Below are 72,089 nucleotides of genomic sequence, written 5' to 3' on the forward strand. Positions count from 1 at the left end.
ACTAAAGTGTTGTTGTTTTCTGCTGGGAGAGAAAGATTACAGGGAATCTCAGGGAACATATTAACGATAATGAGATAAAATACCTCAGCTTCCATATGTGTACCCAGCGGCACAAAACGGCCCTGACTGTTTATCTAAAACAAAAAGCAAATGACCTATCAGCACAAATGAGGCCCTTCCAGAGGCGCTATGGGAAATTCTCATTGGCGCCGATTTTAAAATTCTACGAGGGGAACATTTTACCAGCAATAAAGGATGGAGTCGCGATATACCATCAATTGGTTCTTGTTGATTTAAACTTTGTTGACGCGTTACTTTGGAGAGGGGCCCTTCCTATTTGCCACAAACCATCCCTTTGGGCGTCATTCGGTTGGACCTTGGTATTATGCCACTGAATGTTTGCATTCTTTGGAAATGTTTGCTACTTTGTGCAAACGTTGTCAGGCCCCCGCACACTCATTGTATGGATGCTTTCATGGGGATGAGGCCAGGACCCCATATTCCTACATGGCTGACTGTGATGCCCAACTTAGGAAAAGGGGCTTGGTGCAAAAGAGTTCCTTATTGATTTAACAGCAAATAAAAGCTGCTAGTGGTGACGCAATTGGTGCAGCACATGTGAAAGTTTGGGGAACTACTCGCGTCATGTGGACTTAACGGAAACTCATAGGCAGGTAGCAGACCTGGCACCTTGTTTGGTGAAATTTCCGTTTTGCAAAGCCTATTTGAGATTCTGCCTAAATATACTGCTGACAATAGCAAATTGCCACGTGTGGGAATGGCAAGGATGCCCATCTCTTTTATGTCGCTATTTTGTGACTGAAACAGTCAGACGGCTGCTGTTGGAGTGCAAACCTTTGATAAACCTTCACTGTCGCTGTTTTGAAATACGTGTGGTTGACTTACGTCTTGACCCGGGGCATTCTGTTTGTTTGACTCTTGCCCTGTCACTTTATTGATCAGATTGGTTTGATTTTTGTTTAGAACAAATGCAATCATTGCTTTTTGAATATTTTATACGGAACAAAAGTGTATCGGCATAGTGTACTGATTTATTTATTGAATCTGTGGCTTTTCTGAGACGTTCACTTTGTATAGCTTTTATAAGATGGTTGATTTTGTTTCGAATGTGTAAAGGTTCTAATGTAAAACGATATGACACAATAAACAAATAATAAAAAAATAAAAAAATAATAAAGTGCTGATGAGGATGTAAGTCCAAAATGCCCTAGCATGCATGCTCTCATTGTAGCGCATAACAGCCGGTCCTCAGAGGTAGTATGCTGATGGAACTCATATGCACATATGGCACAACATTCAAGTCTGATACTGCTAGATGCCATTGGCATGAATGTCATACACATGTATGTAGGTATGGTTATAGCCACATTCTCTAAATGCCTAGATTCAGGCCCTCTACAGTTTGCACATGGGGATATCTAGAGTGCTATTCAACATGTGAGTGTGTAGCACAGTTGCTCCATTCATTTGGGAGCGCATACCATGATGGGGATACATGCACCCACAGCCCCAACGACTTAACTGTTATTGTAGATGTCCACCCAATACTGTCAGTGTAGATGTCCACCCAATACCATTGGGTAAAGATCCACCAGTGGTTGTTGTTGACCCATCCTCAGTCTGGCATTTGTTCTTCCTGCTGTTAGCACGCACATTGGACAGGGTCACCGTAGTCGCAGTTTAGAATACTTACTGTGTAGATGTGTGTCTGACAAGGGTGTGTGGAACATATGTGTCCTGTCGCATGAGAAAGCCTGGGTGGATTGGCGGAACAGGGCATTACAGAGAAATCAGCATACACCGTGTGTCGTGGGATTTTCTACCAAAGGGCCAATTCTAGAATGTCAGGTACGAAGCTCATTGCTGTGGTCAGTGACTCTTCTAAATTCTGTGGTGTGGAGTGATAAGGTGGACATGACGGATCATGGAGGTTAAGTGGTATTGTGGCCAGTGTCCTTGGCATATGTGCAGCAGATGTTTCATGGCAGGAAATTGTCGCGCATGCCACATGTCCACAAAATGTTACAGGTATGGCTCTATGACATGTGACTGCGTTGTTTACACAGTGAGGCGACATTTTGAATGTTTTAATGCATTGCATGTGTTTGGTGTGATGAAAGTGCAATGTACAACGCAGGCATTTCCAAGGACAAAACAAAGATGTAATGATGTGTATGACATTGGCATTGAGGGGCATTGCATGTAGTATGTTTGTTTGATTTTCCAGCATGTGATGGACTCTACGTGGGATTGCCTACACATAAGGATGCATGTGATGCTGAGTTACTTTGGGACATTGTATTGACATTGTAGCCTACGTGTGTAAATATTGAGGTGTATGTTAGCTGTTGCATGTTCTTTTGCAGGTGAGGATTCCCCAGAAGAATATCAGTCTGGACCATCTACCAGCATAGGCCAGCAGGCAGTGTCTGATAAATATCACCAGTGCATGTAGACATAGTGAACAGGCCCGATGATTCCTCTGGGAATTTTGTTACTGATGTGGATGACATATTAGATTACCTCATGGGATTTCTGAAGTCTGACCTGGAGGGGCAGAGGTTCAGAAGGCCAGCTTAGTTTCTTGGAACAGGGTAACCTCTGGACAAGCCTGACCAATCAGGGTAGCTATAGCAGACGGTCAAGACATGAAGGCAGATTCATGGAATTAATGTGCGCTGAAATTTTCGCTGCAAGCGTGCGAAAGCGTGCGAAAGCGTGCAAATCGCAGTGCAAGTGCGAAAATCGCAGCAAAACCTGCACACAGCGATTCATGGAAGTCTGTGCGCGTGTAAATCCCTGGATGTGCGCTAAAATTCTGCGTGGCGCACGCTGCCGCACACGTCCCCAAACAGCGTGCGCTAAGCGCACAGCGAAAGCGCACATAGTGCAGAGCACACAACAAAAGTAGGCAGAACAGGGGGCGTAACACGCGGAATGGGGAACAACGCGTGAAAATGTGGGCGTCACTGGGAAGTACAAGAGGCAAATGCGCAGAACGCCCACACGCGCGTCTACAACATGTATTCATGGAATCGAACGGGGCTAATGCGTGTGCCAAAAAAAACGCGCTATTCCGGAAACATGTACGCCAGCAGGAAGCAGACGTACGTGGACCCGCGTAGCATAAAAGTGCGCGCAAACAACAAACAAGCTCAGATGCTAAGATGAATATACCATTCCTAGCAGCAGTGGTCGTGGGATACCGCAGGAGGAGGAGGATAGTCAGGCCCAGAATTTTTACACCCAGAACCAGCCTTTTTGGGATGCCTGATGACCAGGTGTATGGGAGGTACAGGTTTCCACCTCACATAATACTCGACCTGGTCAGTGAGTGGGAGGATGACCTCACATCACCGACCCTGTGCTCCCAAGCACTCAGCCTCCTGGAGAAGGTCCTCAATGTACTGCACTTCTTGGCCACTGGATCATTTCAGCGGACAGGTGCTATAGTGGGGGGGTGTCACAGGCCACACAGTCACGCTGCCTACACCAGGTGTTGGCCATCATGACTGCACGGCCATCAGTCCGCAGGCACATATACCTGCTCAGAACACCTGCAGAAAGGCAGGCTGCCGTCCAGGATTTCTATGGGGTGGCACAATTCCCCAAAGTGCTAGGTGCCATTGATTGCACCCATGTGGCTCTACGTCCCCCAGGGCATCTGAGCACATCTATAGAAACCGCAAGCACTGGCATTCCATCAACGTGCAGGTAGTATGTGATGCCAAGGGAATCATCACCTCAGTATATGCCAACTATCCAGGGTCCACCCACGACAGTTTCATTTACAGAATGTCAACCCTAAACCGGGACCTAGAAGCTGGGCGGCATGGTGATACATGGCTGCTTGGTGAGGATAAATGCCACTGCACATGCATGCATGTTAGATACTGAGTAATGTCACAACCCCACTAATGAAACTCATCACCACCTCCCCAGGGGACAGTGCCTACCCTCTGACCACCCACATGATGACGCCAATTCAGAACCCCACCGCGCCACCCGAGGTAAGATACAACACAGCCCATATTGCAACCCGGGGCATAGTGGAGCGCACATTCGGAGTGCTCAAGTCACTCTTTCGCGCCCTTGAACGCTCTGGTGGACAGCTATTATATGCTCCCCCAGTAGTGTGCAGGATCATAGTGGCAGCATGTGTCCTGCACAACGTTACAACACGCCGGGGCCTGCCGGTGGACATGGTGGTGCCCCCACATCCCCAACCACATGCACGCCCTCTGTGCATGGGAGGCGAAAGGGCACGTGGGGAGGCAGCCCGTACGCAGCTGGTGGCTAATTACTTCACATAAAATCACACCCCTGTGGAGTGCACACAGCCCTGGCACATACCAGCTGACAATCAATGATGATGACATAAGGGACGATCAACTGTCACAACCATACCAGCCTGAGATTGGTCACCTGGAAGTGTTACATTGTGTGCATCCCTACCTACCCAAACACCACCAATGCCGTGTCATCAAAATACATACATCTATGCTTCTAAATGCATTACCCCCTTGCTAAATACAACATGAGAACAGCGCCATGTCACCCAACCCCTCCCCAGGTCCACCACCAAACACACCATGGCATGTCATGCAATGTGAAAGCAAAAAAAAAGCTATGCACAAGACCTGACACAAGTGTCACAAAGTACACTGTCCCTAATGAAAACTTCCCACACACAATATGCTCCCAGTAATGTATAACTAACAGCACACATTACCAAATACTTACCACCAACACAATGCTGCAACACACCATGGAAAAATGCGAAAACATGACAGTACTAAGTTCAAGTAGTGATAGTCTTACAACTTGAATACGCCAGCACATCGACCCCTTACAACTGTAGAGTGTTGCTGCCACGCAAATGTCTCAGTGTACTGCATACAACATGAACTGCATCTGAAAAGTAGACGGCCTTGTGAAGACATGAGGAAGGAACCTGCAGATTAGGAGGAAGACATGGATGCACAAGCACATATCAATACACTATGCAGTGCACTATACAACAACAATATCCACTAGGGATGTCTACACAGTATTGACTACAGACTGCCCACACAGCTCATGGGAGCCCAACGTCACTGTGTAATTTACTGTCACTTGGTCACACCCTTTACAAGCCCATGGAAACGGGAAGCAGGAGGGGTGTGTGTCTCACGAACCCAAGCATCTAACCCAAACTCAGGACAAGCCTGCATGTGCCCAGCTGGAATACAGTGGATGCCCACGGAGCCACACAAGGCAACACACTGTAAAAATTGCCATGTGGGGGCCAAGGGGGGTGGGGAGGCCACCCAGGAGTTTCAAGGACAGGGTGCACACCAACACCCACCTGCGTGGATGTTGCAAAAAAAAAAAAACCTCCTTGGGCTCATGGCCTGCACGGCTATGCCATTGTGGGAGAACTGCTGTTGCTCTGCTCATCCTCTGTTGCTGCATCAGGAGGCAGTGACACTATGGGAGGCAGCCCATGCAAAGCCCTGGTATGGTCCTCCATGGCAGCAAGCATGCGGGTCTGGAAGATTTCATTCTGGAGGTTTAAAGTGCAGAGATCCCCATGCAGCAGATCACGGGTTGCCTGCATTTCTGCACGCATGGCCTTGCATGATGCCCGGATCTCCTCACGTGTTGCATGCAGCTCAGCTGAGAGCGAACGTGTGAGCTGCTCCAGCTGCTGTTCTGCCCTTAAATTACTGGAAGCCTCAAGTGCAACCAGAGTCTGCCTGAGGTTATGTAGTTCTACCCTCAGGGCTTCCCTCTGGCCCTGGGACTCTATTGATATGGATTCACGCAGAGTCTCCAGTGCCGCCCGTCTGTTCCTGTTTGACGCCAACATGTCTTCCCTGTGTGATTGGCAAATGGAGTCTGTTGTCTGCTGTTGTTGCTCCAACTGCCTTTCAGGGGGGATAATGGAAGTGGCCACCCTCTCCATTGTCTGAGCCATCATTTCTACTGATGCTGCCTGTTGGGTTGCCATACTGTACATGGAGTTTTCCCATACAGTATTGCCTGGTGGGGCACGGGCACCGTGTCGACGGGCACCACACCTGTTTGGGGCAAGGCAATCTGCACCTTGCTGTGCTGGCACTGCCTGAGGCTGCAGGACTGCATTCCCCCTCTGATCTGCTGGCCCAGGAACAGGATCAGATGCTGTGGAGTGTGACCCTGCATCCGTAACCGCCAAAGGCGGACCTACCAACACTTACATCCCCTTAGAGGGTTCTACCCCTGGTCCAGGTGGGTTGGACAGAACAGAATCCCTGACAGAAACACTTACCTGCGACTGCACATATCCGACATCCGACTCAGCACCTGAATAGAGGTCTGGGGAGGTGCACCCAGAGGCACCCCTGGACAGTATGGTCTGCAGTAACATTGGGTTTTCACCCACCACCACACCACGTCCCCCACTGGGGCCCGGTCGTGCCTGAGATTCCTCCTGAGTCTGCACCATCTCTTCAACCTCAACAGCACCAATTGCGTCATCACCTGCAAAAACATGAAAGACAACAAATGGAAACAGGCATGAGCACCATAGCACACACATAGAACGTGAGATCCAGTACATGAATTACACATGTCCCACATGACTATAACCCTGCCATGCATGCACTGTCAAAGAGTTGGAAGTGGAGTAAAAAAATGCAGACACTGGGGACAGCAAGATGGGTATGCAACACATTTGCAGCATGTTGGATAGCACTGGCATCACACATCAGGCTGTGAGTGGCATGTCCAATACACATACATGACACATGCCACCACACAGATGTCATGTAGCATAGCCACGGTAAATTACAAAACTACAGCAATATGTCAGTGAATGAGTACTGTCACACATCCATGTCACATCGACATGATGCAAAGATTGTTGCTGAATAGTGTTGCAAAATATGCATGTGCCACACACTGAAACACATCCAGTGTCCAATAGCACAGTCATTGTGGGCTAATCAATGGTTGGTCACTTTAACATTACAGGAAACATCTGTCATCTTCCACATGCAAATAGGCCCTAATAAAAAATGTCTGCAGCCCAATACTCCATCGGCCTGAATGGTGTAATCATTAACATAACCAGGTAAAAGTAGTGGCCCAGTGTGGGCTGTAAACAATGACCGAAGCATATCACAAATGTTGCAAAAGGGCCGAATAATGCATAGTAAAAATGGGAGAGTGGAAACAATCAGCCTGAATGAACACTTACAAAATCTGAACAATGTAGTTGCAAGATGACAGTTCAAGGTAAAGTGCACTACTGTGGGCGTAATTGGCAACTGTGGGCAGAAGGGATACCGTCATACCCAAATCCAAGGCACGTGAATGTTTGGGAGTAAGCAAATGGGTGACCCATAACACTCAGGAGAACACACCCTCACCTGTCACTCAATCAGAACCCGTCCCCCAAACAACATGCACATGGATTACACACACATGCATGGGCACTCACTGGACAATGCGTCGTAATCAGGTAGTTCTCCCACACCTTGGATCTGTTCCTCTGTGACGAAGTTCCCAGCAACAGACTCATGTTCAGTGAGTTTGTTGTCCTCTTGTGCAGACCCACCGCCAGTCACCAGAGTAGCGGCATGATTTGAGGCCAGCTTGTTCTTTGCTCTGCGTTTCAGGTCATTCCACCGCTTGTAGCCATCATCAGCTGTGCGCCTCACAAATCTAAGGGCACTTATGTGGTCCACAATGGTCGGCCAGTGTGCCCTACGTTGACCAGGTGTGGTCTTGCACCCTGCAGTAACCAACATTTCGCGGCTATGTGCCGACACATAGCTCACAAGTGCATCAAGTTCAGGGTCATTAAAGCAAGGCTTCCTTGACGTGCCGGACTGTGTAGCTGTGCCTGGGGTCTCAGCCTGTAGTGCCAGAGCACCATTCTTCCTCTTCTTCAAAGGTGGAGCTGAGCCTGAGTGGCTTGCGCCGCTCTGGTCAGTAGAGGCAGAAGCGCAGTTGGACTGGGTACTGGGAGTGTGCGAAGGCACAATGACCATAGGTCTTGGTGCAGGCATTGGCTGAAGTGTGATGTTGGCACGGGCAACGTCAGTTTGATGGACCAGGACCGACACTGTCCCGGCTGGGAGACTCAGAGCTGGGGTGGATAGAGCTGCAGCTGCCCCTGCAGCCTCCCCACCCTGCCTACTTGGGGCAGCAGATGACATCGCTGCCTCAGATCCACGTGGCCTGGTGACACCAACTTGCACCGACACACGTGGCTTAGACTAGCTGACCTGGAAGTCATCCTGGGAGTCATCCTGTGCCGGCTCAGGTGCCACAATGGGCTGGTCCAACAAGGGCTGAGCTGGGATGGTGTCAGCCACGTTTCCCTCAACCGGGGGGGCATGGGTGTCCCTGATTGGTCCTCCACACATGGGGGTCTAGGGATACCCTGCAAATCCTGGCCACGTCCCCTAGCGCGCCCGCCACGCCCACCTTTTGGAGGTCGGCCACCTTTGCCTCCCTTACCGCTAGGTCGCCTCCCAACCATGGCACTGATGTTGTTGTTGCTATGGGAGTTGCAGTAAACAATTGTCCTGGGCAATTGGGGGTGAAAGGGGTAGGGTACTAGATGGAATGCGTACCCTAGTGCTCTAGCAAGGCTGTCTGTGACCCCTGGGGGAAGATGACGGGTCACGCAATGCACAGGCAACCCAAAAACAAAAAGTAACGTGCACGCAACCCCTCGTAGACCACGTGCGTGGAAAAATGAACCCGCACTATGCTGTGCACCCAGAAACACAAAAACAAGCGTACGTGTGTTACACGCAGCCTACAATGATCTCTGAAGGGATACGCGACACACGGGGCATGCACAGTTGGTAAATGCGTGTGCGACTCGCCGTCTGCCTGGAAAAATACCATGAAAAAAATGCGCGTGTGCGTGTAGGAAACACCCCTGCCAAAAGAAGAGCTGTACTCTATCTGAGGAGACAGGACAAAAGAAGAAGTGAATGCCAGGCCCAAAAAAAATAAAGAACGCTGTCAGAGGTAACAGGGAGTACAAACTTGAAATGCTGTGAAGTAATCGCGTGTGAACTGACAAGAAGTACAGAATTCACCCACTCGCTCTCCACGAAAAGCACGTACAAAGGAATGGGGTCCTACACGTACCTTTTAAAGCGGCCCACACGTACAGTGTCACTTACGCGTGTACGCGCTAAGGCCCTTTCCTCCAATTACACGAGCTGACACTCGGACGTGCAGTTTTTGGACGTGTACGATGAACATGCACCCGTGTTGATGGAAAAGCCTGCGCGCGTCACGTCACTTACGGGCGTAGGCCCTTCACGAGGGAAACGCCTGCGCGAGTCACGTCACAGAAGCGCTTACGTGCTAAGGGCCTTTGGTCCAATGAAAGCGCGTACGTGTGCTGACACGCTTTCGCGCAAAGGGCCTTTCCTCGAATTACACGCTGACGTGAAAGATTTTCACGTGCCAAATCACTCCATATCAAGCTGGCCACGCAACAACACACGGAAGACAACGCTCGTGACCAGAAGGCCGAATTACTGCCCCCAGAGCCCAGAGCACACTCCCACCTGCCATCTGCTACTGCCTGACTGCCTGCTGTCCACGTGCCCTGCTTTTTGCTACCTGCACGTTAGATCTGGATGGACATCGTGACTGTCATCAACGCGGAGGGGGTGGCAGTCCGCGACTTACACCATGTCAAGAAGCGCTGGGAGGACTTCAGGTCCAGGACCCTCAACAAGGCCCGGCGCCTCTTGAAGGCAGCGGATGCCAAGGGGCGCCGGGGCCACCTGTCCGACCACCAGATGAGGGTCCTGGAACACATATGCCCAGCGCTCCACGTCCAGGTCCTTGAGAGGCAGACCCGTCTGGAGTCGAGCGGTAAGTGTACATGCATACTGATTGGATGCTGTGCGTGTGGTGGTGTGCCAGTAGTGTGCAGGTTGCACATGTGTTTTCGTAGGGCCATGTAGGGATGTGTATGAACAGGGGCGTGAGGCTGCCACTTGTGAGTCCTCTTAGGTGTGAGACACATCAATGGTGTATGTGTTGGTAAGCATGCTGTGCAAATGCAGGTGTGGTAGCACACTTGTTTGAATTTCTGTGTATGTATGCTGGCATAGTTGTGGTGTCACACATGGATGGTGGTTCCTGCTGCATTTATCTGCACTGTATACATGTGCATGTGTGTGTATTTGACAAGTGTGCAACTGTGATGCAACATGGATGCACGTGACACTGATATGTAGAAGGCTGAATGCCAGATTTGACATGTATGGCGATCGCATCACTGCGACAGTTGGAGGAGATGTAGACATGCATGTAAGTGTGGTGGCGTGTGTGCGTGTCTAGTGCACTCCCTGTGTTTCATGTGATGTCAGGCTCACCTTCGGCTGTTCATGCTGTTGTATGTGTATGGATGTTGCTGCCTGGTGCAATATTGCTGTGGAAATGCTCATGTGTGTTAGTTGAAATGACATGTGTGTCGTGGAGTATGATGTCTGAAGTTTGACACTGCCACTCATCAGCAACTGTCATGTGTGTATCAGTCCATTGTACAGTGCCCTGATGTCTGTGTTTTATCTCTCCCTGTCTGCAGCGTCAACTGATGAAGAGGGCCGAGAGGGTGCTGTGGAGCACAGCGGCAGGGATCGCACCACCAGCCGGAGACGCAAGGCCCGGCTCCCCTCCCAGATTGTCATCTCGTCGGGGAGTGAGGAGTCTGGTGCTGCTTCCCAGGCCGCAGCTGCCGAGGGTACGTCCAAGAGGCAGGGGTCGGAGGTGGACTCCTCGGCAGCAGAAGGGGCAGCTGAGACCCCACATGGTCCAATGGAGGAAGATGGCACAGAGTCATCCAGGTTGGTGGGGGGTTTGGTGGAGGAGGAGGCTGCGGAAGGGAAGTGGGGATTCCACTGGTGATAGTGGTGCAGTGCAGGGGCAGGAACAGGAGGCAGCACAGGCCACCGCGGAGGTGCCTGTGTGTAATCCTGTCCCTGATCCTGTCACTGCATCATCTGGCACCAGCAGGGATGCCTACGTCCAGACCTGTTTTCAGGGAGGGGATGAGCGCACAACAACTGGCCTTCCTGTACCTGAAGACGTGGCTATCCAGGACCGTGTTGAGCCTGTCCTGAGTAGGATAGCATTGCGTCAACGGGGCATGCAAGGTGACCTGCAGTCTTTTCGTGGAGAGACTGCACATCATCTCGCATGCCTCTTTGACCACGTTAACCTACTAGGACTGGTCACCGGTGCTGGATTCCTCCGTGTGCTGGACCTTCTTGCGACCCCCTCCTCACCTGAACCCCTTACGTGCAAGTTGTCCTCCATGCCATCTTCCCACCCATATGTCACCTGGGTACCCTGTGGAGCTGCCCCTGACCCTGCGGCCAGGCTGGTGGAGGACACATCCCTGCCACAGTCAGGAGTCGGACGTCCAGCAGGGGTGGCCACCACGACAACTGCACCCCAGCCGGAGGAGGACGTGCAGGCAGCAAGAGCCAGGGCGCAGGCACAGCAGCAGCAACATGGTGGGAGCAATGATGGCTCGGTGCCTTCAACATCGGAGGGGCAGGCATCGGCCATAGGGCAGGAAGACCCCAGATTTCAAGTGTCTTCCGTGTGGCAGCGGTTGGGCCACGCCATAGATGCGGAGCGGCAGCGGGCGGAAGAGGCACAGGTCACAATGGTCAGGGTGGAGAACTCCATGCGAAGGGCCCTGAGGCGGGCCGAGTGCCTCGAGGCAATTCACAGGGTGTTGGAGGTGAACATGTCGTCGTCTCTGCGAACCCTCGGGGCCATGCAAGAGGACCGCCTCCAGGACATTGAGCGTGAGTTCGATGATGCCCTGGCCCGGGACATCAATAAGTGAGCCGTCGGACTAGCCCGCTGCCATTGTAAATACTTAGATAGTGTTAGGTTTCCTTTCTGTTTTTTTTATTTTGGGCTGCTTGGACAATGCACCACATTTTTGTATATAGTTCATTATTAGGTAGGTCTTTTTTGTAGGTTTCATTTCATTTGTTGGGCTCATGGACCCTGGATTGGTGATTTGTATATAATTGAACAGTGGATGTTTCTCGTTTTTATTTTAATTTCACCATGGCGCAATGGATTTCATATATTTTTTTTCCCTTGGATTTGCTTTGTTGGACTGAGACTTTGGACAAATTTTCATTTGGAGTTCTTTGGATTCTGATTTCATATTTTAAATTTCTTTCCGGACATGCTGCATTTTATTTCTCATTCCCATTATTGTTTTTTTTTTCAATTACATTCATGTTGTGTTGAATACATTTTTGCTTCATACTTCGATGTGTGGTATTCTCTCATTGGTTTCATGCATGTCATGATATGGGTTTTCACATTCACTTGCACCCATTGTGTGTGTGTGACGGACATGTGTTCATGTACATACTTGCCATTCAGGTTGTATCATGTAATGGCCATTTCTCTGTGGATGGATGCAATACTTTTTTGGGTCCTTGGGCTGGGGTGGCGTGTGGTGTGGTGTGGGTGGCCATGAGGCCCATGATTGAGGATCGTCATGACGTGGGTGCTGGAGGACATGAGTGGGGGCCTGCTGGCAGGTGCCCCTGACTGCTGGGGGTGGGGGTGCTGGGGAACATGTGTCGGGGCCTGCTGGCAGGTGCCCCTGACTGCTGTGGAGTGGGGGTGCTGGGGGACATGTGTGGGACATGAGTGGGGGCCTGCTGGCAGGTGCCCCTGACTGCTGGGGGGTGGGGATGCTGGGGGACATGTGTGGGGCCCTGCTGGCAGGTGCGGTGCCCTGACTGCTGGGGGTGGGGGTGCTGGGGAACATGTGTGGGGGCCTGCTGGCAGGTGCCCCTGACTGCTGGGGGTGGGGGTGCTGAGGGACATGTGTGGGGGCCTGCTGGCAGGTGCCCCTGACTGCTGGGGGGTGGGGGTGCTGGGGGACATGTGTGGGACATGAGTGGGGGCCTGCTGGCAGGTGCCCCTGACTGCTGGGGGGGTGGGGGTGCTGGGGGACATGTATGGGGGCCTGCTGGCAGGTGCCCCTGACTGCTGGGGGTTGGGGGTGCTGGAGAACATGAGTTGGTGATCACTAGGGCAAGGTGACATGTGGCTTGGCTGGGGGGCATGCCCATGGTGGATGGGCTGCATGCGGGACATGACCAGGGGTGCAGGGTAGTCCCCTGTGGTGTGGGCTGCCTGCAGGGGCCATGGAGGGTGTAAAGGGAACACCTGGGAGGACCGACACTGCCAATTCACGTGTAGGACTCCCCGCAAATCCCCGAAAATCACGTACCCCGCTCTGACAGCAAAATCGCATGTGAAACTTCCCGCGCACCCCAGGAATACATGTACCCCACTCGCACAGGGCATTTCGCGTGTGAAACTTCACGCAAATCCCTGTTATATACGTTCCCCTCTCCAATCGCGTGTGGAACTTCCCGCGCACCCCAGGAATACACGTACCCCACTCGCACAGGGCCTATCGCGTGTGAAACTTCCCACGCACCCCAGGAATACATGTACCCCACTCGCACAGGGAATTTCGCGTGTGGAACTTCCCGTGAACCCCTGTTATACATGTACCCCGCTCCAATCGTGTGTGAAACTTCCTGCGCACCACAGGAATACACGTACCCCACTCGCACAGGGCATTTCGCGTTTGAAACTTCATGCGCACCCCAGGAATACACGTACCCCACTGGCACAGGGCCTATCGCGTGTGAAACTTCCCGCGCACCCCAGGAATACACGTACCCCACTTGCACAGGGCATTTCGTGTGTAAAACTTCCCGCGAACCCCTGCTATACACGTACCCAGCTCCAATCGCGTGTGACACTTCCCGTGCAGCGGGGTACGTGTATTCGGAGGGGTGCGCGGGGAGTTTTACAGGTGTTTTCGTGGTTGGGGGCCTGTGCACCATGTACGGGATTTGTACACTGTGCATGGCGCACAGGGAGGGGTTGGGGGCGTAACTGGCGCTGCTGCAGGGTCGCTGCGCCACTCTGCGCCACAGCTGGTTTTGGAAACTAAAATCCATGAATACGCTGTGCGCGGAAATGGATTTTAGCGCACGCGGCTGGCGCAGAAATTCACACGTGCACACTGTGCGCCAGCCGCGTGCGCCACTTATGCGCTGAATTCTATGAATTACCCTCTAAGTCTCAGGAGGGGTGAGGGTGACTGAAGGACTTCAATGAGCACAAAGAGCAAGGACACTTACAAATTACTCCAGACAGGTGTTATATCAAAAATATAGACACATGTATTACAAGGCCTTTGTAACATAGACCATAAACTAAGTAAACTAACACTACACTATCAATACAATGTATATACACACCATTGGGGTCTAAAGGGTTAAATGCACAAAATATGTCGACAATCTAGATGGGAAGGAAACAGGCAGTGCAGATGGTTTTTAGGCCCAGTTTGACATTGAATATACACCTAACTAAGAGGCAGTCCAAGCCCTAAGAAGAGAGAAGCCTTGTGCTCAATAGTACATGCAATGCACATGCACGCGGTTGTTCCAATGGGCAGAACATGGTCTCTTCAGGGGTCTCTAGCAGCTCGGAAAGGTGGATGAGGCGATTCAGAACACGTTCCCACTATTCAGTGAGGACCTCCACTTGAAGGCAGTTTGAGAGTTCAGGATGGAGTCGCTATTTTGCAATAGCAGTGGAAAAGAGAGGGGCCCCCAGGGGCCACTTGTGCATAAAAATGGGCCCTTGCACCAGGGGCCACTGGTTGGGGTATTGAGTACTCAGCGGTCCCCGACACAAGCGTACCCAAACTTCGGCAGGTCAGTCCACTTCGCTTGCTGGTTCGAATGCTGCAAAAAGTATGTCTCGGCACCTTTTAGTTCCTGAGATACAGGAATGATTCCCAAACGGGACAGTGGCGATTTCCCCGCTCCGGGTGGATGCATTGACCCAGATTCACTGCAGCAGGCTTCAGGGGCAAGAGGGTCACAAATGCAGCAGACTTGCAAAGGACGTTGCCGCGGCAGGGCAACACGGTAACCGCGTTTACTCCAGTCCTGATGCACTCGTCTCACATCAGACCTGGGAATGCCAAGTGTACGAAATTTAGTGCGAGGATGCCAGGGACACAGAGCTAGCAGTATACACATTTCGAGGGCCTCCTCAAAATGGTGGCGGTGACAGAGCAAAACAACTGGGTAAGCTGATCAGTCCACTGGTTGGCCCCGGGACACTTCCGAGAAAGCTTACTTGCAGGGTTTGATGAAGGTGCCGAGAATAGTTGATCCCACTATTCCAATGGGTCAAAGCTCCTTCGCAGACCTTTAGGATGACCAGATGCAGAGGGGTCCCACGGGTCGACAGCGGACTCAGGGTGCCAAACCTTCCAGCGGGTCACCAGCGGTTCCTCGACTCAGCTTCGTAATTGCAGGATACTTGGATCCTATCCTTTGTTCAGTGAGAACTCAGGGGATCGAGGTGGTAGTGGTGTTTTCAGCCTCCTCTTATCCAAAGTTCCCTTCGCGCCAAAATGAACAGGACCCAACGGGAGATCTGCTCACAAACATACACTCCATACGTGGACCAATCACGGACCACTGTGGTCCCAGTCATTCATGGCACTCCAGATTCTCTAGCACCCAGGATGTGTATTGAACCAGACGTTCCAGCCCACATCCTGGAGACACACAAAAAAGGCATGCAGAAGCCTGCAAAAGCATTGGGATTTGCGGGAAAGTGCAGGATCAAATAAGGACGGACCCAGGTCGACTCGACCTGTGGAAGGTGAAGGGGCAAGATGGCCAAAGGACAGGACAAAGAACCTTGTGGCATGGCCATTTTGGAGCCAGGCCACCTATTCATGCCAAACGTGGTTAACGCGGTTAACATGGCAGGAAAGGGATATAAATAATCCAAAAGGTAGCTGCCACCAGTCCTGTCAATGACAAATCTGCACAGTTCATAAAAAGTCCAGCGAGAGTATCTAGGGCCTTTGGAAATGACTATAGACCCAAGTGTGCTGTATGGTAAGATACATTGCACACTTGTTATATGTTGCACAAAAGTTGCAACATGAGGACAGGACTAAGGGAAACAAAGTCTCCCAGTACTGAATGCCATAAGGGCATGTCAGTTTCCCTATAAAAAGTGAGCGAAAGCCCAGAGGAGTGCAGCTGAAGGCTGTGCTTCTCTGGCAAAGTCAGTCAATGGTGTCTAAACAGCAGCAAAAGGTTTGGGGGTTGACACATGGAGGGAAAATTACATACAATTATCAAATCTTTCCTAACACTCACCCCTCCCAGACTAAAGACAGGGGGAACTAATCCACCCCTGGAAGAGTTTCTTGTTCAGGTCGGTTAAACATTCTGGACAACCCATCAGCATTGCTATGTTGGACACCTGGCCTATGCTAAATAGTGAAGTCAAAGGCTTGCAGGCTTATGGACCACCTAAGCAACTTTGGATTCTCCCCCTTCATGTTTATTGGCCACTTTAAGGGCTTATGGTTAGTTTGCACAGTGAGGTGGGTCCCATAGAGGAAGGGCCTCAGCTTCCTTAGGGCCCACACAACAGAGAAACATTCTTTCTCTACTGTGGACCATCTGAGCTCTCTGTCTTTAAGCTGGCGACCAATGAAGCCAATAGGGTGTTCCTTACCCTTTTCAGCTACTTGTGATAATACAGCTCCTATCCCAGTGTCAGAGGCATCTGTTACACAATAAAAAGTATTTGGTAATCAGGGGCCCTGAGAACAGGGGCCTTGCACAAGGGGTCTTTTAAGCCAGTGAAGGCCTACCCACACTCTTCAGACCAAGTTACCTTCTTGGGTTTCTTTGGAGTGGTGAGAGCCGTCAGAGGGGCAGCTATGGTACCATAGTTTGGCATGAAATTTCTGTAGTACCAAGTGAGTCCCAAAAAGGCTCTCACTTGGGTTTGTGTAGTGGGGGTAGGCCAGTCTTGTACTGCTTGTACTTTACTGGGTAGAGGCTGTATCCTCCCTCCACCTACTTCATGTCCAAGGTAGACCACTGATCCTTGTCCAATCTGGCACTTACTGGCCTTTATGGTCAAGTGGGCCTTCTGAAGAGACTGTAACACAATCCCAAGGTGTTTCACATGGTCTTCCCAGGTGGCACTGAAAACTGTTATATCAACAGATATGCAAGACAGAATTCATCCAACCCATTCAACACATGATTCACAAGCCTCTGGAAAGTGGCAGGGGCATTCTTCAACCCAAAAGGCATTACCCTGAACTGGTAAAGACCCTCTGGTGTTGAGAAAGCTGTCTTCTCCATGGCATGTTCTGCAAGGGCTATTTGCCAATAGCCTGCATTGAGGTCAAGCATGCTGAGGTACTTGGAGGCACCCAAAGTATCCACCAGCTCATCCGTTCTAGGCAAGGGGTGTGCATCTGTCTTGGTAACAGCATCCAGAGCTCTGTAATCCACACAGAACCTCAATTCCGAAGTACCTGCCTTTGGAACCAAAAACCACTGGGCTGGACCAAAGTTTACTGGAGGGTTCCATCACCCCAAGATCCAACATTTTGTTGACCTCTGTCTTATTGTAAGACCTTACTTTGACCGACATTCTGTATCGCCTACTTTTGGTAGGTACACTGTCTCCTGTGTCAATGCTATGTTTGCACAAGGTGTCAAACCAGGGGACTGTGAAAACAAGGGGGAAAATTGCCTAAGCAAACTTTTCACCTCAGCCTGTTGACCAGGAGTCAGGTGAGGGGCCACTTGGACACCCTCAGTGGAGCTGTCTGAAGGGCTGCTTTGGAACAGGTAAGGGAGAGGTTCTGACTCCTCTTCCTCAACATCTGAAGCCAACAGCAGTGCAGCGATTTCAATTCTTGGGATGAAAGCCTTCAGTCTATTTACATGGAACACTTTTGGAGCCAGACCAGCCCTTGCAAGGTCCACTAAATGGTTGACCTCAACCAGTGACTCCACCACTGTGTAAGGGCCTGACCATTTGTCCTGTAAAGCTCTAGGCCTTATAGGATTCATGATCAGGAATTGCTGACCAGGTGTGAAATTGATGACCCATCAGGAGTACCATCCTTTTTCTGAGCCCTAGCACATAGTCCACTACATTGGTAGTAATGGGGGGAGTGGGCATCTCCCATCCCTCCTTGACTATGGCTAAGGGTACCCTTACAGGGTGACCAAACAGAAGTTCAAAGGGGCTGAAGCCAACACCCTCTTGTGGTACTTCTGTGTAGGGAAACAGTAAGCATGGTAACAGAAGATCCCATTTTCTTCTTTGAGGTTCTTCCAGAGCCCCAATCATGCTTTTAAAGGTCCTGTTAAACCTTTCAACTAGACTATTGGTCTGGGGTGGTATGCGGATGAAAACTTATAGGTGACACCACATTCCTTCCACATGGCCTACATGTACTTTGACATAAGGTTGCTGCCTTGCCTCTGTCAGACACAACTTCTTTAGGGAAGCCAACCCTAGTAAATATGCCAAGCAAAGTTTTTGCACCTGACTTGGCAGTCACAGTTTTTAATAGGATGGCCTCAGGATACCTGGTGGCATGGTTGACCAGCACCAGGATAAACCTATTGCCTGAGGATGTTTTGGGGGCAAGGGGACCAACAATGTCAATCGCTACCCTCTCAAATGGTACCCCCACAACTGGGAGTGGTACCAATGGAGCTTGGATTGTTGAGCCACTATTACCAGATAACTGGCAGGAGGCACAACTCCTGCAGTAACTTTCTACTTGCACCCCCATATTGGGCCAATAGAAGTGCATGGATAACCTTTGCTTGGTTCTCTTGATTCCAAGGTGACCAGCAAGGGGCCCTTCATGCATCAGCTGCAGGAGGAAGGGTCTTACAGCTTACAGCAAGGGGAACCACCAACCTCCTATGGTCTCCTTCTGTAGACTCTGTAGGCTCACTATACAGGAGCCCACCTTCCCAATAAATCCTGTGCTTCCCAGGAGGTTCACCCTCAAGCTGGGAGCAGGCCTCTCTCCTTAGGCTTTCCAGAGATGGGCACTCATGTTGGCCCTTACTAAATTCTTCCCTGTCAGGACCACCTTCTACTAACAAATCTTTTAGTTCAGGATGGTCATTTGGGTCAAAGACTTCAGGTATCACTGTTAAACGGAAATCATATTATGCCTCATTTTGATTTATATTGGCCTAAACCTAGTCGCTCTGCTAAGAAAACCGCGTTGCAAAGTTCCGATTTTGGATCGACTTCGCCGCCATTTTAGAATCAACTGCCATTTTGATTTCTGTTTGTACATTCTCTGCTCTAAAATGGTGGACTGTGTTTCTAACTTGCAACCAAGCCTCCCGACCTTTGAGTTCTGTTAATGGTTAGACTGTCCAAGGGCCGACTGTTTAGACTAGGTAATGAGACCTTGTACTATGTACAAATTGTTGTCCTAGCATTGTCTATGCTAACAAGCCTCATCCACGAATACACATCGGCGACAATGAAGTGCAAACACCAAGCGTGGACACCGGCTGAACTACATTGCGAAGGGATATAGACTAAGGCTTACCGCGGGATCCAAGAATATACATCAACATTGTAACTTGATGGAAATGCAAACTCATGTAATCCTTCTGCATATTATTGTATAAGCTGTATGTGAACTAGGCACGAACTCTAGACCGCAGATTATTAACATGTAGAGGGGCTGGACAATATTGCTGAAATTGTATAAAAACATGAATGTTTAGATGTCCAGCACTCTCTGTCCTCTCTTTGACATGATGGTACTCATTGCAGGGTGTTGATAGCCAGTTAGCTATCTGTATCTATGTTTCTTTGTAAACTGCTCAGAATAAAAGATCTGTGAATCTTTATAGCCCGTGTTTGGTGTATTTCCTTTTGTGGTACTCAGCCTCGATATTTCATTGTTTTTACAGATGGCACCCGAATAGGGACCCTCAAGACTGATGCCATCTCGTTGAAGTGTTGACGCAGCTATCGGACCGCGATCGGACGGTGAGAAAGGGGGCCCCTTCTTGGATGAGACGCAACACCTCAACAGTACTGCACGACCCAAACCCTGGACGGTGAGCATGCGGTCCGAGATGGCATCTTGACGAGGGTCCATATATCGAGGTGGGCAGTTTTGCCGAAATCACCAACCACGAGGGTACTTTGTTGTCCTTAGTAATCCGATCAGACCTCCCTTAGTTCTTTGATCAGGTGAGTCGTGCCCCGATTCTTAAGTATCCTGATATTTGATTTGGCGCATTGTCCTCGCGAGTACAATTATTGACCAGGTAACACCAGTATTCTGATATGCCTAAGAAATTGTCTGCCTGTTTCAGGGCATTATTCCGTAGAGACAGACTATCTTTGGAATGTGGCCGTCCGGCACCACACGAGGGGTCGCCGGCATGCACTATGTACTGTAAGTACGGCATTGGTAATGTAGTGTTTAATGATATTTGGCACAGACAAACTAGACATGCTTCCGAACTTCAGTGGCCAATCAATGGTAGCTTTGAGATTTCTCGCATAGAATATTTAGAATCTATATTGTTAAAGAAAAAAGCCAGACATGCAGTATTTGATGTGTTACACAATTGAAAAAAGAAAATATGCAGCAGCTTAAAAGTAGAGAGAAACATGCGCGTTGACATATGTCAAACGCAGAGAAAGCAGTATTGTCTGATCAACAAAAAACAGTCAGAGTCAGTTAGAAACATGGACAGGGCTTTTCAACTTGGCATTCAGAAAATATACCTGTCTAAAGATTTTCATGCATCAGATGAATTGATTGACAAGCTTTTAAATGAACGAAGGCCTGGTGCCACTGCGCCAACTCCTTATGTACCTATCCCTGTTGTTTTACCTCTCCAGGAAAACTATTTTCATTTTGATGGCGATTTTTTTCAACAAATTCAAGGTACAGCCATGGGCGCTAGATTAGCACCCACCATCGCTAATCTATATATGGAATCGTTCGAGCTATCTAAAATCTTCCGTGCCACCAATCCGTTCCTGAAAAACATTTCCGAATGGAAAAGGTATATAGATGACATATTTGTCATCTGGAAGGGTTCCATCATAGACCTTCAAAACTTTCTCACTTGGATTAATATCCAAAACCGGTTTCCCAAATTTACCTCAAACTTCAGCAAGAAAGAACTAAACGTTCTAGACATAATAATAACATCAGACACCCAGTCAAAAACCTTGTATGTTAGACCATACAATAAACCAACTGACCGAAATTCAATGCTCCACTATGAGAGCTTCCACCCAAAACATGTTTGGGATAATTTACCACTGAGCCAGTTCTTAAGACTTAAAAGGAATAGCTCTACCAAAGAAGACTTTCAAGTAAGTGCGACCAACATGAAAAACAACTACAACTTGGAACAAAGGGGTTATCCTAAACAAATAACTACACAGGCTTTGAAAAGGACTAGAAATAACAATCGGGAATCCTTATTAGAATACAGAGAACACAATGTATGGAAAAACCAAGACAGGAAACTAGTATTTGTAAACACCTACAGTGACAGATCTAACCAAATCAAGAAAATTGTACTAAAAAATTGGCACGTCTTGAGCAAAAGCGAGACACCAGTACCTAGACCGGTGGTTGCGTTCAAACGCAGCAAAAATATCAAAGATTACATTACTAGGAACGATATTACTACCAGAATGAAACAGCAAAGAAGTATTACAGAGACATGGAATATGCCTCCAATAATTGGTCATTTTCCTTGTGGTCACTGCACCTACAGCAACTCTACTAAAAGAAGCACAGAGGTAGATTTGGGTCTTGGTACACCGTGGAAAGAAACTAAGCTCACTAATTGCAATACCAGCATGGTCATCTACACTATCTGGTGTCCCTGTAGAAAATTCTACATTGGAAAAACTGACAGAAAGGTGAAATTAAGGATAGGGGAGCACAAGAGTTGCCTCAGAAATAGAACTGCAAATGCTCCATTGGTTGACCATTGGATCGAGTTTGGACATAAAACCGAAGACCTACAATGGACAGTCATATATAAATTAACATCCAGTACTGACACCTATGTAGACAAACGCTTACTTTTTTCCGAAAAGAACAACAATTAATTTTCTTGACCAAAAGCGCTATGACAGGTTTGAATGATAAAATTGATTGGCTCAATATTTGACTTTGAGTTGGTCTGAGGAATGAGATTGTTGGACCATTTGGGACCTCTTTCTTTCTTCTTTTGACTAACCTACCCGCTGTGGTATATATATATCTCCCTTATTCCACCTGCGACGGCAGATACATCTCGCCTCATTCCTGAGCCCCACAGATGGCATTTATCCGGTCCTTACCAAAAGGGGGTGTTCCGTTTCAAGTGGATTGCCCCTCGGTTGCAGCGTGGTGCGTGTCGTGGGAGGCTACGGCATGCCTTGTGCCCGTGAGCATTGGTTCCCATGCTCAGTCCACGGGCGGGTAGAGATGTCGATGGGTGGCATGCACGGAGAAGGGTTGCTGCAGTGGAGGGCGTGGTGTGCATTTCTGGGTGTCGCCGTGTTCATAGCGCGTTGCAGCGGGACTATGAAAATTGAGTTATCATTGGTTTAGACGCACGTAAACAGTAACATAAATAACATGTGACAGTGCACATGTTCTGCTTCTGGTCTAACCATCACGATGTGATGTTGGAAGGTGTAAACAAACCAGACACGTGACGCATAATAGGAGTTCAAATGGGCATTTCGCACTGACACTTTAAATAGTGTCACGTGATTGAACACAGAGTACAAGCGCTCCAATCATCATGCACCGACGACTTTCACTTCCTGTATAAAGGATTACGTAGGGCGGTTAGACACGCACATCCAGCCACGCCTACACCCCGGATTGTAAGACGGCAACGCACGGAAAGAAGTTTGACTGCAGCAAGGTAAAAAACAGCTATTAGCCTTATGCGTTTTGGTTAAGGAGCTCCTGTGAGGTTTATACTTACCCGCATCTCTCCCCTTTCTCCTTTTTCATGTGCTCTTCTCTCCCTCTCTCTGCTAGAGTCTACACATGTTAGACCCTGCATTGCCAAGCATGCTGTAAGAAAAGTCGGAGACACCTGGGCTTCCCATCTCTCTGTTCCTCGTTCTTGGATCTCGAAGGCTGAGATAACTTTATCTAAACACGAATAGAATTCTATGTTAGAAGGTCATTGTCACGCGGCCCGGATTGGAGAAGGGTAACATTTTGGTTCCCTTTTTCTCTCTCCATTTTCTTTTGACATAGACCTATTGAGGTCTGCTTATGTTTTTCTGTTGTTTCCACTCCGTTACAGAAGAAAATAGTTGTCTCAAAAAATGTGCATTTCGGTGGAGGATACCCCGTAAAGGAGATTCTCTATGCTTGGTGCATGTACTGCCTTTCGAGCTGCCCCTGTGTGAGATTAGCCTGTTGGGCCTTCCGGACCATCTGATTGATGGTAAGTATTTGTATCACAAAGTTAAATGTGGTATGCTAGTTAGGGTGCAGCAACAGAGGCATGTTTGTAAGAGCTGCCATCTAATGTGGTAGTGGGTGGTGGGGACTGGCTTTGGACTCGGACCCCGGTGTTGTACTTATGCCGGCTTGTGGTGTTGATTTGTGAACACTGTTCATTTAGCCAAAACGATTTATTTCTTTAAAAAAACTTGTATATGGTAAATTATATACTGGTTAGTTTGGTAGGACATTTGGACCAGGTTCTAATTGTCCTTCTTGTTTTCTCTTTTCCCCTAGGTAACTAATGGAATCAACAAAGGGTTGTGGCTGTGGATGTATATTCTAGAGGAAGACTAGAGTGGCACATTGTTTTTATGCCATTATTTGTATTTCTATATAGACACAGATAGGATTGAATTACGAGAAACTCATTTGAATTGTGGGTTCTTATGTTTTACTTAGTGTACAAACGACTGACATAGACGTGACAGTACCCTGACGAATTTCCTTTCATTTTTGTTTATACCCCCTCTTTTTGTGTGTGTGGTTGACGGAAAGAAACATGTTGGATGATTGTATGTTGAGAAGGGTGTGTATGAGATGTGTTGAATGAGAGAACGCTGTGTTTGTTTGAGAAAACCCTGTTTAATTTTGTGTATATTTTTACGTATTTGCACTTGCACAAAGACACTTTAGGTGCATAATACCTCAAACTTTAAGGACAGTTATTCTGCCCTGTCCTTTACACCCTAGACTGACGGTTTTATCTATGTTATTGCACTAATGTCCTTTTCTCCTTTTTATTGTTGTTTACACTGAAGAACAAGGAGGGTCAATTTGAAAATTAGCTAATTATATTGTTCCTCTTCCTTGAATTACTTAATGCTAGTACAATCCCTTTAGATGTACTGCTGTGTTCTTCAGTGAGTGTATTATCTCTGTATAGATTTTTATGATTGACTTTTGTGTATATCAATAAAATTTGTATATTTTTCTAAAAACTGCCTATCGATTTAATGCAACAAGGTCAGATCTTTTTTTCTCTCAATCACTTTGTTGACCCAAAGGTTACCAACGTGGAATTTAAACAAGATACCTGTCGGACTCTCATGTATAGTTTTAAAGGTTGTTGACCTTTTTTTGAAGGTGGTCTAGCACAGGCTTTTCTTCCCTTCTTACCTCCTTTGTGTTATTGATTTTACCTCTTCCTGCTATTGTTCCTGCTCCCGTACTAATTCCTGCACCTCTTATTACTCCTTCGCCACCAGCTATTGCTCCTCTTCCTATTGTTGCTCCTCCAGCTGTACCTCCACCTTTGCCTGTTGTCGTGGGTCCGGTCGATTTGTCTTTTGCATCAGTGTTAGTACCTTCATTACCTATTGTACAATATCTGTCCACTCTTTCTCTTCTGAGTGGTTCTGTTCCACTTGTAGTTGATAAAGGAGCAGAATCGAATATTGTAACTCGTAATACAGTGTCTAAAGAAAGAACGCGAGATCTGAATGGGCTAGACAGTGCATGGAGAAAGGTGAACAATCTGATGTTTTTGCTACACTCTCTTATCTGAAAGGTTTTCCTGAGAAAGCTGTTTTTATTGAAGGGCTGGGAATTCATTTATCTGTAATGTGGAACAGATTGAATGATATAAATATCCTACAAGGGTTGAGGGATCTGAATGTTTTAGCATATTCAAGAGATACTGCGGAGAAAGTATATGAGCACGTCGAGTGAGTTTTTGAGTATAGAAGGGGGTTGGAAAGGTTACGGAATGATGAAATAGATGTTGATAGTTTGGGTTCGCTATGTTTGTACAGAAACGGTTCCTGCCTCTTTGTAAATCGATGAGTGAAGAAACGTGAATTTGCACAAGAGATGCACTTAGATGGATTTCAGACATGTCGATATCTCCCGTAGAAGTATATGACACGTATAGTCAGTATACGCCAGAAATGCAGAGGAAAGTGATCCAGGTTATAGTAGAATACCTGCAGGATGAATGTATAAAAAGAAAGATTTGTTGTCCCGCAGAATTATTGAATATTTACAAGAGATATTTTTCATCTGACACTCCTTCAGCTGCGTTAGTGCTCGATTTAGCTCTGTTGCTCAGTAAGCGTTCGGAGTTGCCTACTTCTCAGTTGCCTATGAGAGAGGTTCCTCCGAAAATTGTCCCTAAAGTTGAGGTTCTGGCTAATGCCGCAACGGGTGTAGCCACCTATGACATTGATGCACATTATGTATCGCAGTTTGTTCACGTCCCGTTCTCAAGACAGAAGGTGAATACTATTAGACAATCTATCTCAGATATTAGGAAGAATCCGACAGGGTTCTATAAAGAAATGGAATCTGTCTTGCAGTCGTCAGTATTCACATTGGGTGATATAGATTTGTTATTTCCTGTGCTCCTACCTGCCAATTTGTGGAAACAGATTAGGACTGTAGATGATGTACCAGGGTTAGGGGACACATGGGATAATTTGGCTAGGCAAGATAGAGAAAGTAATGCTGGTGAGAGATCACCACAGGTGATACTGACTTTGCCTGATAGAATAGTGCAAAAATTGAAAGCCTTAATTCCTGAGAGAAGGATTGTCTACGATAAACTTACTGCTTGTATCCAAGGAAAATCTGAGGGTGCTACAGAATTATTTAATCGGTTTGAACAAGTATTTTCAGATTTTAGTGGACAAGATTTAAGCACAGAGTCTGGAAAACGATTATTTGTAGACAAATTTGTGCGTGGATTGTTACCTGACATCCAGTCGCAAATTATGACTTCTGGGAGCGCTTGGCAAGCCAAGTCTCAGTCTGAAGTGTTGCATATGGCTCAGTATTATGAAAACGGAGTCAATAACTCAATAACGAGAAGGAAAGGATTGAAAATAAAAAGGGAGACTTGAAAACTAAGGTGTTGTTGCAACAGATTGTTAGAAGTCCTAGAGGGGGTAGTACACAGTTTAGAGGACAGTATGTTCCACAAGGTAATGTGCCTTTGGGTCCTGTAGACGCAAGCCAATGTGCTTATTGCAGACAAGAGGGTCATTGGCGAGCACAATGCCCGATCCTCCAGCAGAGGTCAAATAACACATTTGGTATCATGTGTAGATGATCCAGAGGCCGCCCTGGGGCAGAGGGTCCTGGTAGAAGCCAGTTTTCTCCGAATTCTCAGTCTTTTTTGCAAGACAATCAGCCACTGAGTGTGGATAATAGAAACATGTTTGATCATCCTTCTACTGCTTATCTTTCTGAAGACCTTCCCTTTGATGATATATTGTTTCACTAGGATTGCCCAAAGCAGGGTTTGGAACCAACGCCTATTCCCGTTAATCAGAAAGGTCCCTACGTTGAAATGATAGTGGTAAATAGGAAACATCTATTTTTGATAGATACAGGAGCACAGAAGTGTTCCATTGACCATTCACGGGTTCGAGACATTCCACTGTCATGGCAAATTAATGTTTCTGTAGGGTTTTCTGGTATGCCAGTGCTTAGTCTGGTTTCTTTTCCGGTACCGATTTAACTGGGTCCATTCACAGATCACTGTCTGTTTCTTTTGACATCAAACTGTGGTTAGAATTTGTTGGGGTTGAATCTGTTGAAGGAATTAAATGCGTTAATTCATTGTTCTTTGGATGGAGTGCGTTTGACGATTTCACCACAGCAATTTTCTGCCTCACAGTTTCTGACTAGACCTTTGCCGCGGGAATTTAGTGACGTTCTGGAGAGTTTATGGGCGATTGACGATAATGATGCCGGTGTTTTGCAGATTGAGCCTGTTAAAATCATTTTGAAACCAGGACTAAAGTTGCCACGTATTCCTCAGTATAAAATTTTAGTTGATGGTGAGCAAGCTTTGAAGTGTATAGTTTCCGATTTTGTACACAGTGGGGTAATTGAAGAAATTGCAGGTAGTTTGTGCAATAGTCCGATTTTACCGGTGTATAAGAAAGGAGATAATGCAATTCCTTATCGTTTTATTATTGATTTACGTGCTATCAACAAGATTGTTGTTCCACAATTTCCTATTGCACCTGATGTGACAACGATTTTAACAATGATCCCAGCTTCTGCTACTCATTCTAGTGTTGTAGATCTTAAGAATGCCTTCTTTAGCATTCCTATACACAAGGATAGCAGATACCTGTTCGCGTTTACCCTAGGGGGACGCTCTTATACATTCACCCTTGCGCCACAAGGGTACACGGAAAGTCCAAGCATTTACAGCAGGGCTTTGAAAGAGCAGCTTGATACACTTGAGTTGCCTACTACTTGTACATTGCTTCAGTATATCGATGAGCTTCTTTTAGATGTAGATTCAGAAGGTGCCTGTAAGGAGGGCACCGTGTTGTTGCTTATTCACCTAGCAAAGCATGGACATAAAGCTTCACAGAAAAAGTTTCAATATTGTCGACAGGAGATCGCCTATTTAGGCTATCTCCTGTCAAAGGAGGGAAGAAGATTGACGCCTGAACGGATTAAAATCATTTCTAGCATGTCTGTCCCAAATACACAGAAGGAAGTCAGAGCCTTGTTAAGAATGGCTTCTTACTGTAGGCAGTGGATCCCAAACTTCTCACTAGTGATCAAACCAATGTTGGCTCTGACAAAGAAGGGCATTTCTTTGCCATTGCCATGAACTTGGAACACCAGAAAGCTTTTGATCTGTCCAAGATTGCACTGTGTTCAGCACCAGTTTTAGGCACACCAAATTATGAAAAGGCCTTCGAGTTGTATGTACATGAACGTGATGGATGTGCTTTGTCTGTGTTAACACAGGAACATGGGGGGGAAGAATAGGCTGTGCAGTTACTTTTCCTCCACCCTTAATCCTGTTGCATGTGCTTTGCCGAGATGTCTGAGAGCTGTCGCTGCTGCTTCTGCATCTGTAAAACAGAGCGAGGGTATGGTCCTAGGCCATGCTTTAACCTTGTTGGTACCTCACCCTGTAGATGTTTTATTAAATAGTATGCAAACACAACATCTCACTTCCGCATCATTAACGAGATACGAATTGATCTTGTTTGCACCACATATTAAAATTAAGAGATGTTGTGTACTGAATCTGGCTGAATTATTACCTCTTCCGCAAGACATTGCTTGCAGTAACGAAATGTCACATGACTGCCTTTATGCCACAGAACAAGAAACTAAAGGCAGGATGGATTTGAAAGATACACCTTTGAACGATTCACAAGGGGAGCTGTTTTGCTATGGCTCCTGTTTCAAACTTCCGGATGGTACATCCACTGCTGCTTATGCCATCACTACACTAAGCACGATCGTGGAAACCAAAAGAATGTTGCATAACTCTGTGCAGGCCGTAGAGATTATGCATTGACTCGAGCTTGTGAACTTTCCGAAGGGCTTAGAGTAAACATATATACTGATAGTCAGTATGCTTTTGGGGTAGTTCACAACTTCGGTAGACTTTGGGCAGAACAAGGTTTCTTGACCTCGCATGGAACGAAGATTCAATATGGCACCTTGATAGTTCAGCTACTCTCAGCGCTTGCACTTACCACTCAGCTAGAAATTATGAAGTGCGCGGCACATCAGAAAATCATAAATGATGTAGGAAAAGGGAACGCTTTTGCTGACCAGATAGCTAAACAGACTGCTACTGATCTCTATTCAGATATGTACACTACAAGGGAAGCCACAACTATCTTTACTATAGACGAAGGAATTGATTCTATAAAGAATATCCAAGCCGATGCCACTCTAGAGGAAACTAAGCAATGGGCCGAGGGCTTGGTGAGGTTGGATGATGATGGGTGTGGGGTGGATAATCTGGAGGGAAAATGGATGCTGCTAGACGCGTACATCACTATGATGGTTTCAATGGCTCATGGTACCACTCACATATGAGCTAGGAAAATTTGCAAAATGTTAGAAACTGTCTGGGTAAATGTTAACATCCTGAAAACTGCTGAGCATTTTGTCCAGAGTTGCATGGTCTGTCTACAGCACAATATGGGGAAGGATACATTGACACCAAGGGATAGTTTTGTTCCACCTTCTGTCCCTTTCGAGGTGATTCACTTTGACTTTATTGAAATGGAGCATTGTAATAATCTGAAATATGTCCTGGTTGTTATTTGTGCTTTTAGTGAATGGGTTGAAGCCTTTTCTGTAAAAGATGCCACAGCAACGATAACGGCGAAACCCATCCTTAAAGAATATTTTCCTAGATTTGGTTTGCCGAGGGTCATCTGGTCGGACAATGGTCCTCATTTTATCGCTGCTGTAATTCTACAAATATGTGCAGGATTACAGATTGATAAACGGTTCCATTCGGCCAGGCATGCTCAGTGTGCTGGATTGGTAGAGCGGCACAATGGAATTTTAAAGAACAAGCTTGCTAAGACATGTGCCGGCACCAATTTGAAATGGCAGGACGCCTTACTGATAGTGTTACTCTCGATGCAAACAACCCCACAGACTAGGACTGGGCTCTCCCCGTACGAGGTGGTAATGGGTAGGCCAACTAACATTTGGAATCTTCCTAAACCTTGGGCTTTGAGGGATATAGAGCATGTACTTCTTTCTGAATACTGTGGAAGGTTAACTCAAAATTTGTATTTGATTCATCAACAGGTGCGAGAAGCCCTCCCAGCCAAATACGAGGAGCCAGGTCACAGGATACAACCTGGTGACTGGGTGCTGACCAAAGCATTTGAGAGAGCATCCTGTCTCGCACCGAGGTGGAGAGGCCCCTTTCGGGTCCTCCTAGCCACACAGACTGCCGTATGAGTAGCTGGAAAGAAACACTGGATCCACGCTTTGCATGTCAAGAGGATACCATTCCCTTTGCCACATGATGAAGGAGAAACTTACTTGCTTTGTTCCCAGAGATCTTCCAGCATTGAGCAGTACTGAGAGTGCTTCGGAGACACTCCTTGAGCCCGTGGGACCTGGGGAAACTGCTATTTTGTCTCCACACTCTCCTGCAGATCCTTTTGCACCGTTGTTTGGTTCTGCTGCAAATTCATCACTTCCATCAGGAAGCAACAACGCACTGTTCGCAGATCACACGGTACCAGGAGTCACAAGGTACAATCTGCGTCCATGGAGCTAGACTTACTGCACGGTTTGGCTGTGCCCACAAGGAAAATAATCACAGAGCTTTTCCTTTATCACTTTCTGCACTGAAGGAAAGTAGGTGGGTGGAGATGGTGAAAGACTAAGAAAACGCGTGATCAGGAGATCACCAGCAAACGAACTGTGGAGATTTTCGCAGGAACTTATCGATTAAGAGCTTCCAGTAACAATGCCTGTTATCGATCCTGCTCGTGTGGTACAGACAATCACGTGTGTGGCCAACAATGACAATGGACGATCAAATACATGGTCTTACAAGACGTATTGTTTTCTTGCAATTGTGTTAACCAGTTTCATAGTATTAGTTGCCTTAGGATTTTGGTATATGGAAGAAGTACGCCCACTTGAAATATTCTTGCCTACTGAGAATGTTCCTTCTATATCTACACCTTTCGTGCATCTGCACACTCTATATACTAGAGACTCTCAACATAGACAGAGCTATCATAATAATACATTACTGTTAATAATGAACGTAACTCATGCCATTTTGAACAGGACTAATTGCTGGATTTGCTCCCATTTACTGCAACATGGGGGAAAAGGGTTGGGCTGGTATATTCGTCCTTTGCCTTTAACTACTGCATGTTATGCCTCTCTAAAGGCACTATTCTTTGGCCAATGGAATGATAGCATCTCGGGAAACTTTGATAGGATGAATTTGGAAGAATTTGAAAGGCGAGTCCTAACGCCTCTGGGATGCTCACTCTTCGCAAATAGGAGCAAGCTTAATGTTGCTTCTATTAGGCCTTCTGATAGACTGTCCCAACCTTTTCAATCTCTAATTTATTTTAAGATTTCCCCTATAGACAATAAGGATGCCACACCACCTTCTTACACTGTTAATCATAGCCCCAACTCAGTTTCTTTCTGCATACAAAGGTATGGTACTCAGTCAATGGGCAATTTCCAGGGTTGCACCACTGTTGCAAACTTGACCAGTGAGGACAGACCTTTGTATATGGGCGAACCTGTCAACTTCGTTTGTGTTAATGAAGATTTTCCATGGCTACATAGGGATTGGCAGGGAACTTGTTACCTAGGAATTCTGCTGCCAGGGGTGTTTATAGCCAGTACCACTGAAATCTCTAGGGCTCGTCCAAGGTGGAACGAGAGCGGTGATACTCCTCCACAAACCCTGGGTGACGTAGCAAAGTCCTTTGTACCATTTTGGGGGCAAATTATGAATTCTGAGGATATTAGGAGACTAGCGAGAGTACTGGAGAACTCAGCTGGACCACTGACATACTCTATAACATGACTCTAAAGCAAAAGGCAATCAGATTAGTGCCGCTAAAAAAACGTATGGTATTAGACGTCTTCATGACTGAGCGTGGTGGAGTATGCAAATTTGTGGGGTCCGCTTGCTGCGTTTTCATACCAGATTCCTCTCCAACCATCTTTAAGGCAATACAAAATCTGCATGTCCTGAGTTCAGAAGTACATGTTCCCGAGGGAAATTGGGATCTTAGTGCTTGGTTCTGGGACTTCTTACGGTCTTGGGGGATGGAAGTTTCTCTCGATCTTATTGATAATTCTGGGTATTCTGTTGTTCTGTATACAAGGGCCCTCATTACGACCCTGGCGTTAAGGTATTACCGGTACCGGTAAGAGTACCGGTACCGGTAATCCCTTAATGCCTGATTACGAGGTCCCTTTGCGGGTCCCGACCTTAACAGCTGGTCTGTACCAGCCGTTAAGGTTGGGACCCGCAAAGGGACCTTGAAGGTGATTACGGTACCGCATTTTGCGGTACCGTATTTACCGCCTTCCCCATTCCAATTGAGCCCTATGGGGCAAAAATGGGAATGGGGAAGGGCAATGGTAAATGGGGAATTACCGCCCGCCAACCTTGGAATGGGGCGGTAATTCCCCATGTCACCATGGCGGATCTGGTAAATTACCAGTGTTGACCCTGGTGCTAATAACGCCATTGGTTAACGCCAGGGTCGTAATGAGGGCCCATGTCTTCCTGCCATATTTTCAATGTTAGGGGGATGTTGTGCACAGACTATGGAAACGTTAGGGCCAAAGGTACACGCACCGGAAAGAATGACCAACGAATTTGTGATGAAGGAAATTTCCGCCGCAGATCTTATGGCAATTGATATATCTGATGAATCTGATTCAGGTTGTATGCACATTGAGACGTGGAGTTACTCGTAAAGTGACACGTTTTTAGTTTAGCACTTGGCTTAAGCCAAAAGGAGGGTTTGTCAAACGGAAATCATATTATGTCTCCTTTTGATTTATATTGGCCTAAGCCTAGTCACTCTGCAAAGAAAATCGCGTTGCAAAGTTCCGATTTTGGATCGACTTTGCCGCCATTTTAGAATCATCCGCCATTTTGATTTCTTTTCGTACATTCTCTGTTCTAAAATGGTGGACTGTGTTTCTAACTTGCAACCTAGCCTTCCGACCTTTGAGTTCTGTTAATGGTTAGACTGTCCAAGGGCCGACTGTTTAGACTAGGTAATGAGACCTTGTACTATGTATGAATTGTTGTCCTAGTATTGTCTATGCTAACAAGCCTCATCCACGAATACACATCGGCGTGTAACGCTCACCTGATTCCCGTAGAGGCGCCGGTCTTGACTGGGCGTATACCGTATCTTCAAAGGTGATGTGTAACACACGGCTGGCTCTTTGGGCTGGACCTCTGTGCACTGTATGTCTGACTTGAAGGGTAAGATGTCTGCAGATAGAAAATATGGGATTAAGGAACTGGGTTATTGAATGTCTCTCTCTTCTTCCCTTTCTCTTCTCCTGTAGAACCCCAAAGGTTAACGCTCTCACCTTAGGTAAGTGAACGCCGTGCTCTCCATCTGCCTCGGGGCAGGGTGCTGTAACCAGTTTCTTCACTGGATAAGGGGAGCAGGCCTCTTGACTTCAGAGGACTGCTGTCCGTCGTTTACTGCACGAACGGTATGTTTCGAGTAATTCTAATGTCTTTAAAGTCTTTAGTAATGATGTTTCTTGTTTTGCAGGGTTCCGGCGATGGCGGATGACGGGCTGAAGTGAGTTGAAGATGGAGCCCGTGTGATGAATAGAAGCGCCTGGAAGCACGTAAGTAAGCGCTTGTTGCCTGCTTCACGATGCAATCTAACTGTCTTTTTATTTTGCAGGTACAAGTTCGGAGCGGCTGCAGGGTGCCGGAATACCCACTGGGTTAGATGTGGAAAGGAGTAATGGCACGTGAGTATTAAAGTTCCCCAATGTCTTTAAACGCACCTTGTTTTGTCTTTCAGATGTGGGATGCAGCGCCGAAGGCCTCCGGAGCGTGCGAAGAGTTGGTAAGCTTTTGTCTTTCAGATGCCGGAATGCAGTGTGAAGACCTCCGGAGCGCACTAAGAGTAGGTAAGCCTTTGTCTTTCAGATGCCGGAATGCTAACCTGTTCTTTCTTGTCTTTGTAGGTGTTGCTGAAGACTGAATTCAGGATGGTAAGCCTTTTTCCTTAGGCCCAGGATCAGATGCAGAAGACACGATGAGCGTTCTGCTGCAGAGGATGCAGAATAACGCAAAGCAAGATTCATCCATCGGGTGTGGTTTAAATAGCCTCCTGTAGTGCTTAGGTGTCTCCTTCCACAGCCACGCCTAGGTAAGAAAAGAGTTCCTGCTTTCCAGAAGAGTTCCAGTGTTCTGAATCTAAGGAGTGGCTCCTGCCCCACCCAACAGGAAAAGTAGTTCCAAACAGAAGAGGATCAGAGGCTCAACTGGCAGGCAAGTAAGCAGCATGGTCTGCTGCAGGTAAGTCCACCCAAGCATTATGAGCCCGGCGCTTCCAGCGCTGGGACTGGGCATATTTATGAGCCTGGTGCCACTGGCGCCAGGACTGGGTCCAAAAGGTACCAATTGGGACTGGTTGGCACTCGGAACCTGGGTTATGGATCTGCTTCCAAGGGAGTTGGGAAAACCCTGACCTTTTGGAAGCAGAGATCATGACAGGCGACAATGAAGTGCAAACGCCAAGCGTGGACACAGGCTGAGCTACATTGTGAAGGGATATAGACTAAGGCTTACCTCGGGATCCAAGAATATACATCACCATTGTAACTTGATGGAATTGCAAACTCATGTAATCCTTCTGCATATTATTGTATAAGCTGTATGTGAACTAGGCACAAACTCTAGACTGCAGATTATTAACATGTAGAGGGGCTGGACAATATTGCTGAAATTGTATAGAAACACAAATGTTTAGATGTCCAGCACTCTCTCTCCTCTCTTTGATGGGCTGGTACTCATTGCGGGGTGTTGAGAGCCAGCTAGCTATCTGTATCTATGTTTCTTAGTAAACTGCGCAGAATAAAAGATATGTGAATCTTTATAGCCTGTGTTTGGTGTATTTCCTTTTGTGGTACTCAGCCTCGATATTTCCTTGTTTTTACATCACCTCCTCCTCATCAGGTCCTGGTGATTGACCAACTACCTCCACCTCAGTGGTAGGTGAGTTAGGGGGAATATTCTCTTTCCCTCCTTTGGGTTTTCTTGCTCCTTTAGCCTTGGGTTTCGCCTTTGGCTGGGGCACTGCAGTGGTCTTGGCCAGTGCTACCCTTGATTGAGACCTTGTTCAGGGTCTTTCAGCTGTATCTCCCACAAGCCCTAAAGCTCTGAAATAATTTCTCAGCAAGACCTTTCCTGGGACATTCCTCTGGATGCTCACTGGAATCCTGACTACTGTACCATTTATAGTAAGATTTACAGGTATAACTGGTAACTTGAGAGGTGGGCCATCAGCCAACTTAGTGGGTACCAGAGGAGCTCTGGCAACTTCCTCTGGATCTACCAAGGTAGAATCCACTACATTTCGACTACACCTAAGAGCTGGAGTATCTACTCCATTGATCAGCACACTGTCTTTGAAGTAGTGCTTGGTATTATCTGGAATCCTAGCATAAGCCTCTGAGACTTTAGGCTCCCAGGAACCCAGGGAAACTAAAACGACCTCAGCTTCTATCCCACTGGGGAAGGAGTCTGAGGAGAAGGATGGCCCTGTAATCTCTTCTTACTCATAGAAGGAGAAGGCCAGAGTAGCAGAGTGGACCACCAAGGTTTTGACCTTACATCTGGGATACCCCTTCACATGGTCAGTTGCTCCACAAACAAAACGAGATCCACTGGGTCTGTTTACATAGGGAGGCTTACTATAACCAGAGTTCTGTTTTGGAGGCTGACCTCCACTACCCTGTGAGTTCTCTTGTGTCTTACCGTTATTTTTCCTTTTGTGGCCCTTCTGGGAGGAGGTTTTATCAGATTCCCTACCCTCCTTATCTTTGGACTTTTTCCCCCTCCTCCTGCTTACCAGGATGAGTCTTGTTCTTATGACACTCTATGTGACACCCACAAATCTGCTGCCATCGCAAGTTTCTTAGGATCTATCTCCTTTGAATCTGCCAAGTGCTGCTTAAGCTCAGGGAAAGAAGATGCAAAAATATGTTCAAGCATGACAAGACATATCATACCTTCAAAGGTAGAGACCTTATAACCTTCAACCCAGCCAGTCAAGTTTTTTAAGGATTCAGTTACATAAGATACTCAAGTACCACCTTCTTTATTTTTTGGACTCTCTGAATCTTTTTAAGTATTGGGCGGGAGTCTTTCCAAACTTTAAGATAAGAGTTTGCTTCAACATTGCAAAATCTGCTCTCTCAGCTTTTGACATTTCCATAATGGCACTACAGCCAGAATGGGGCAGTCTGCTAAGTAACCAGGCAATTTTATCAGCATTGTCAACTTGTTGAACTTCACATGCATACTCAAATGTATTCAGCCAGTCCATAATGTCATTCTTTTCCTCATACACACTGAGCAGATCCTTAGGAAACCTTGGATGATAGGCGGACCCAGACCCATGTCCAGGACCCTTGGATCCATTGCCAACCTGAAGCTTGGCCAGTTCCAACTGATAATCCCTGTCTTCCTGTTTTTCTGCCTGCTTTATCTTCAGGTTGGCCATGTTAAATTCAAGCTCCTTCTGCCTAAACAGCAGTTCTTGTTTTTTGAATTCAAGTATGGCCTCACCTTCAGCACTGGCAGAGGAAACATTAGACATTACATCCTCCAAATCCTCATGGTCTGTATGAATCAGTGCAGTGGCGAGCAGCTCCACCTCCTTCTGCGCTGTCATCAGAAGCTATGGCACTAAGCTGAGCTTCTTGCCAGTCCATGATTCTTTGGATCATTTCCATTTTTGTGCCTTTAGCAGAGATACCTCTCTCAGCACACATCTTTCTCAATGTTTCAGATTTAGAAGCATTTAAAGTTAACAAGGTGTTTATTTCCCTATTGTTAGATAGGACAATGGCCTTTTTCAGTTATACTACAACAATTCACTATGTGTCCTGGTAGGAATAACTTGAAATGCCTTCACTAGTATGCAACACCGGATACCTTCAGTCCTATCCCACCGTTGTACACCAATTTGTTAAAATGGATTTCTGAACTCTGACCTGGAGAGGCAGAGGTTCAGAAGGCCAGCCTAGTTTCTTGGAACAGGGTAACCTCTGGAAAAGCCAGACCAATCAGGGTAGCTATGGCAGGCGGGCAAGACTAAGGCCCTCATTACGAGGTTGGAGGTAACCATGGCATGGTTGCCTCCTTACCGCATACCAGGCCCAGGTTCCTCAAATGAGGACTTATGTCCCAACCTTGGCGGACCTGGTAATTCCTCGTCTGAGGAACCCGGACCCGGTCCATCCCCATTCCCATTTGAGCCCCATAGGGCTCAATGGGAATGGGGAAGGAGCTAACAACGGGCCCGTTTACAACGGGCCCGTTGTTAGCTCCCTGGTCTCCTTGCAGGACCCGGTAAGGACACCTGGTTTTACCAGGTGCCCATTGCGGGTCTCGCGAGGAGACCTCGTAATGGGGCGGAATGGGTTTACCGGCACCATTACAGGTGCTGGTGAACCCATTCCACCAACCTCGTAATGAGGGCCTAAGTCTCAGGAGGGGTGAGGGTGACTGAAGGACCTCAATGAGCACACAGAGCACGGACACTTACAAATTACTCCAGACAGGTGTTATATCAAAAATATAGAAACATTTATTACAAGGCCTTTGTAACATAGACCATAGCAAAAGAATCACAGTAACACTAATAAACCAACACAACACTAACAATACAATGTATATACATAGCATTTTGGTGCTGGACTGCCCATGTGGGTGGGACAAAGACTGATATGCAAATTAATATTTCCCATCTGTGAAAGGTACAGGGAGCAAAAAGCGTGTGCTGCAAACTCTCATCTCAGAACAGGTTATCATGCCATGTTCTTTCTGGAGAGGAGCGCCTGCTACCTTTTTTTGAAATATTTGTAAGGAACTTGGGGTTGGTCACCCTAAGTTACCTGGGGGCAACCAGACGTGGACTCCCTACTCACTGTGCTCAGAGAGGCGCAGCTTCACCTCACTGATGAGGCCCAACAAGGCTGAAACACGTGTATGGGGTTGCTGTTGGTACTCTTGTTCAGAGAGGAATTGCCATAGCATTTCGGTGCTGGACTGCCCATGTGGGAGGGACAAAGACTGATATGCAAATCGATATTTCCCATCTGTGAAAGGTACAGTGAGCAAAAAGCGTGTGCTGCAAACTCTCATCTCAGAACAGGTTATCATGCCATGTTCTTTCTGGAGAGGAGCGCCTGCTACCTTTTTTTGACATATTTGTAAGGAACTTGGGGTTGGTCACCCTAAGTTACCTGGGGGCAACCAGACATGGACTCCCTGCTCACTGTGCTCAGAGAGGCGCAGCTTCACCTCACTGATGAGGCCCAACAAGGCTGAAACATGTGTATTGGGTTGCTGTTGGTACTCTTGTTCAGAGAGAAATTGCCATAGCATTTTGGTGCTGGACTGCCCATGTGGGAGGGACAAAGACTGATATGCAAATGGATATTTCCCATCTGTGAAAGGTACAGTGAGAACAAAGCATGTGCTGCAAACTCTCATCTCAGAACAGGTTATCATGCCATGTTCTTTCTGCAGAGGAGCGCCTGCTACCTTTTTTTGACATATTTGTATGGAACTTGGGGTTGGTCACCCTAAGTTACCTGGGGGCAACCAGACATAGACTCCCTGCTCACTGTGCTCAGAGAGGCTAAGCTTCACCTCACTGATGAGGCCCAACAAGGCTGAAACACGTGTATGGGGTTGCTGTTGGTACTCTTGTTCAGAGAGGAATTGCCATAGCATTTCGGTGCTGGACTGCCCATGTGGGTGAGACAAAGACTGATATGCAAATGGATATTTCCCATCTGTGAAAGGTACAGTGAGCAAAACGCGTGTGCTGCAAACTCTCAGGTTATCATGCCATGTTCTGTCTGGAGAGGAGCGCCTGCTACCTTTTTTTGACATATTTGTAAGGAACTTGGTGTTGGTCACCCTAAGTTACCTGGGGGAAACCAGAGGTGGACTCCCTGCTCACTGTGCTCAGAGAGGCGCAGCTTCACCTCACTGATGAGGCCCAACAAGGCTGAAACACGTGTCTGGGGTTGCTGTTGGTACTCTTGTTCAGAGAGGAATTGCCATAGCATTTCGGTGCTGGATTGCCCATGTGGGTGGGACAAAAACTGATATGCAAATGGATATTTCCCATCTGGGAAAGGTACAGTGAGCAAAAAGCGTGTCCTGCAAACTCTTATCTCAGAACAGGTTATCATGCCATGTTCTTTCTGGAGAGGAGCGCCTGCTACCTTTTTTTGACATATTTGTAAGGAACTTGGGGTTGGTCACCCTAAGTTACCTGGGGGCAACCAGACGTGGACTCCCTGCTCACTGTGCTCAGAGAGGCGCAGCTTCACCTCACTGATGAGGCCCAACAAGGCTGAAAGACGTGTATAGGGTTGCTGTTGGTACTCTTGTTCAGAGAGGAATTGCCATAGCATTTCGGTGCTGGATTGCCCATGTGGGTGGGACAAAGACTGATATGCAAATGGATATTTCCCATCTGTGAAAGGTACAGTGATCAAAAAGCGTGTGCTGCAAACTCTCATCTCAGAACAGGTTATCATGCCATGTTCTGTCTGGAGAGGAGCGCCTACTACCTTTTTTTCACATATTTGTAAGGAACCTGGTGTTGGTCACCTTAAGTTACCTGGGGGAAACCAGAGGTGGACTCCCTGCTCACTGTGCTCAGAGAGGCGCAGCTTCACCTCACTGATGAGGCCCAACTAGGCTGAAACACGTGTATGGGGTTGCTGTTGGTACTCTTGTTCAGAGAGGAATTGCCATAGCATTTCGGTGCTGGACTGCCCATGTGGGTGGGACAAAGACTGATATGCAAATGGATATTTCCCATCTGGGAAAGGTACAGTGAGCAAAAAGCGTGTCCTGCAAACTCTTATCTCAGAACAGGTTATCATGCCATGTTCTTTCTGGAGAGGAGCGCCTGCTACCTTTTTTTGACATATTTGTAAGGAACTTGGGGTTGGTCACCCTAAGTTACCTGGGGGCAACCAGACGTGGACTCCCTGCTCACTGTGCTCAGAGAGGCGCAGCTTCACCTCACTGATGAGGCCCAACAAGGCTGAAACACGTGTATGGGGTTGCTGTTGGTACTCTTGTTCAGAGAGGAATTGCCATAGCATTTCGGTGCTGGACTGCCCATATGGGCGTGACAAAGACTGATAGACAAATGGATATTTCCCATCTGTGAAAGGTACAGTGAGCAAACAGCGTGTGCTGCAAACTCTCATCTCAGAACAGGTAATCGTGCCATGTTCTTTCTGGAGAGGAGCGCCTGCTACCTTTTTTTGAAATTTTTGCAAGGAACTTGGGGTTGGTCACCCTAAGTTAATGGGGGCAACCAGACGTGGTCTCCCTGCTCATTGTGCTCAAAGAGGCTCAGCTTCACCTCACTGATGAGGCCCAACAAGGCTGAAACACGTGTTTGGGGTTGCTGTTGGTACTCTTGTTCAGAGAGGACTTGCCATAGCAACTCGGTGCTCACTGCCAATGTGGGTGGGACAAAGACTGATATGCAAATCGATATTTTCCATCTGTGAAAGGTACAGTGAGCAAAAAGCGTGTGCTGCAAACTCTCATCTCAGAACAAGTTATCATGCCATGTTCTTTCAGGAGAGGAGCGCCTGCTACCTTTTTTGAAATATTTGCAAGGATCTTGGGGTTGGTCACCCCAAGTTACCTGGGGCAACCAGACGTGGTCTCTCTGCTCACTGTGCTCAGAGAGGCTCAGCTTCACCTCACTGATGAGGCCCAACAAGGCTGAAACATGTGTATGGGGTTGCTGTTGGTACTCTTGTTCAGAGAGGAATTGCCATAGCATTTCGGTGCTGGACTGCCCATGTGGACGGGACAAAAACTGATATGCAAATGGATATTTCCCATCTGTGAAAGGTACAGTGAGAACAAAGCATGTGCTGCAAACTCTCATCTCAGAACAGGTTATCATGCCATGTTCTTTCTGCAGAGGAGCGCCTGCTACCTTTTTTTGACATATTTGTATGGAACTTGGGGTTGGTCACCCTAAGTTACCTGGGGGCAACCAGACATAGACTCCCTGCTCACTGTGCTCAGAGAGGCTAAGCTTCACCTCACTGATGAGGCCCAACAAGGCTGAAACACGTGTATGGGGTTGCTGTTGGTACTCTTGTTCAGAGAGGAATTGCCATAGCATTTCGGTGCTGGACTGCCCATGTGGGTGAGACAAAGACTGATATGCAAATGGATATTTCCCATCTGTGAAAGGTACAGTGAGCAAAACACGTGTGCTGCAAACTCTCAGGTTATCATGCCATGTTCTGTCTGGAGAGGAGCGCCTGCTACCTTTTTTTGACATATTTGTAAGGAACTTGGTGTTGGTCACCCTAAGTTACCTGGGGGAAACCAGAGGTGGACTCCCTGCTCACTGTGCTCAGAGAGGCGCAGCTTCACCTCACTGATGAGGCCCAACAAGGCTGAAACATGTGTCTGGGGTTGCTGTTGGTACTCTTGTTCAGAGAGGAACTGCCATAGCATTTCGGTGCTGGATTGCCCATGTGGGTGGGACAAAGACTGATATGCAAATGGATATTTCCCATCTGGGAAAGGTACAGTGAGCAAAAAGCGTGTCCTGCAAACTCTTATCTAAGAACAGGTTATCATGCAATGTTCTTTCTGGAGAGGAGCGCCTGCTACCTTTTTTTGACATATTTGTAAGGAACTTGGGGTTGGTCACCCTAAGTTACCTGGGGGCAACCAGACGTGGACTCCCTGCTCACTGTGCTCAGAGAGGCGCAGCTTCACCTCACTGATGAGGCCCAACAAGGCTGAAAGACCTGTATAGGGTTGCTGTTGGTACTCTTGTTCAGAGAGGAATTGCCATAGCATTTCGGTGCTGGATTGCCCATGTGGGTGGGACAAAGACTGATATGCAAATGGATATTTCCCATCTGTGAAAGGTACAGTGATCAAAAAGCGTGTGCTGCAAACTCTCATCTCAGAACAGGTTATCATGCCATGTTCTGTCTGGAGAGGAGCGCCTACTACCTTTTTTTCACATATTTGTAAGGAACCTGGTGTTGGTCACCCTAAGTTACCTGGGGGAAACCAGAGGTGGACTCCCTGCTCACTGTGCTCAGAGAGGCGCAGCTTCACCTCACTGATGAGGCCCAACTAGGCTGAAACACGTGTATGGGGTTGCTGTTGGTACTCTTGTTCAGAGAGGAATTGCCATAGCATTTCGGTGCTGGACTGCCCATGTGGGTGGGACAAAGACTGATATGCAAATGGATATTTCCCATCTGGGAAAGGTACAGTGAGCAAACAGCGTGTGCTGCAAACTCTCATCTCAGAACAGGTAATCGTGCCATGTTCTTTCTGGAGAGGAGCGCCTGCTACCTTTTTTTGAAATTTTTGCAAGGAACTTGGGGTTGGTCACCCCAAGTTACCTGGGGCAACCAGACGTGGTCTCTCTGCTCACTGTGCTCAGAGAGGCTCAGCTTCACCTCACTGATGAGGCCCAACAAGGCTGAAACATGTGTATGGGGTTGCTGTTGGTACTCTTGTTCAGAGAGGAATTGCCATAGCATTTCGGTGCTGGACTGCCCATGTGGACGGGACAAAAACTGATATGCAAATGGATATTTCCCATCTGTGAAAGGTACAGTGAGAACAAAGCATGTGCTGCAAACTCTCATCTCAGAACAGGTTATCATGCCATGTTCTTTCTGCAGAGGAGCGCCTGCTACCTTTTTTTGACATATTTGTATGGAACTTGGGGTTGGTCACCCTAAGTTACCTGGGGGCAACCAGACATAGACTCCCTGCTCACTGTGCTCAGAGAGGCTAAGCTTCACCTCACTGATGAGGCCCAACAAGGCTGAAACACGTGTATGGGGTTGCTGTTGGTACTCTTGTTCAGAGAGGAATTGCCATAGCATTTCGGTGCTGGACTGCCCATGTGGGTGAGACAAAGACTGATATGCAAATGGATATTTCCCATCTGTGAAAGGTACAGTGAGCAAAACACGTGTGCTGCAAACTCTCAGGTTATCATGCCATGTTCTGTCTGGAGAGGAGCGCCTGCTACCTTTTTTTGACATATTTGTAAGGAACTTGGTGTTGGTCACCCTAAGTTACCTGGGGGAAACCAGAGGTGGACTCCCTGCTCACTGTGCTCAGAGAGGCGCAGCTTCACCTCACTGATGAGGCCCAACAAGGCTGAAACATGTGTCTGGGGTTGCTGTTGGTACTCTTGTTCAGAGAGGAACTGCCATAGCATTTCGGTGCTGGATTGCCCATGTGGGTGGGACAAAGACTGATATGCAAATGGATATTTCCCATCTGGGAAAGGTACAGTGAGCAAAAAGCGTGTCCTGCAAACTCTTATCTAAGAACAGGTTATCATGCAATGTTCTTTCTGGAGAGGAGCGCCTGCTACCTTTTTTTGACATATTTGTAAGGAACTTGGGGTTGGTCACCCTAAGTTACCTGGGGGCAACCAGACGTGGACTCCCTGCTCACTGTGCTCAGAGAGGCGCAGCTTCACCTCACTGATGAGGCCCAACAAGGCTGAAAGACCTGTATAGGGTTGCTGTTGGTACTCTTGTTCAGAGAGGAATTGCCATAGCATTTCGGTGCTGGATTGCCCATGTGGGTGGGACAAAGACTGATATGCAAATGGATATTTCCCATCTGTGAAAGGTACAGTGATCAAAAAGCGTGTGCTGCAAACTCTCATCTCAGAACAGGTTATCATGCCATGTTCTGTCTGGAGAGGAGCGCCTACTACCTTTTTTTCACATATTTGTAAGGAACCTGGTGTTGGTCACCCTAAGTTACCTGGGGGAAACCAGAGGTGGACTCCCTGCTCACTGTGCTCAGAGAGGCGCAGCTTCACCTCACTGATGAGGCCCAACTAGGCTGAAACACGTGTATGGGGTTGCTGTTGGTACTCTTGTTCAGAGAGGAATTGCCATAGCATTTCGGTGCTGGACTGCCCATGTGGGTGGGACAAAGACTGATATGCAAATGGATATTTCCCATCTGGGAAAGGTACAGTGAGCAAAAAGCGTGTCCTGCAAACTCTTATCTCAGAACAGGTTATCATGCCATGTTCTTTCTGGAGAGGAGTGCCTGCTACCTTTTTTTGACATATTTGTAAGGAACTTGGGGTTGGTCACCCTAAGTTACCTGGGGGCAACCAGACGTGGACTCCCTGCTCACTGTGCTCAGAGAGGCGCAGCTTCACCTCACTGATGAGGCCCAACAAGGCTGAAACACGTGTATGGGGTTGCTGTTGGTACTCTTGTTCAGAGAGGAATTGCCATAGCATTTCGGTGCTGGACTGCCCATATGGGCGTGACAAAGACTGATAGACAAATGGATATTTCCCATCTGTGAAAGGTACAGTGAGCAAACAGCGTGTGCTGCAAACTCTCATCTCAGAACAGGTAATCGTGCCATGTTCTTTCTGGAGAGGAGCGCCTGCTACCTTTTTTTGAAATTTTTGCAAGGAACTTGGGGTTGGTCACCCTAAGTTAATGGGGGCAACCAGACGTGGTCTCCCTGCTCATTGTGCTCAAAGAGGCTCAGCTTCACCTCACTGATGAGGCCCAACAAGGCTGAAACACGTGTTTGGGGTTGCTGTTGGTACTCTTGTTCAGAGAGGAATTGCCATAGCAACTCGGTGCTCACTGCCAATGTGGGTGGGACAAAGACTGATATGCAAATCGATATTTTCCATCTGTGAAAGGTACAGTGAGCAAAAAGCGTGTGCTGCAAACTCTCATCTCAGAACAAGTTATCATGCCATGTTCTTTCAGGAGAGGAGCGCCTGCTACCTTTTTTGAAATATTTGCAAGGATCTTGGGGTTGGTCACCCCAAGTTACCTGGGGCAACCAGACGTGGTCTCTCTGCTCACTGTGCTCAGAGAGGCTCAGCTTCACCTCACTGATGAGGCCCAACAAGGCTGAAACATGTGTATGGGGTTGCTGTTGGTACTCTTGTTCAGAGAGGAATTGGCATAGCATTTCGGTGCTGGACTGCCCATGTGGGCGGGACAAAGACTGATAGGCAAATGGATATTTCCCGTCTGTGAAAGGTACAGTGAGCAAAAAGCATGTGCTGCAAACTCTCATCTCAGAACAGGTTATCATGCCATGTTCTTTCTGGAGAGGAGCGCCTGCTACCTTTTTTGAAATATTTGCAAGGAACTTGGTGTTGGTCACCCTAAGTTACCTGGGGGCAACCAGACGTGGTCTCCCTGCTCACTGTGCTCAGAGAGGCTCAGCTTCACCTCACAGATGAGGCCCAACAAGGCTGTAACACGTGTATGGGGTTGCTGTTGGTACTCTTGTTCAGAGAGGAATTGGCATAGCATTTCGGTGCTGGACTGCCCATGTGGGCGGCACAAAGACTGATATGCAAATGGATATTTCCCGTCTGTGAAAGGTACAGTGAGCAAAAAGCGTGTGCTGCAAACTCTCATCTCAGAACAGGTTATCATGCCATGTTCTTTCTGGAGAGGAGCGCCTGCTACCTTTTTTGAAATATTTGCAAGGAACTTGGGGTTGGTCACCCTAAGTTACCTGGGGGCAACCAGACGTGGTCTCCCTGCTCACTGTGCTCAGAGAGGCTCAGCTTCACCTCACTGATGAGGCCCAACAAGGCTGTAACACGTGTATGGGGTTGCTGTTGGTACTCTTGTTCAGAGAGGAATTGGCATAGCATTTCGGTGCTGGACTGCCCATGTGGGCGGGACAAAGATTGATATGCAAATGGATATTTCCCGTCTGTGAAAGGTACAGTGAGCAAAAAGCGTGTGCTGCAAATTCTCATCTCAGAACAGGTTATCATGCCTTGTTCTTTCTGGAGAGGAGCGCCTGCTACCTTTTTTGAAATATTTGTAAGGACCTTGGGGTTGGTCACCCTAAGTTACCTGGGGGAAACCAGAGGTGGACTCCCTGCTCACTGTGCTCAGAGAGGCGCAGCTTCACCTCACTGATGAGGCCCAACAAGGCTGAAACACGTGTATGGGGTTGCTGTTGGTACTCTTGTTTAGAGAGGAATTGCCATAGCATTTCGGTGCTGGAGTGCCCATGTGGGTGGGACAAAGACTGATATGCAAATGGATATTTCCCATCTGTGAAAGGTCGAGTGAGCAAAAAGTGTGTGCTGCAAACTCTCATCTCAGAACAGGTTATCATGCCATGTTCTTTCTGGAGAGGAGCGCCTGCTACCTTTTTTCAATGTATATACAAGACCATTGGGGTCTAAAGGGTTAAATGCACAAAATATGCCGACAACCTAGATGGGAAGGAAACAGGCAGTGCAGATAGTCTTTAGGCCCAGCTGGACATCAAAAATACACCTAAGAGGCTGCCCAAGCCCTTAGAAGAGAGGAGCCTTGTGCTCAATAGTACATGCAATGTAAACGCAGGCAATTGTTCCAATGGGCAGAACTGGGTCTCTTCAGGGGTCTCTAGCAGCTCAGGATGGTGGATGAGGAGATGCAGAACAAGTTCCCACTATTCAAGAAGGACCTCCACATGAAGGCAGAGGCAGTTCGAGAGTTCGGCATGGAGTCGCTATTTCGCAATAGCAGTGGAAAGGAGAGGGGAGTGTGTAAAAATGGGCCATTGCACTAGGGGCCACCAGCTAGGGTACTCAGTACTCACCGGTCCCTGATGTAAGCAGACCCAAACTTCAACAGGTCAGTCCACTTCGCTTGTAGGTTTGAATGCGGCAAAAAGGATGTCTCGGCACCTTTTAGTTCCTGAGATACAGCCATGATTCCCAAATGGGACAGTGGTGATTGCTCCGCTCCAGGTGGATGAATCAACCCAGTTTCACTGCAGCAGGCTTCTGTGGCAAGAGGGTCACAAATGCAGCAGACTTGCAAAGGACGTTGCCGTGGCAGGGCAACTTGGTAACTGCGTTTACTCCGGTCCTGGTGCACTCGTCTCACTTTAGACCTGGGAATGCCAAGTGTATGAAATTTGGTGCAAGGGTGCCGGGGACACAGAGCTAGCAGTATACCAAGTTTTGAGGGCCTCCTCAAAACGGCGGTGGTGACAGAGCAAATCAACTGGGTAAGCTGGTCAGTCCACTGATTGGCCCAGGGACGCTTCCGAGAAAGCTTACTTGCAGGGTTTGATGAAGGTGCTGAGAATAGTTGGTCCCACTATTCCAATGGGTTGAAGTGTCCTCACAGACCTTCTATGATGACCAGATGCAGATGGGTCCCACGGGACGACAGCGGGCTCAGGGTGCCAAACCTTCCAGCATGTCACCAGCGGTTCCTCGACTCAGCTTCGTAGTTGCAGGATACTTGGATCCTACCCTTTGTTCAGTGAGAACTCAGGAGATCGAGATGGTAGTGGTGTTTTCAGCCTCCTCTTATCCAAAGTTCCCTTCACGCCAAAACGGAGAGGACCCAATGGAAGATCTGCTCACAAACACACACTCCATACGTGGAAAAATCACGGACCACTGTGGTCGCAGTCATTCCTGGCACTCCAGACTCTCTGGCACCCAGGATGTGTATTGGAACCAGACGTTCCAGCCCACATCCTGGAGGCACACACTCAAGGCATGCAGAAGCCTGCGAAAGCATTAGGATTTCCGGGAAAGTGCATGACCAAATAAGGACTGACCCGGGTCGACTCGACCTGGGGAAGGTGAAGGGGCAAGATGGCCAAAGGACAGGAAATTGAAACTTGTGGCATGGCCATTTTGGAGCCAGGCCACCTATTTGTGCCAAACGCGGTTAACACGGTTAACATGACAGGAAAGGGTTAAAAATAATGCGAAAAGATAGCTACCATCAGTCCTGTTCCATGACACATCTGCACAATTCATAAAAAGTCCAGTGAGAGTATCTAGGACCTTTGGAAATGGCTATAGACCCAAGTGTGCTGTATGGTAAGATACATTGCACACTTGTTTTATGTTGCACAAATGTTGCAACTTGAGGAAATGACTAAGGGAAACAAAGTCTCCCAGTATTGGCTGTTTCATGGGCTTGTCAGTTTCCCCATAACAAGTTAATGAAAGCCCAGAGGAGTGCAGCTGAAGGCTGTGCTTCTCTGGCAAAGTCAGTCAATGGTATCTAAACAGCAGAAAATGTTTGGGGGTTGACACATTGAGGGAAAATTATATACAATTAGGAAATCATTCCTAACATCATGCAAAGGCCTGAGTGCACAAGCAGGGATGAGGACTTCCTCCTGTTCTAGTCAAAGGCTGGGTCAGATGGACAGGCCCATGCAACCTTGCGCTCGGCTGGTGTTAGCATGGCACAAAAGCCAACATCCTGGAACACTGGGGCACTGGTTAAGATTCAAATGTAGCTTGTTCTGATGTGTCCACATTTGCAGGGCCTGGATCTGGGTCTGAAGCTTTGCCAACAACTAAGTGGACTATGCAGTGATAGGTGGGCCTGTCACATCTGGTACAGGATGTCATCCACAGACTTTTGGGTCATTAAGATAGGGCAGACAATTTTCATGAAGCCTTCCAAGGTCATGCACATGTGGGGGCTGCTTTGCTGCCAGTCAATCTGAGTGGCAGGAGATTTTGCTGCATGTAAGCAGAAGACAGGGATATGTCTTGCAGGAGATGCTTCAAAATATGAACCAGATGGGTAATGCAGTGGTAGCAGGCATTGGGTATCTTTAGCAGGAGATGCATGCATTGAGGGTAGACATGCATCAGGACATGGTGTTATTGAGGCAAAGCATGTACCAAGACTTGGTGGCATTGTGGCAAATCATGCATTAGGACATGGCTGCCATTGGTGGGTTGTTGCATGACTCTCTGTCACAAATTGATGTGGCAGTAGAGCATCTAACTTTGGCACTGCATGGTTTGAATGCTCTCTCAGTCCAGCATGAACCACTGGAAGGCAGATCTCAGTGACTGTGGACATGTTGCCTTGCCTGGATTTCCTTGGGTATGCATGCTATTTGTTCAGTACTGCCCTGATGGTGTGTTGATTTTGAAGGTGGTGATTGGGATCTCCGCTGGTGTGATTTGTTTTGTTTGTTTCTAGGAGGTGTATTTGTGATGTGGTCTGCTTTTGTTGTGACCAACATATTTTGTTATGCAGTTATGTTCTAAATAGCAAAAGTTATGATCCCTCGGACAGGCGTCATTGTGATCTGTCAGCTGCAGGTGCAGAGGCTAACATCCTGTCACAGAGAGCACACTGCAGTGCCACTCATAGGGTTGTAGATGTTGTAATTTTGCAAAATCTGTGTGGGTTATTGACTCTCACAATCATAAATAAAATCTTTGGCCTGTGCTTTGTTTGGTTATGTGTATTATTTTCCATATTTAAGGACTGTGGGTACTTTGGTTGTAGTGGGCGAGTCCTTAAAACGTTGATTACTTTATGTCATCTTCTGATGTATGTGGGCCTCTGAGGTTTCTGCATGTTGGTGAAATTGTTGAGGATTTAGATTATGTGATGATGGCACTGCATGTAGTCCCTTTGCTGTTTCTTGGTAGTGATGTTGTGACCCCTGTGTTTTGCGTGTACTGCGTGCATTTAAGTATGTTTGAATTTCAGTGAAAAAATGTAAGGTGAAGAGAGAGTTAAAGTGATCAGTTGTAACTTGAAAAATACATAGCAACAAAGCCTTTGAAATTCAGTAAGAACCCCTTAGTTAAACATTAAGATGAACATCTAATGCAACAAAACCCTTGAAATTTGCCAGACATTTCAAGCAAAGTCACCGTAACTATGCTCCCCCTTTTGTGAAGCAAATGTCCACAGTGACTACATCACTGATTATATAATATGTGGCATCACAGATTACATCACTGATGGCGGCACTGGTGACACGAGACAAGAGATCACTTGTATATTTTTGTGCTATTTCACTATACTTTATGTGAACATGACATAAAAGAATGGATGGGTACACATCTATGATATGAGTACTTGTGGAGCATTCATTTGTAGCATTTATTAAAGAATGCCATTTAAAATATGTAATATTATAGAAATACCTTTAATATTGTTTAATAGCAAGCAATTAAATAGTCTATTGCATAGAATGTACCTCTCTGCAGCAAATGTACATATTTGTAAGGTAATGGAATATGTATATATAGTAGTAAAGAAATGAGAATAGGAATGGATGTTTAATCCTGATTGTTAGAAAAATGCAAAATGTATGAATTTAAATGTTCTCTTGTAGTTATTAAATAAAAAGTATATATATATACTATAGGGGTGCAGAAGTAAGGCTCAGACACAAAGGTGGAATATTTTTGGGTATTGACTTTTATTAATTAGTAGCAGGTTTGAAAAATGCCTCTCTGTCCCCCTTAATAAAGGGAGAATTATTGATTGGGTGGCAGATCACAATTGTAATGTTTCTATCACCTCCATTTGCCCCCAAATCTGGACTGACCATCACCTGATATCTTTCGCACTGGAAAATAAAAGACCTACTACTCAGCCTATACCACTGGTCCTCCCTACACTAACTAGAAATAAGAAAAATATTACAGCAGACAATCTCCTTCCCTTTATCATTCCTAATCTCAATTCACTCCCCGACAACACGGATCCTAATGTACTAGTCAAAGAATATAACAAAGCCATGACCACAGCTCTTGACAAAATCGCCCCGTTACATTTTAGAAACAGTAAACCTAAAAATCACCTTAACACTTGGTTCACCCCCCATCTGAAAAAATTAAGGTTAGATAAAAGAAAATGTGAAACTGCATGGAAACTACATCTTACTGCAGGAAATAACAAACAAACTTAATTAACATTTCAACCCAATACAAGAAGGATATCCTTTTAGCAAAACAAGAAACCTACAATAATAGAATCACGCAAGCCAACTGTAGCATGAAGGAGCTTTTCACAATATTAAAAGAACTAGAAACCCCTATCCTAGCACAAGACAACTGTATCAAAGAAAGAACTTGGTGCTCTGACATTCAGCATGCATTAGTCAACAAAGTCACTAACCTCCAGAACAAAATAGCCCAAAAGAAAGCCCCACTAATACCTCCTAATACATCTAACAAAACACCTCTACCCAAGACTAAACATCCTACTGAATTTAACTTTTCCAAAGTTACTATCATCGAAGTTGAGACATTCATACATGCACTTAAACCCTATAACTGTAAGGGTGACCAATATACAATCTAAGAGACAATGAAAAATGTGCACTACTCCTCCTCCTTGACCTCTAGGCTGCATTTGACTTGGTGGACCGCAAAGTTCTATGTAGCCACCTGGACTCAGCAGCTCACTTTTCTAATGAGGCCCTAGTATGGATACAGTCCTTCCTTAGTGATAGTACAATGAGGGTTTTCTCATCATCCGCAGCAGCAGACCCCATTCCCATTACATGCAAGGTGCCCCAGGGATCATGTGTTTCTCCAACTCTGGCTAATCATGGCCTCTGCCTGAACGATGACAAAACAGAGCTCATCATCCTGGGCATTGCATTTCACCTTACCGGACTTAGGGCCTCATTACACGGTAGGCAGAGAACCATGGCGCTATTAGCGCCATGGTTCATGCCGGTAAAATACCGGCACCGCCTTGGTGGAAAGGGGAATTACCGCCCCATTCCAAGGTTGGCGGGGGGGTAATTCCCCCTTCCACCATTGCCCTTCCCCATTCCCATTTTTGCCCTATATGGGAAGGCGCTAATTACGGTACCGCAAATTGCGGTACCGTAATTAGCTCCCTGGGTCCCTTTGCGGGTTGGTTTTTAACGCCTGCAAAAAGCAGGCGTTAAATATCCCAACCCGCAAAGGGACCTCGTAGTAAGGCGGTAAGTACCGGTAAAATACCGGTACCGGTAAACCCTTACCGCCTACCGTGTAATGAGGCCCTTAGCCTTGAGTACTCATCCTTCATTATTGATGGGAATTCTATAAAAGTAGCCAAAGAAGGTTTTTACCCAGATTCAATCCTAACATTTACCAAACAGGTAAACACGCTAGCCTCATCCACAGCATACACATGCAAATTAATTAGAGCCTGTAAACAATTCTTATCATCCAAAAGTTGCATGTTCCTAGCTAGAGCTTTGATTCTATCCAGACTTCATTATTGCAATGCCTTATACATCGGTGCTAAAAAATACATTATTAATTAATTACAGGTACTCCAAACTAATGCCCTAAGAGCTGCTCTTAGTATCTCAAGGAAAGAATACATATCTGAAACAAGAAGGAAACATAAATGGCTATCTACACACGAGAAAATGTAATCAAAAATAGACTCTCTCACCCATAAATGCCTTAATAATAAGGCACCACGCTATCTGATAGATCGAATCTCTAGAAAAACCTCAATCAGACCCATGATAGTTACTAATTCCAATTGCCTTCAAGTGCCACGCTTCAGATTATCCACCATTGGAGGCACTAGCTTCCCTGTCAAAGCAGCACAACTGTGGAACTCCTTTCCACCATCATTGAGAAAGGACCAAACCTTTGCCAAATTTAGGCAGAATCTTATCAAATGGCTCCTAGAGAATGACAACTAAACTTGTCAAACCAGGTTCACAACTGTAAATAATCCCTCTGGTGTAAATACTCTACTAGCTAGCTCCCACATTTATATATATGCCCTTATCCCACTGCAGACATCCTCTATATTTCTGTCTCATTGAATTTACATCTATGTACTATGCCTTTCTAGATTTGATGTGAAATCACTTTTTATGACCAGCTCTAACTGCTTTGTTGCTCCTCACAACCATTGTAACTAAGTTGTTTGCCTCAAATTACTGTAACTAAGCTGTATGCCTTCTTACCTCCAGCGCCCTGATACCTTAGGGTCTGGCGCGCACAATAAATAAATAAACAAACAAACAAACAAACAAAGCTAAGAGGGGTTTCCCTACCTCCAAGGAAACTAGTGAATTTGTCAGGAAGTCCCAAACTATACAGTCTGTCACTGTCATGTCCCAGAACCTACCTCTGCCCCTAACACTAACAATCTAACGTAGCTGTGCAAGGATGATCTCTCTTCAAATTAAAATGTGTTCCTTGTGTTTTCAACTAACAGAAAGGTTTCCAGTCCCCCTGGTAATAAGACGTGATGCAAAATAAAGTTCCAAAGTACATGATTCCAATGCTAGGAGTGTGCTCCTTTCCCCTAGGCTTCCTCTTATTTTATGTCTATGCCTGTAGGTTTTCAGATACCCTTTTTTCTCAGATACAATGTCACAGGGCGATTCACAAAGTAATGTGTCTTGTGTTCGTGCTTCTTCATCGTACCAACTTGGCACAGTTTGCTATTAAGCGAAGGATTCCTTTTGTCAGTTGCAGGGTTCTTAAGCCTCTTGTTTTCAACCTCTCATGTGGGTGCGAGTGCCAGGCTTGCAAAGGCTTGGTTCACTTCCCTGCCAAGCCAGTGTTCTTTCATGAACTCTCCTTCTTTCACTCATAGGGTCCCAGATATGCTTCACTTTAAACTATGGTTTCTCATATGGGTGCGGGACCCAGACCTGCACTGCAGCATCTGCTTGCTTTACTTCCTTGCCAAGCACACACTTCTTCCTGCTTTAGTTTGTATACACTTAGGGTCCAAGACCCTCTCGACTTCTTATTTGGGTGCGGGTCCCAGACTTGTGCTGCTGCATTGAATCTGTTTGGTTCACTCTCCTGCCAAGTATACAACTTTCCTTCATTTGCTTCAGGGTCCCAAACAGACCCTCTCTTTCATCAGGGTCCCACACCCTCTTACTCTTGGGTGCAGGTCCCAGACTCGCACTGTTGCATTCTAGCCGCTTGTTTCACTCTCCTGGCCAGTACACAATTGTCTGTCATTTGCTTCAGGGTCCCATACTCTCTCTTTCCAGTTCCTGAGATCACCCCATTGCTCCTCCAGACCTCTAACAACTCCTGATTATCACAGAGGTACTAGTGGTTCCCGGGCAGTTGTGTTCCTTCTGGAGGCTCTGGTATCATTCAGGCATCCGGCAGTGTCTGCAGTGGCTCTGCAGTATGATGCCTTTTCCCAGTTGCGTGTTCTGTCTGTACCATGCTTTGCTGGGTCCTGGGAGGCACAGAGAATTCACCCAGCAGCAACCCGAGTAGTCCCCTTGTGATGGACCATGCTTGGGTTCTCTCTTTCCGCCAGCCCGGGCTTCCCTTGTGGCACGCGTCAGCTGCCCCTGTGCACGGCTCCTGCTGTCCTTCCTCAGAGGAACACTCTCTCTGCAGTCAGTGCTACAGTGGCACTGAGAATTCCACTCAGGAGAGGGGGTCTTTTGGTCCCTCCAGAGAGGGAGTCTCCAGCTACCCTTAGTTCCTAACAGACCTCTGGCGCTCATGCCCCCCCCCTCTCTTGGAGTCACCCTGGTTCTCAGACTCTTCTGCTTCAGCACACTATTTCTGCTCCTTGGTCCTCCAGGGAGGGCTTCTCTCAAACTTCCTGAGTCTCTCTTCCCTTTTATACTAGCTATGGCCAATTGGATTTTTGGAAACCCTAGACTGCTCAATGTGGTTCTTACAAGTAATCCCCATTGCTCCACAATTCTCCATCGTCACAGTAGTGATCTTATGACTCCCTTGTGAGTCACTGGGGTTCTTCTTTGTCCCAGGACTGGGAAAGGGATCTTCACATAGGTAACTCCTATTCTTCCTCGTCCCAGTAATTTCTAGTGGAAGGGTATAGTGACAAACACTAATGAGCCTATTTGGGGAGGGGTTGTTTGTGGGATTGTACAAAGGGGGTCTAGGGTCAGGTGATAGGTGAGGATACTCTAATCTTAGGGGATGGTCAACCCTAATCCCATAAGGGATTTCTTCTCCCATGTGATCCTCCCGCTGTGTACCACACACAGGGGGACTGTTGGACTGTGGATGCATGCCCTGGCCACATGGGAAAGGTCTTCCCCCAGGGGAGAAGGGACGACATCCATAGATTTGTCACAATACAAACTGTTTTCTAAATGAAAAGTGTTAAATAAATCACATGTTAAACAAAGTACATGCTCTTATGTATTGTGATATTGTATACTATATTACATTATGCAAATAAATTATTTCTATAAGCTGAAAAAGTAAAATCAGTGCTTTTATCAGTCAACACATATATGATGTTATTTCTGATGTTACCAGTGATGCCCTCAGGGATGTCATCAGTGATGCAATCTCTGATGTCATCATTGTAGCTATTCGCTGTGCAACATGGGGTGCTTAGAGAGTTAGGGGAAGGGACATGGAGGAAGTCTAATTTGCTGTAACCACCAGTTTAAACAAAAAAAAAACAAATATATGTACATATTCAGCACTTGCATTTCAAGCAAGTCCTGAACTGTGCACTGTGAGGAACCTGAGGGCATCTTCACTTCTCTTCCGCTGGCATCCTCTTCTATGGTGGCCAGGGAAAGGCAATCGCTTTTGGTTCTTGCCCTGGGGGTGGATATGCGAGGGATGATCTCTTGGGTGGAGGAGACTTGTGGAGTGGGGAGAGGACGTCCTTAGGTGAGACATGGTTATCCCCCATTTTGCTTTCACAACAAACCCTCTACCTCTCAAGCCTTTATAGACATTTGTTAGCCATTTCCCTGTTCTTCCCCAAAAACATTCCCCAAACCACACCAGTATGATACTGGGACAAAGAAGAGGACAGATAGAACAAAGCATCCTCATTTTATAAATACAGTTACATACCGACTCCAGCCATGTGCTGAGACGAGGAGGAGGACAACACAAGTAAAGCAGGAATACTGCTTCGGTAGTGAGCAGTCTAGTCCTATTTGGAACAAACATGAAGGCAGGAACTTAAAAAGACAGATTCAAGATGGAAATGCAGTCAGCTGTGGCAGTACCCCCACAAACAGCTGGGTGCAGGCAGACCTCTCTGGTGTAGCAGTGTGGCAAGCGGAGCGCTCAAGACCGCGGAGAAGTGCAGAGTTTATGCTTCATGAAGCAAAATGAAAGGATGCTCGAGGCTGGTGGGAAGCCACAAGAAGAAGACCGGAGTGACTGATGGACGTGGTTGTATAGTTCTGAATCGCAGAAGAAGCACTGCTGGGTGAGCCCAAGCCACAGAGAACTGGTTGGAGCACACGCGAAGAAAGAAACCCATGGTGGCGGAGGTCCTCGCAAGAAGCCGTAAGCTCCAACCGGTGAATGCAACCAGAAAGAGGAACACCGGGCTTACAGGGGGACATAGCAACCAAGTAACGACCAGTGATTTAAATGGAAGTACGCATTGCTATTTGAATGAAAGCAGATATAAGTCATTTAGAATACCGAACAAAATGAAAGCAAGTGGTGAACACTCTTGAATCTTAAGAGGAGTAAAAGACAGATTGTGAATCTTACTGAAAGGAAATTTGTGAACTGGATTGAAATGATGAGCTGCATTATATGAGAAGCCAAGGATTGGCAACAACTAACAAGTGCTGGCAAATAGAACACAAAGAATGTTATGGTATGAGAAAACCAGCATTAACCAAAGCCAAGAAAGTTCAATGAACTGTATGTTATAAGGAATCAAGCATTGGCAAGAGCCAGGGAAACATAAGAAAGTGTAACAAGTGTATGGTGGCCAACTGAGCTACGGGATAGTGTCAGGAGAGTGTGACACATGTGAATGAGTTACTCCCATAATATGGGAATACTCTTGAGGTAGTATTGGCCAATAAAACCCTACTTACCTTTCAATTGGCAGAGCCTATTTTGTGGACAGACCACTATTTAGTGACCTGTTCATGCCTGTCAGTGCGAGGACAGCCTAAGATCTCACCAGCCAAAGTTTGGCAACGGGCTTGAAACTCGGTTAATCTACAAACACTGGTATATTCTATTCAAACCAAATATGCAGCTGCCACGTCTCCCTCACTGTTGCTTCTGTCTGCTTCTCTTCTCAAAGCAGATGATGAAGTAGCTCAGCATCGGCTTACTCAAATTCGTAGGCTTCCTTCTGAACGGTGGTTTTCAGACCAATTGAGGTCAACGAGGTTGAAACTCAGACAAGCGTACTGCAAATGGCATAGTGATTATGGCACACATCTCAAGATCCTATATAACCCAGCTCTGCTGTCTACTCAGCTGCTATTTTAGTGGCAAACAAATCTTACTTCGCCCAGAAAATTGAAACCTCTTTGTGTCAGACTAAGCCCCTATTTGCAGCGGTTAAATCTTTATCCTCCTCAGTAAATTGTATACCTACTGTTAAGCCGACCCAGGAGTTGTGCGATTCTTTATCCCAGTTTTTCCCTAGAAAGATTGAAACTATTCGTGCAAATATCTCTGTGAAGACTGCATTAGCCGGTCAAGTGGCACAGCGAGTAGAGCGCCTGCTTTGACACCCGTGCAGAGCCTGTTAACGCAGGTTCGAATCCCGGCGGGGCCAAACTCAGCCTTTCATCCTTCCGAGGTCGATAAATGAGCACCACACACCGTGGGTAATAATAAGCAGCGCTCAGATACCTGAGGGTTTGTAGCGCTATATAAAAGCCTAATTATTATTAATTAGTTGCCACTAAACCTATTTCTGGCAACAATCCCTCTGACTCTGGACACTACACGATCAGGTTGTTCTTCCTTCCCCCTCTTTTCCGAAGAGTCGGTTTTCAAGGGCCTTCAGCAGATTAAATATAGTGCACCTTCCGATGTGGTGCCATTAAGAGTCCTGAAGGAGATTTCTTCTGACCTCTTAGGGGTGATTATGGATGCCGTTACTGCTTCCTGTCAATCTGGGTTTATTCCGGTGGAGTTAAAGGACGCAACTGTAATCCCTCTCTTAAAAAACCCTTCGCTGGACTCTTCCTTGCCATATAAATTCTGGCCTATTTCTCTCCTACCTGCTCTTATGAAACTTTTAGAATCACTGGTCTCTCCTCTTTTGTCTTCTTTTCTTGAACTATCTGATTGTCTTGACCCAGCCCAGTCTGGCTTAGTGCCAGGAAGGGGTACTGAGAGCGTCCGGGTTTCCGTCCAGGACAATATTGCCAGGCTAGTGGATGCAAGTGGTTTCAGAGCCCTGATATTATTAAACCTACCAGTGGCTTTCAACGTCGTTGACCATCAACCCTGCTATCCCGCCTGGCCCAAGTCAGTATATCCGGTCAAATACTTGCTTGGTTCTCCTCTTTTCTGGCTGATAGATCTCAGTCCCTTTTGCTCTCCCCTTTTTTTCCAATTCTTGGCACCTCAGTTGTGGTGTGCCTCGAGGCTCCCCTTTGTCCCCAATTCTCTTCAATATTTACATCTGGGCCTTAGTGTGCCTGATCCGCTCCTTCAGCGTCAAGTGCTAGTCATATGCCGACGACACCCAGGTCCTGATCCATTTCAATCTTGATCGGGCTGAGGTGTAGTCATGTCTTCAGCATTGCCTGACGGCCGTGCGGGAGTGGATGGGCCTTAATTGGCTGAAGCTGAATGGGAACAAAACGGAGCTGTTGGGTTTTCCTCCTGACTCTTCACTCTCGACTTTTTGGCCCTCTTCCTTGGGTTTTCTTCCTGTTCCTTCGGCGAAGGTAAAGAATCTGGGAGTAATTATGACTGCTACCTTGTCTATGGATGCCCAGGTATCATCTGTCTATCAGACTGGGTTTTTCCACCTGATAATTTTGAAACAGGTTCTCTATATGATACCTCCTCCCTTGCACCCACTGGTTGTGGCTGCAATGATATCTAGTCGCCTGGACTATTACAATTCTCTTTACCTTGCACAGCCTAAGGGCCTGGTCCACTGACTGGAACGACTTTAGAACTTTGCAGCAGGGTTGGCGACAGGATCACCCTATGGTGCCCATATTCCTCTGGTCCTGTGCCACTTGCGTTGGTTGCCGGTGGCCCAACGCATCGAATTCAAGGCGCTTTGTTGTCTGCATCATGCTCTTCATGACCAGGGGGCGGATTATCTTCATATTAAATGTTCACGCTTTCTTCCAAAGCGCTCCCTGAGATCTGAGTCGGCTGGTCTGCTTTGTGTACCGCCCTTTTGCCGTTCCTGGATTGGGGGATGTACTTTCTCTATTGCTGCGGCACAGTTCTGGAACAAGTGGCCCGTCGGATTGAAAAAAATGTCTAACCATTTGGCTTTTAGGAAGGCTCTTAAAACTCATGTTTTTTAACATTAGTGGCTGATGGTTGATGTCCGTCCTTCCTCTCCAGCGCCATGATGCATTTGGGCGACCGTGCGACCGTGCGCTTTATAAGAAGCCTTAACATTGTCGGGGGGAAATTCTGCCGGGGTCGGCCGGGCCGTCCGCAGACCTCCGGGCAGGGAGGCCCCAACTCCTCCCGTATATCCCAAAAGAGATAGAGTATGAGACACACACAAGAAGCAAGGTGACTCTGCTGTTTATTAAACACAAACGGCAGGGATGGGTCAAGGATCATACGCGTCTGACCTGACACACACACAATCGTGGGGCTCGCAGGCCCTTTTTACTGTAGTATGACGCGCTACTTGCGTCACTCTAGAAAATTAACAAAAAACCTATCGCCACTCTTAATTGGTTGCTCGAGTGGTAGGGTTAGTATAGCATACGTATAGAGAATAATATGAGTGGACGAGGGTTAGTCAGGTGATATATCTGGGTTGTCCCTACAATTAGATACATGAGAATTGTTACATGAAGACTCCTAATGATTGGTTAATGTTACTGTCGTCAGTGATAAGAGCCCAATGTTCTGATTGGTGCGCCCGTGAGCTTCCCAGCCTGGGACCATCGCTGTTCCCAGCTCTCGGTGTACCTGCAATTTGCAACAATGTTTCACTATGGGTACATGCAGACAATGTGAAGACTTATTCATGAGCTGGATGGCCGAATACTCCCACCGTCGCAAATGTCCATTGATCCTTTCAAGTGTATCTGCCTGTGTCTCGTAACGAGGGATCCAGACGCCTCTTTCCTCCTGGGCTTGGCATCTCGTCAGGTTCGGCTTGGTCACGTGAGGTGGGACCGTGTTTGAGGCAGAATTCTGCACAATTAATATTGTTTTTCCACTGTGTGCCTGATTTAATTGCAGGTGCAACTTTGTTGTTGGTGCACGGCGTGCGAGATTGCAACATCGTACCCTTGATGGTCTGCTTTTGGAATGTGGGTTTGCAACATTACGACCTTGGCTGTCTGCTCTCGCCAGGCTCATTCTGCAGGATCAGCAACCTGACTCTTGTTCTGTTAACGTCCACGGGAGCTCTTGCTTGCGGCCTACTTAGGCCTGGTGTGTAGGTGGAACCGTTTGGTGCACAGGCGCTTTAGGTTATAGTCTCATACTGTCTTATGAACAGTATCGTGTCTTCGTTATAATTCTCATTATGGCACCTAGGTTTAGAGGAAGCGTAAGCAAGCTCTTTAGATGAGTTCATGATGCGTCTTGCGTTTCTGCATTTTGAGAGCCTATGTGGAAAATAATAAAGATGCACGTCCGTGAGTATGTCTGTCGCCTACGTCATAGCACTGAGTATATTCTTCATGTAGATTGGTGCGGGAGTGTCCAGTGTGTATGTTGGTACAGGTGTGCTATCCGTTGGCTAGGTCGTCATGGCATCTCTAACGACGTATAGTTTTAGTCCAGTTGATCCATGCCGCAGGCATCGGCATGGGCAGGGCGGGCTGCTGGGCAGGCAGATGGACACATCCTTATGTTCCTGTACCAGGGTATCTGGTCGTCTGGTAGATGGGCAAACTCTTCTCGTGGCGGGTGCTTGGGCCGTGAACCTTTAGGCCAGGCGCGAGAGGGGGAAGATGGGAGCCTGTTTTTCCATTTTCCCACTTCAACATAACATAACATATCATATCATAACATAACATAACATAACATAACATAACATAACATAACATAACATAACATAACAATGAAGCACGCATCACTGTTAAGGAGAAGCAGTGAACTGCTGTTGATGGAAAATCAGTCAAGAAGGGTTACCGGTTGCATGACCTGTAATGGGTGGCCCGTGTGGTCTGACAACTGTGTCTATAGCGGGTGCCCCCTGAATGGAAAAGCCACTAAAAATGCCTATAAAGAAGCTTTGATTTTGCAATAACCTTTTTGGTCTTTCTGAAGTCATGTGTTGTTGTGAAAGCTGGACGATAGATTTGAATGTGTGGGGAAGGAAACCCCTGTATTGTTTTGTTGAAAAGCTGGAAGATTTTATTTCTTGAGGAAGGGAACCCATGTGCTTTATAAACTATGCTGAACTTGGGGAAGGGGATGCTAATTACAAGCCAAGAGCCAGAAGAAACTCTGAACTTTATTTTGAACACTATTCATTTTGATGCTGACATCCCTACACATTATATGCAGTTAGTTGTGAGGGCAAGTATAGGTTTTGGACACAGACAGATATGTTGCTTTGGCCTTCCTGATGCAGACTATCCTTAGTTGTCTTTAGGTAGTGAAATCCCACTTTAGAATAGGGCATGTTAAGCATTACTCTGCATTGCCTTTTTGAGTTATTAAAACTTTGTGAAACTAAGTTATACCTGTTGTCTGTGTCTTACTCATGATGCCTCCACAGCACCTACTGTTGTGCAGTGTATTAACACAATTTTAACATCACTGATTCCATAACAAATAAGATCACACATGACATCGCTGATGGTGTCACAAATGACATCATATATGACATCACTGAAATCACTGCTTTGATTAATTACATATTGAAATATGACAAATTAATTTTGTTACATAACATATATGTACATATTTCATACATACACAGTACATTGTATTCTGCCCTTGTTTCATTAAATGTTGTGCACAATGCACAATTGGAAGTGCATAAATACATTATTACATTATCGTGAAGTGTAGTATATAACCATTGCAAACTTTGGAAGGTAATCTGTTATATTGGAATACAAATTCATAATTTATTTTGTAAACACATTTCTAAAAATATTAGTACTACAATTGCCATGTCTATAATTAATGTATTACTTTCTAATCTTGATTTCTTTTCTATAAATATAATACTAGTATAAGTAACTGATTTATTTTTGTATATTAACCAAACTCTGAATTTTAGATTCTATACTATTAAAATGCACACAGGCACTTACTTTCTATTATATGTGATTCTTTGTAAATAAAACTTGTAATTTAGAAAATAATATGTTCAAGTAATGTTATTACAGTAAGGAGAATTGCAAATGTGCATGTGTACTTTCACTCTTTACATACAACGTATCATTAAATATATTTCTACTTCTTTCCATTCTTTTTATTTTTTACTAATAAACATACCTATTATATTGTGTTTGAAATACCTGAAATAGATTGACCTGAATCAGCTACTTTCCCTGCAAAGAAGTATTGTAATTTCTTATACATAAAATGCACACCATTTGTATAATGTTACATCGTTTTAATTTAAAAGTTGATAAGTACTTCAAATGAATGTTCCACATGTAATCATATGATAATTCTGTAATCAGTGTATTGTTCCATGTCATGTTGCTTTTATTGTTGAGTGTAATCAAATAAAATATGTATCAAAAGAGGTGAACAAATATATTCTAACTTATATAATCAATAATGTAATATATGATGTAATTAGTGATCTCATCAGTGATGTGATGTATGATGTCATTAGTGAAGCCATCAGTGATGTCATGTATGATGTACCATGGCCACTGTACATGTTGCACCAATAGTTTTTCTTTGGGCCCACTAGGCATGGCCTTTAGCCATGGTCAGAGGCCACGGCTGAACATGTTGCATAGCATCTTGAAGTGTCACTAGCCGTGGCCTACAGCCGTCGCCACTGTACATGTTGCATCAAAGTTTTCTTTTGGGCCCACTAACCATGGATTGTGGCCATGGGCAGTGGCCGCAACCTTCAGCCGTGGCCTCTGAACATGTTCCATAGTTTCTTGAGATGTCACTAGATATGGCCTTCGACATGTTGCACCCATACATGTTGCACCAATAGTTTTCATCTAGGCCCACTAGCCATGGCCACAGACCATGTCACACCATTCATTTGTTACCAAACACCCATTGCCCCATGCCCAGTAGATGTAGGCACTGCAAATGTTAAACCTTTTTTTAACTCCTTAATTCCCTGATAATTTCACAATAATCATTACCAATAACAGAAAATCCAGCGGTAGAGTAGCGGTTTGCCGATTCCCGTGATCACAGTAAAAATGGCTCTGAATTAAAAAGCCTTTCACATACTCACAGGCACTCAACATGTGTTCCCCTTCTTCTTGCCATTTCCCCTACTCCACTCAATTGCGTTTTCCTCCCTAAACGTCTCCCATTACCCCATTACTCATCGCTTTGTGTGACACAAGGTTTTTCCTGACCTCATCTTGCACTTTTGTCGCAGTAATCTTGTGAGATTCCTGCAATCTTCACCAGATAAACCAGCAACGTTCCACCCATAACCAATGCTCCCCAACCCATCTGCAAATTCCAAACTTCACATGGTGTCTTCTTTCCCATTCCCGATCTCTAGCCTTGTGTCATTGTTATTGCTATTGGTATTTATATAGTGCCTATAGTCAGGCCATCTAAACGCTGTCATTCAAAACAATCAGTGCTCACCTAGGAGTGACTACATACACCAAAGATTTTTGAGTCTCCTTCTGAAGTCGAAAATGTTATTAGACTCTCTAAGGTCATGGGGGAGTTCAGTTGAAGGTTTGATGGCATTCTTTTCTCCTCCTGCAAATATCATTTTGATGTCTTTGATCTTCGGCTTCTCCTGATATTATCACGGGAATCACTGGCATGAGCAAAAAAATAATGGCAGATTTCATTTCTAAAAAGTCTCTCTACGGCAAAAGAAAATACATATATATATGAAGGTTTTAAAGAGCAGAGGGCACCCCCATGTCTCATGTTGAATATTTTAAAAATGACCAGATGGATTTACACCAAACCAGTCAAGGTAATTAAGTCAATGCTTTGTGCCCAAATTGTTTCTTATTTGGTCCAAATCTGCCCAGCGGTTTTCGCGATACAGCTGTCTGCATTTTTTAATGAATGTTCTCAAAATGTCCAGTTTGGGAGAGCCTTAACCCAGGTTATTAGCAATAGAATTTTGCAAAATGTCTATGTACAATGGTTTCACCTTAACTATAATATTATATATATATACACGTATTGAGCAACAACCTTTGATAACAAATGAAATATATTTATGGGGATTCCTCTTTTTTATTTTGATTATAGATGGCTATATCTATGGTTGAAATGCTAATGAAGTATGTCTCATAATGCTTAACATATGTGAAAGGTCACCATTGGATAATCCTTCCTTTGACCTAAATTATGCATTCAGTGTAGTAGTATCTATTGTACCTATATCCTAACACCTAGGTCTATACACCATCCAACCTGGGGTCCTTCCTATCTTCTATCTTCCTCTCTACCTGTGGTGTTCCCCAGGGGTCTAACCTCTCGCCCTGGCTTTTCAACCAATACCTGGCAACTCTTGACCATTGCATTGCCATTTTCGGCTCAACTTTTCAGTGCTAAATTCATGACACTCAACTCATTTTCAGGCTGCCCTCGGCCACCTCCTCTCCCTCTCTCAACTCTGATTGCCTAACTGCCATTCAAGATTGGTGTGCCACCAATGATCCTTGTCTGAATGACATCAAGACGGAGATCATCCTCATCGGCACACCTTCACAATCATTTCCCCTCACTCTCTGGCTGGCCTGCCTTGGGCCTCCTCCTACCCCCACCTGTGAGGCCAAGAACCTCAGAGTCATCTTTGACTCCACACTTTCCTTCTCCACCCACATCTCTGAGGTCTCTAAAAAGTAAAACTTCCTAATGCACCTCCCCAGAGGTACTCTGCCTTTCCATTCCTTCCCCCAGAAGCTCACTGTCTCCCAAGCTCTGGTTCTCTCTAGGTTGGACTATTGAAACATCCTATTTCTAAATCTACCTGCCTCTACTCTCCACTCTCTGCAACTAATCCAGAACAGGACTGCAAGTCCTGTCCTTGGCCTCAAGCCCTGGAATCGTATCTCTCCAGCTCTGAAATCACTCCATTGGCTCCTAGTGGATGCAAGGATTAAATTCAAAACCCTCTGCATTGTCCACAAAGCTTTCTGGGGCCTGGGTCCAAAATACCTTTTCCTATCCCTCTGCAAATACTTCCCCTCTCGAGCTCTGGCTCCTCTACCTCTAACTCCCTCAGGGTCAGTCATTTTTCAAAGAAATGAGCTGGGGGCAGATCTCTGTCTTCAGCTGGGGCCTCCCTCTGGAACAGCCTCCCTGCCACTCTAAAACCTGATGAGAACCATCTCCGGTTCCGGAAGCACCTCAAGACCTCCCTCTTCGCTTCTGTCTTCACTGCCCCTCTCCCCTGCTGATCTGCTCTCTCTTGGCACTGTGCACCTGGCCACCCTCTGTCCCCTGGGCCAAGGTACCTGCTCACCCTACCACCCTCCTGCACTGCCTCCTGGCCACCCCTTGCACTGGTGAGTGTATCTGTACCCATACAGTCCCCCCACCTCCCCAGTTTCTTCTTTTCTGCACTTATCAGACTTAACCAGTCTGCTGCTGTAAACACAGCTCTTGCCACTTGCTGGCTGCACTACCACTGTTTATTGCCCCCATTATCTATTCATTTTTATTTGTTATTATTTATCTGTTCTCCTCTTCTCTGCACTTTCCACTCTCCCCCCTCCATGCACCTTTCCCCCTCCCATGCACTTGCGCGTTCTCAATGTCACTGGGCCTAGTAAGATCGTTGTTGTGTTCTCTCCTGTTCCCCTCCCTTGCCTTGTTGCACTCTGAAACACTTGTGTACGAGCGCGATACAAATAAATATCATATCCACTCCCCACCATACCTGAGACTGGGTGATCTGATCCCCACTGTTCCCTCCCCTGGTTACTTGTGCTGACAATTGCCCTCCCTCCCCTGTTGTTAGATCCACACTCCCTCGTTTCTCTTCTCCCTAACCTTGCTATTCCCATGATAGCAAGGTGCTCCATTGCTTCCTGAAGCTAGGACCACGCTCAATAAATACACCAATAATGATAATAACATCCGAATTCGACACGTAAAAGTGTGTGCTGTTGTAAGCGATCCCCTTGTTTGGAACACTAGTTCACATGGTCGTTTTTCTTTAGTTGAAACATTGTACCAATTTCGAAGTAGGATGCAATTGCAACTAAAGCATGACAGGCCACTTAAGAACAGTATTGTATTACAGGCAGACATGGAGCACAGCAAAAGCATGTAAGTGCTTCCATCATGCGCCTTTAATGCATTTCTTTACCGAGTTAGCACTCGGAGGCACGGTGTTCTTTTCAGTAAGCTGGCATATATACTTACAAGTGACAATCATTTTTCTCCAGCTCACTTGATTTTATTGTCGTGTTTCTCGGCGGATTCTATTTTTTCACTTCCATCTTTAGCAACTGGTGAAATATTGACTATCCGTCTGCGGGTTTTTCATTCTTCCGAAGTCCTTCAGAAAATGACATCTCAGAGCATGTGTCCATTCATCATCCTCCTTCTGGCAGGATCAGTTCTCTTATTTTTCTGAGAATTTCAAAACGAGCGTGTGCCATTAGCATGACATCTCTTGACTTTCCTCGTCTCCAGATGTTAAATCTATGCGTCTACCTCAGAAGCAGCACGTTGGTACTTTCGGCATTCCAATGTTTAATAAGGGAATTCCTTGTAGACTAAGAAAGACTACCGAAATCTTTGCATCTCGCCCACAGCCTCAAATCAAGAGTTCACTCGTTTGCAATGACCTGCTGAATCTAATGACCCTTCCCCAACACAAGATGTTGATGGACCGCAATTACATTTTAAAAATACCTTCCAGAGTGATCTATTGTTTGGCAGGCAAAACGGACAGGTAGTGGAGCAATTGATGTGTCAATGTCACACGATAATAAGAACCAAGTAGTGCTATGGCACATTAAAAGTGTGCAGCATTGCAAGGACTTTCAGTGTTTTCCAAATACACCCAAAACTCAAACTTAGAATTGCTTTCTACTATTTGAAAACCTAGTAAAATGGGTACACGCTATGCAAACAAGGACATACACCGATTATTCCCAAAACAGACCCTCCATTAGAATGTGTCTGAGGTAACAAAACAAAAATAGGGGTGGCAGAGAAAAGAGTAATACTTCCCACTACACTGTAGAGAACGACCTAGGACCTAATTACAGAAACTTTGCATGGATACAAGTGCCATTTTGCATAATAGTAGCACTGGGGAAAAAATGCAGAAACTGACATCTTTTCAGTAGGGTAAATACAGCCCTGTTGGAACAATGCATTGAAAGCATGCGTCTTTTGCACTATGGCATTTTTTACATTGCTGGTTGAATACAGGTCTCTTATATGAGCTTGGTATGCAGCCCACATTACTCAAATTCACTATTGGGTAAAAAGGAACATTCAGTCCAACCAACTTGGATATTTTACACTTTTATTAATAGGAAAAGGCTCCTGAAAGAGAAATATTATTTAAATGTGCTGTCTAGTCCCACGAGTCCAGTACTTTGAAATATGCATATACAGAATATGGGGGTCATTGTGAATACTCGACAATGCACGAATAAATCATCTTTCTTCATGATGTTTTGAATGGTTTACAGATGTGGTGAAGTTTGTCCAGAGAGGGTCAGGTGGCGTTGGGCTTACTTGCACACACTTCTCTCGATTCCTAATACTACATAAATGCCCCAGCAATGTCGATGCATTGCAGGCGGCATTTACATGAATCCCAAAGGATACTGTGTGTTTTTTTCATTGCTAAAACCAGGAGAAAATAATGTTCATCCTGTGTTCATTTTCTCCATGTAATAGCTGGAGGAGGTAGAAGCAGACTAAATATTCTGCAAAACTGCACACAAAATACACAGGGCCTCATCACGAGTTGGGCGGTAACGCTGGTGCTAATAGCGCCGGCGCTATCTGCCCTACCGTCAAAACCCCCGGCACTATTAGCGCCGGATCACGGGTTTGGCGGTAATGGAATTCCCCATTCCCCACTGAGCCAATTCAGGAATGCCCCATTCCCCATTGGGCTCAATGGGGAATTTTCGTGCTCTTACCGGTGGCGGATTTCCCGCCGGCTGTAAAAGCGCAAATTTTTGGCGGATTTCTCCCCAGCTCAGAGCTGGGGAGAAATCCGCCGAAGCCCTGATTTGGTGGACCCTTAAATCTGGTGGTAACAGCGCGACCGCCGGATTTAAGGGTTACCGCCAAACTCGTGATGAGGCCCATAATGTCCTGTTTCAGACTGCGTGCTCATCAAAATAAGCAGATTTGTGTTCCGGAAGCAATACAATATGGGAACACACATATATGTACACAGTCAGCTCAACAAATCAATGGCGCCAAGTTTAAACATTTGCCAGGACACCCACACGCCATTCAGATGACCAAACAATACGTCGTGTTACCCTGATGGGACAGTCACATTCCTATGCAGAGATGCAGGCGACTTACCTGCACCAACTTTCAGGAAGTTGTCTACTGAGAACACCCTTACAGATGGAATCCCTAATCAGGTTTGTGATGGGGTTCATATAGTCTCTCCTGTATTTTACAATTAAATACTTATGTTTTAACTACTAATAATGTTAAAAATGGTATATATTTTTATGAATGAAGTTTAACATGGTCACATTCTTGTGAGCTCTGGAACACTCCTCAGTCATACACTCGTTTCCAGTGTTCAAGGTGTGTATTTTAACTCGTGGTATGGATTGCCATTCTTATTTGCCAATTACTCGCAAATGAAAAGTTGGCATGATTGTTCAAATTCTTTTTTTTAAAAAATGTTTTTGTTTTGTTTTAAAAAAAAACGTTTACAAAGTACACATCACATAGCAAGTAACAGGTTCTCTCAAGACAATTGGGCCTCATTATGACCCAGGCGGTAAGTTACCGCCTGGGCCGTGACTTTACCACCATGGCGTAAACTACGTTTACGCCATGGTGGTTGGCGGACTTACCGCCCCATTCCGACCTTGGCGGGGCGGTAAGTCCCCAATCCCCATTTACCCTTCCCCATTCCCATTTTTGCCCCATAGGGCATAATGGGAGTGGGGAAGGCGTTAATTACGCCACCGTAAATTACGGTGGCGTAATTAACTCCATGGTCCCTTAGCGCCATGGATTTTAACACCTGCTAAAAGCAGGTGTTAAATCCGCCATGGCGCTAAGGGACCTCGTACTCAGGCGGTAAGGGTCGGCGCTGTTTACGCCGGCGTAAAACCCTTACCGCCTGAGTCGTAATGAGGCCCAATGTATAAAGCTTCAAGATGAGCGAAAACCCATGTTAAAAAAAAAGAAAAAATAGAAAACCAGAAGAGGAAAAGAAATTAAAGAAAGAAAAAGAAGAGTCCATAGACCAAAAGGGACCTGGCCTTGACATTGAAGCCGTCTTTCGTACTTCATATATTTTCCCTTTATATTGTGATGGTACTTCTTTTCAGTACTTGCACTGTTGTTGCTGTTAACGGGGTCTCATGTCCGGCTATCATTCTGTCCCAAAAAAACTCTGATATCAGGCCCTCCTCCCAGGCCACGAATCTCCTGAATAATAATAGTCTGGCTTCCCAAGTGTCCTCGCACTCCATTAGAACGTGTCTTAGTGATTGTTTACAGGGTGATTCCCACTGTCCACAGAGTTTTTTTGCATGGTCCGCCCAGTTTCTCTTTGCCAATATTTCCCCGGTATGAACAATGTTTAACCTAATTGTTCAATCCCTTTGTGTTAAGTGAATGTTCATGTCATTTGACTCTGCAGAAAACTGACAGAGATCTTCTGATGAAGACCCTGTTTAGAGATGCTGATGGAGAGTCATGGATGGAGAGACTGTGATGAGTGACCAAGCAGGATGATGTGAGCAATGCTGTTTTGCCTATTTCGTAGTGTGTCTCAGGCTTGGGATCTATCACTGCTTCTACTTTTAAGCCTCTGGACTAGTGTTCTAGTTTTGTTGTTTATGCCGACATTACATTGTTGTCATTCTAACATCTAGATGACTGGCAGGGTGTTTGGTATTATATATGTCTACTGCGATTGCAAGGCAATATTTCAAGTGCACTACAGGGCTGTGCGAAGTATGCTTTCCACCAGTATTCACTAGGGACGTCATTTGGGGGTCACCAGGTGTCTCAGCTGTGACTCCTGAGGCCTCCCTTGCTACCCCTAGGATCTCCCTTGCTACCCCTAAAAATAAAACTATACTTTTATTTTATTTTAATTTTTTTTTACAAATGGAAGCTTCTTGGCTGTGGCCAGCACCATGTGGCTCTTTGTTTTTGGAGTGGCTGGCTCTCTTATTCAGGCCTCTTTAAGAAAACAGGGGGTTCCACTAATGTAACACTTTGAGCAGTGTCCCAAAGTGAGTATGCAAGCTCCAGATGATTTAGACATGTTTTCAAAGACTTGGGCTAGGCATAAGATTGTGTATGCCAGCACAAAACAAATAACTCATCTTCTCTCTCAGTCTTTCTTAGGTTGGGTATAATGAGACATTTGGTAGCATGCAACAATTGGGCTTGGCAGAAAAATGATATAAACAAATTACATAGAGACTCATTTATTGCGTGCCTGGAAAGGCATTTTTATTTTGATCCTATGTCGATGAATAACATTAAAGATTAAACATCTGGTGCATGCCAGTTAATGCAATGTTTTTTCTTGGTAAGATACCATCATGCCCAAAGTGCTTTGCTGTGCAAGACGTATAGGAGAAAGGAAGGAAAGAGAAGCCCACAACACGTCAAGATGGTAGAATCCTTTTCCCCTTGCTCTTAGCTCTGCCTGGCTGTTTAAGGCTCCCCCCCTTCTCTAGCCCTGCACTTCAGAGGGCCTTTTGTGTTTGCAACCCTCTATTGTGAGGCAGGCCTTTGTTAAGGAATTGATTCTGTGAAACTAGGCTCCCAGGAACTCTCCTGTTGTGAGTCACTGGGCCAGGTAAGGATGCCCAACCTCCCAGAGTGTCAACAAATAGCAAGCATCCTTTCCTTTGTCCCATTCACTGCAATACAGACAGGCAGGTTCCTGAAATCTCCATTGCCTCTCATAGTTAGTCTGAGCTCAAAGGGTTCAAACTAGTATGCTACACATCGGATGTGTTTTTTAATACTTATTTGATCCATCATCCACCATACCAAGACCTAATATGGCTTTTATTTCCAGATTATCCTGGCACCAGACTGGTAGTTTATTATAATTATGTGGTTTTGCAACAGAGGTGCAGATATAAATGCAGCCTTGGCACTGCAGTAACTTTTCTGGCACAGCATCTGTCAAACAGGGAACCTGTGACCTCTGAACCTGCTCTGTTCCACGGGAGAACAGGGGATGCAGACCAGGATACTGAATCAGAATACTGATGCAGCAGGGCACAGGTGTACACTTTGTTTGTTGCATAGGGTTTGATGAAAGGGAGGTCCGATTAGAAGACCACCCTTCCTCAGGTGGATTACCCACATCATTTTATTATTAATACAAATCAAAAAAACGTAGCATTGCTATCACATGATGGAAATACTTCACATAAACTACTCATGAAATACACAAACTTAGACTATTGGAATGTGGAGTTTCAAGTAGGCACACTCCTGGGATACTGCAGGCCATGGTCCTCTAAAAATATTTATAAATAACTGCCACCAACCAGTGGAGCACACACTGACAACTATGTGAAGAGACTACCAGATGGAACTGGGTACCTTCGAGGTTCATTTTATCTCCCTTATCACTTAAATACTCATAATGGCACATTTGCAGTTGCATCCCCAATACAATCTTGAATCAGTACGCAACATAGAGCAGCCAGTGAACCATGCAGTAAAACAATCAAAAATACTGGCGTCTCGAACCACAGGTTCAGCTTTATTTTTTCAAAATCTACACCATGCCATTCAGTCGGACCTTCTATTTCTCACAGGCACGTATTTGCTTTTACCCTCCATGTGCCCCATTTTGGCCTCTGTCACACTGTCTCATACCAGTCATACCCACAGGTCTCATAATAGGTGAAATGGTGCAGGAGTTATTATTCTCAACAGTGACAAAGTTGATGGTGATGTTGAATCCTATCAATGTAGTATCAGAAATACGAATGCAGATTTTCTTAGTTTAAATCTATGGCATAGTTCAAAATTTAGAGCAATGTTCATAGATTGTACTT

This window comes from Ambystoma mexicanum, chromosome 6q (genome assembly GCF_040938575.1).
Source record: "Ambystoma mexicanum isolate Mex_15411 chromosome 6q, UKY_AmexF1_1, whole genome shotgun sequence".
Lineage (NCBI taxonomy): Eukaryota > Metazoa > Chordata > Amphibia > Caudata > Ambystomatidae > Ambystoma > Ambystoma mexicanum.